This window comes from Myiozetetes cayanensis, unplaced genomic scaffold (assembly GCF_022539395.1).
Source record: "Myiozetetes cayanensis isolate MyiCay16 unplaced genomic scaffold, myiCay2020 scf5-8, whole genome shotgun sequence".
Lineage (NCBI taxonomy): Eukaryota > Metazoa > Chordata > Aves > Passeriformes > Tyrannidae > Myiozetetes > Myiozetetes cayanensis.
Window position 1 is genome coordinate 67,679,145 of NW_026087742.1, and position 72,089 is coordinate 67,751,233.

Below are 72,089 nucleotides of genomic sequence, written 5' to 3' on the forward strand. Positions count from 1 at the left end.
TTACTTTTTTTTTTTTTCCTGAAAGTTGAAGATATAATCCAGATCATGAAGCTGCAACTTCAAAGTATTACCCTTGTCTGAGATGATCTTGAATACTGCCACTCATTTGGCCAAAAATCCATGTTTGGAATTATTATCAGAACCTTTCATTCTCACAGATGAATTAATATTGAAATGTTTAAGAGAAAATGAAACAGTGTTAATAAGAGACATTTAGAGAAAGTGTTAAAATACCCCAGGTCTCTAGAGGTATATAAGGTATCTAAAATGTCAAAATGAATTTAAAATTCTTCTTTCAATTATTGCACATATATATATAAATGTGAATATAAATTTGTGTGTTGGGGGTTCTGTGACATAACTTGAAAAGTAACCACTTTGATTGGTACCGGTTCAACCTTTCCTAATTTTGCTCCAAATATTGCCAGTTTGAGCTTTTGAAGACAGATTCACCAACTTTCAGTGCTTTCTATGCTATTTACTGCCCTATATCCAGCCAGTAAAGCAATTTGTGAGTACTCCCTTAACTCATTTCAGGAAAATTTAATTGGATTAATTTCTTTAGCTTAAGCAGTTTACCTGGTTTTCTCTCTCTGAAGTGGATTAGGAAACCCTAATATAAACTGTTCTTCTAGCAGAATTGTAGAAATGCTGAAATCTTTGGCAGTGACTTCTGCAGCAAGGCCTCACTAAAAGGAGCAGGGCAGGGCAATGATCTCCAGGGACAACTCCTCAAAACACAAGAGGATCATTCGGATATGCAGGAAACAGCAGGTGTGGCAGGCAGCCAACCTGGCTGAACAGGGAACTCCCGGCTGAGCTCAAACACAAAATGGAAATATACAGATGGGGGAAGTGGGGATCAGCTAAGGAGGAGTATGGAAATTATTGCTAGAGCTTGAAGGGGTAAAGTTATGAAAACCCAAGCCTGGATGAAGTTTAAACTGATTAATGATAAGGAAGGCAATTGGAGGGACTGCTAAGTACATTGGGAGCAAAAGGAAGACCAACAAAAAATACAGATCCACTGCTGAATAGGATGGAGGACTTGATGATGAAGGATATAGAAAAGGCAGATCGACTCAGTGATCTGGTTATTACTGGTAAGGTCTCCTTTCCAGCTTCCTTAATCTCTGTGACAGAATACAAGGGAGAGAAATGTTACCTTACGTAAGGCATGTTGGAATAAGAGACCACTTAAGCAAACTGGACATATACAAGACCATGGGACTGGACAGAATGCATCAAAGATTGCCAATGGAGCTGGTTTATGTCATTTAGATACTCTTCATCATCATCTTTGAAAAGCAGTAGAGAGTGCAAGGGATTCTTGAAGATTTGAAAAAGGCAAATGTCATATGCATCTTCAGAAAGTGCAAGGAAGAGGATCTGGAAGACTACAGGCCAGTCAGTCTCACTTCGGTCTGTTGGGAAGTTATAGAACAAATCCTCCTGGAGACCATTTCCAAGTATATGGAGGAAAATAATGCGGTTTGCCAAGGGCAAATCATGCCTAACCAGGAATACCTGTAGAGCCTTTAAGTTCCTTGAACCAAATATCATTGAATCACAGAATATGTTGAGTTGGAAGGGACCCAACAGGATCATCAAGTCAAACTCCTGGCCCTGCACAGGACACCCTGAGAATCACACCATGTGCCTGAGAGTGTCGTTCAAACAATTTACTATCTCATCTCAGAAAGTGGGGGCAGTTATGCCAAACTGCATTAAGCCAATTAAGTTTTACAGTCAAAATTATTTCATCAAGCACATAGGGAAGGGGGAAAAACATTGCACACTGGAAAAGGGTGAGAGGTAAAAACTGCATTATTTTCCTTTAGTGACCACAGGGCATAAGTAACTGAGGCCCATCACTACTTCTTGTACCTCTCACGTGATATCAACAGAAAATTCCATATTTGAGTACATTTGGTCTCTGACATTTGTTACATTTGGGTAAAAATTAGCTGAAGAAAAACTTTTTTTTCCTTTTCCAATTAATATACCTTGCTTTCAACTGATTTAGAGACAAGTTTCTTCACTTGGCTTTTAAGGTTAGTGAAAGATAATGGTTATTAGTAGTCTTCCTGTGGAAAGATCTTTAAACAAAGGTTTTGACTGTTGTCTAGGAACAACAGAACTCCATAATTTCCCTAAATCTCCTCTGGAATTGAAGACCAAGACATCCAAAGAAAGGACACTTCAGATAACAGCACTTGGTTTCTGTTTTCACCTGTCTCTCCAAGAAACACATTATTCTGTAAGAGCTCAAAAGCTATCCTTGGAGTGCCCAGTAAAGAGGAATAACAGTTTTTAAGAACATCTACATCTGAGCTATTCCCTTTAAATTCTTTTTACTGCTAAAGTGCCATTTTATGGTCGGAGAATAGTGGGTCCCCTGTGATATTCTAATACAGATCTCCAAAATAGTTAAAATGGATCTCAATTTGAGGGTGCCTCTTTTTCTCCACTAACTGAAAAGGAAACCTAGTATGGTTATGTAGGTGTCTGTCCTCTAGTCATTTAGAGTTAGTGGAGATTATTTCCACCTGGTACATCTGGCCTCTGGTCTGACCATGCTGGTCTACCATGAAACTGGTGTCATGGAAGGCTAACTGGAAAAACACTAGTGTCACACATCAAAAGAACAATTGGGATTTGTAAGGCTTGATATTATATTTGCAGAGGTGCTACAGAAAGCATATGTGCTGGCAGCCTAGATATGTGGAGCTAACAAAAAGAATGGAATGATACTCTACCCTTTCCTGGGATCAGGCAACAGAGTAAGTTGTAGCCTTCATATATGTGTCCAAACATGCACATTAAAGCTTCTACTTACAGCAACCAAAGAAAAACCAACCCAAAGACCATATGAGGGATTTTTCATTTTATTTTTGTTGCTTCCTTTCATTGCCTCAAAGCAGGAATAATTATAAAAAAAGCTGCCCACTTTTTTCTTGCAGGGGTGAAAACAAATTTTAAGCATGCAGAAACAGTACACATTGTTAAAATGACCACCAAGGACTTCAACTAACTTTTAAGAGAAATTAATTTTTTTCCATGTCTGACACTGGTCTAGTGTATGCTGTTATGGAGATGTAGCTGTTGAATGCCATGAGAGTTTAATTCTTCAGTGTAAGCAAAACTTTTCTATCTGTCTTTGTCTGCTCACCACCACATGATGGTGGTACTTCTGTCTGGTGATGGGAATGCTTTCACTACTTTCTGTACAAAGGAATGGTAACCAGATCCTTCTGGGATTCTTTGCTCCCATTAAGCCTGTGCTGGTCCATTGCTGGATGGTGTAAGTGGCAGGATGCCTGAATCATCTGAGAGTGGCAGCCTGTTCTGTTCAGTCTGCATCTCTTAGTTGTATGCACAGTACTGACTCTTATCATTTAGCATGATACACATATCCAGTTAGAAGAAATAATATGAAAAGAATTATGAAAAACTAAGACCTCCTTAGAAATATTTTACTAGATGTTGCAAAAGTGACAGTATTCCAAAGAAAACAGAGTGTTTTATCTAAGAAAAGAAGCAGTTTTAATGTAAGAGAAATCAGAGCAGAACAAATAATAAAAAAGAAGACATATTTATGAGTGAAATCAGGGATATATTTATGACTGATATCAGTGAACAGCATAGAAGCCAGCACATAAAGAAAATTAATGAAGATTAAGGAATGGAAGTGGAAGCCTCTAACCATGTGGGTTAAAGAAAAAGTATTTTCTGAGTAGATCCAAACAAAACCAATACTAACAATAATAAAGGCAGAATGACCCTAATAGAATTGCAATGACTGACACAGAAAAGGCAGAAACACTCCATAAGTGTTTTGGTTCTGTATTATGGACTGGGGAGAAAAAAAGAATAATGTCTTCCTGTTGGGTGATGCTGATCTGATATCCTCCAGCGGTATTAAGGATAGGTACAGGTGCAAGACATCACATAATTTTAAGTTAGCAGTTCCAACAATCCTGCAACCAAATCCTTGTCAAGTTTAATGTTGAGATTAGTGTAAAGAACCTCTGGTCTTGATTTTCAAGAAGCCTTGGAATTTCCAGAGGACTGGAGAGAAGCTAATATTGTGCCATTATTTTATAACAGAAAATGGATAAAAGCCCAGACCTGGATAATGCAGGCTTGGCAGTCAGAGCACAGTATTAGGACAAATAATGGATCAATATATATACACGGATTAAAAATATTGAGAAATGTTAATATCATTATTTCAGTCAATAAAATTGAGAGAAATTTATCTTGGCAAAGTTACTGAATATTTTGAACAAAGATCCAAATTTAGTTGGATTACTGAAGAACTTCTAGTAGAGGTTTGACATGGTACCTTTATGAGATCTTCATTAATACACTACAGAAAAACAGGTCAATGTAGCACACATTACATTGATACAAAACTTCTTATCTCCATACATAACTGTAAAAAAAGAGGGTTTCTATGTCTTTTTTGATTTACTATGTTTTCCATGAGGAGCCAGAGGGACTATTTTTTTGCTCTAGGTCATTAAGCATTTTTACCACTGGTCAGGCAAAAGGACATAGCATTCTGTCTGACAAAATTTGGTGATGACACACAGATAACAGGAATGAAAAAATTAAGAAGAGATAGATCAACAACAAAGACTATCCAGGGACATCGTGTAATCAAGAATAGACAAAAAATACAGTGAAATAGAAGGTCTAACATAAAAGAACAGAAATGTAAGCCATAAAAACAGGAGTGAGGACTTTCCTATGAAACACAGATTCTGAAGAGGACATTGACATAACACTTCATTGAGACCAAATGGACAAAAAAAAACCCTGAAAAGGCAAATACTATCCCTAGGTATATCCATCGGACAGAAGTGAAAGGTGAAGTCATTGCTGCATTTGGCAGAGAAGCGATTGCTACTTGGAATAGAGCGTCCAGTTCTAGTGCTCAGAATTCATGATGGATGTGAATAATTTGGAGAAGGGTCAAAGAAAAGCCATGGGAATATTAAGGACCTGGAAAGTCTCCAGCGGTGCAATCTACTTAGCTTATCAACGTGATGACTTAAGGGTAACTGGTCACGGTACACAAAACAGGACAAACAGCAAAGAGCTGTTCAGTCCAGCAGTCAGAGGTTTAACAAACTCCTCTGTCATGAAGGTAAAGCTAAAAAATCAAACAAAAATAAAGGCACTTTTTTTCTTAGCAATCCATTACATTAGTGGCTATATTCACATTATTCTTAGGCTATATTCTTAAGCTGCACCTGAGTGTGGCATCACTGGCAATTTTTAAATCTGGATTGAGTGTTTCTCTAAAGACAAGTTTTAATTTTCAATGGGACTACTTATCCTGAAGCAGAAATAACCCTGTGAAACTCTGTAGACTCTGTCATTGATGGGCTCAGACTGGATATTTGAGGCTTTCTGCCCTTTTTCTACTATACTGCCCTTTTTCTCAGTGTGCTCTAAGAGAGCTGATATCTGTATTTATATGGCATGACATGGGGATGATGCTACCTTAGATCTGACAAGCAGCACAGCAGCATTATTCTGGTGATGAGCTCAGGCTAATTAACCATGTCGTGCACAAGGGCCAGTCAATCATCTGTGGTAACATAACTATGCTGCTTCCTCTTGTGGAGCTGGCTTTACACAATCCAGGGTTGTGCAGCTGTTTGATGTATGTATGGTTCAATATAGACCCTAAGCAAGTTTGTTTTCATGTACTAAAAAAATGGTTGCAATAAAGTGTTCCTCTCTTTAATGAAAGTAAAGTCATTACTGTAGCTTGTGGTGTTTTAAACTGTTTTATGTATTCCGACATCAGTGATAGCTGAGGCATTACAGGGTGTCTGGTTCTCTTAGCATATTAGCCACACTATGACACACTATTCCTGGTTTTCTTAGATGTTTTTTGGCTCTAATGTTCCAACTTGTATCATTTAATGAGAAACATTGAACAGAGGATTTATTGTGACATTATTTATACTGAGAAGAGGAAATAGATGATGAGGAAGTGAATAACTCTTCTGTGAAAAACTATGAAATGAAAAAAATCTAATGGAGTCATTTTCACAGTTGTTTGTAATTGTTTATCATATCAGTCAGTAGGTGAGTCATTGCACCAGAACCTCTCTTACTTTTTATTTACTCCAAATAAATATTTGCAAAGAGCAAGTAATTATTTACATTACTGGGTCTCATCCCTGGAATTTTCCAGAGACATTCTCTGATTCCATGATACCTGTGTGGGCTAGAGATGTATGTTATATACTCTGCCTTACACAAGGGCTCTCCTACATGTTTCAGTCACTTGGAACTTTACGTCTTTCTAAAAAGGTTTCCCCAAATAAACAACCACAATACACAAATACGTGATGAAAACTCAGAATTCAAATTACAGCTTTCTCTCTAAATGAAAGTATAGAAACACTAGTAGTCAGAAAAATAAATAGAAATCACACCAAAAAAAATAGAGAGGTGAGAAGGCTGAGAATAGCTATTAAAACAGTGAACACATGTGTAGGTTAAATCAAGATAGGCTAAGGGAGTAATCTGTATGAAAAGTTTAGATGCCTCCTGAATCATTCTTCCTAAAGTGCTTCTGATCTTGTCTGCAGCAATTTGGTTCAGAGTAGTAGAATGGGTTTGTCAATAAATTTCCGCAATTTTCTTGACTTGCTGGGATTTGGTTTGGTTATTATACCAGTTTCAATGGTTTCAAAGTAGATCAGCTTTGGAAGAAACAAAATCTATCTCCATTGAATTGTCCTCCAATGTCTGTGTGAGCCTACGGAGTCCACATCATGCCCAATGCATATCTAATAGACATGTGGCAGTACATGGCCACTGAGAAATCCTGTGTCATCCCAGATTGGGTTTTGTGCTATATTAAGGGTCATTTGCCATGACTGCAAAGCCTGATGTGCCTTTTAAAACCTGAGGACCATGAGCTACAGAATAATCTACATAATACCGAGCTGCATCAGAAAGTGTTCCCTCTGCCTCTGCCTTTTTTTGTTCAAGAAAGTATTTCTGTTACAGTTTTACCAAGTGAGCTGCCGATTTGGCAGCCCTGAGAATAGATTTTAAAGGTCCCCTCCCTTCCATGAGTGCAGCTCCTTTGAATACAATTCAGTTTAGCATTGCCGATCCTGTCCCTTGCACACAAACAAGAAACCATTTCTTCAGACCCAGAATGTCCAGTTGACTGTGCTCAAAGCAGTAGCCATGACAAAGACACCCATTCTGCTTGTCTTCTGCTTCAGAGAAAGGGACATCCCAGAGGGTAGGGGTGCCCTTAGTGGGTCCTTGCTGGCCCTGCAGCCATAGGATTAAGTTTCCATTCCTCCCGTATCGTGTTTCATAGTCCATGTTGTCCAAACTCAGAGTGGGAAGGTAGTTTTAGCAGGAGGCAGCACAGAATCATTGGATACAGCAGGAACATGAACAGAAAGAGGGGTCTGTTCAAGAGGCTCTGTGCATGCAGTGGTAGTTTGGACAAGGATGTGTTTGATTTACATGAGATGGGAATAAGGACTGACTAGCTTAGAGGTTGGACTTTGACTTTTCCTTGACTTTATCATACACGATGTCCTCATGAACACCATGGAGAAAATTTATCTAAAAAGTAATCACTCTAACGTTCATAATTTTTTAAAACTATCCACTAAGGTGGTCTGCAGCCTAGTATGAAACTAGGTAAAGTCTAGTAGTGTATGCTGCTACAAGCAGCAAAAATCGGTGGTGGTAATGGACCAATATGTAAAGATAATTTAGTGTTTTTATCATTGTAAAAAGGGAAAAATCTCATTCCGGGACATACTGAAAGGAGAGTCATATGACAAATATTTTGTAGAGTTCCAGTGTGAGATAACTTTTATTTTAACATCTTTCAAATATTGTGCAGTAGTTTTTTGGTGTGTATTGTGTGCTTATTACAGAAAAATGTCACAGTCTTAAGTACTTACACTGCAGTTGCAGCTGCAAATCTATAATCCTGTATTACATAGAAGTCTGGTGTAATTTTAGTGTGGTATATGCTTTAAGGAGTAATATAAAAGCATATTGATAAAAATTAGGTGAAGGAACTGACAAGCCTTTTTAAGCAAGGAGCCTTGAAGAGAAAATTCCTAATTGAAGTGGGCAATCCGCCCTCCTGCTTAATTGCTATTAAGGAATGCATCTGCTTATCTTCATTAACTGTACTTGACATCTGTATATATATGATGTGTGTTTCACAACTTCCTTCCCACTTTTCAAGAGGCACAACAAAGTCAAAGGTTTCTGAGCAACAGAATTACTGCTTCAACATCATTTGAAATGCATACAATTGTTTATGGGACAAAATGGAGGAAAGTGTATACAGTAGCTTAGTGTCACCTTACAAATAAGATATTCCTTTGCTTTTTACCCTCCAAAAGAAGAAATAGTTCATCTTATTTAATTTGATTATAGAAAAAAATATTCACAAAAACAAATTCTTGAGATATCAGGGCATCATATTGGCTATACAATGAGTTAATGCAGTGTGAGGCCCAACCATAACTTAATCCCTCTTGAAGGATATGAAATGGTAGACAAACCCCAGATATGCTAGTCTACAGAAAGACGACATGCAGACTTTGAATATTTATTTAAAACTAAAAGTAAACATACTTACCTAGTATTATTAGCACTATATCTGATATGCATTTGCCCACAATAAACTAAACTAAACTAAACTAAACTAAACTAAACTAAACTAAACTAAACTAAACTATACTAAACCAAACTAAACCAAGCCACACTGAACTAAACTAAACTGAACTAAACTAAACTATTTTCTAAGAAAGCTCAACACATCTTTGTCTGGCAAACTTCCATTTATTTCAGCTGTCCATCTATCTCACAAGGAACTCAGTTTTGGTGCATTTTAAGAGAAGCTTTCCAAAATATCTACTGAATCTTGTAGTTACATCTTTTCATGCTCAATGCTGCATATCAAAACATCAGTTCTTAACCTATAATCTCAAAGTATATTTTTAATGATCAAGAAAAATGATTAATGAAAAAAACTTGACCAACTCTGAAATAGGAACAGGTAAGGGGGAAAAGGAACTTTTTTTCAGTTGCAGTAACCTGTCTGATCTCATGCCCATTCTCTGACAGTGGCAGAGTTCTTAGGTCCAGATGGGACTTACACACTTGATAGAATAGACTACATTTGAATCACTGAATTGTTTAAGTTAGCAGAGACCTTTGGAGATCACGTACTCCAACATCTCACTCCAAGCAGGGTCACTTACACAGGAGGGTGCACAGGGCTCTGCTCTGTCAGGTTTTCAGTATCTCCAAGGATGAAGGCTCTACAGCCTCTCTAAGCAACCTGTTCCGGTTTTCCACTACTGAACATTTTTCTTTTAAGTGAACTTTCCTGTGTTTCAGTCTTTTCTCACTGCCTCTTGTCTGTTCACTAGGCATCACTGAGAGGTGTCTGGCTTTGTTTCCTTTACTCCCCCATCAGGTATTTATACGCATCAATGGGATCCTCACCCAGCCTTCTTTTCCTCAGGGTATGGAGTCCTGAATATCTCACCTGCTCCTGATCTGTCAAATCCTCTAAAGTGCATTTAAGTAATGAAATACCTTAAAGTAAATACTGCCAGTTCTTTGTTGATTCTTTCAAACAAATGCAATCAAATATATTGGAGAGGGATTGGAGAGGGATTTTTCACATGGGCATATAGTGACAGGACAAGGGGGGATGGTTTTAAATTGAAAGGGCAGGTTTACGTTATATGTTAGGAAGAAATTCTTTATGGTGAAGGTGGTGAGACGCTGGAACAGGTTCTGAGAGAAGCTGTGGATGTCCCATCCCTGGAAGTGTTCAAGGCCGGGCTGAGCAACCTGGTCTAGTAGAAGGTGTCCCTGCCTATGGCAGGTTCCTTCCAACCCAAATCAATCTATGAAATTTCTGAATATAAGCAAACAACCCCTTTTTTGCTTCTTTAATGCAGCCAATAAATTATGATGGACTTGCTATATCTGTACAGGTAAATGGTTCAAACACTTAATCTTGCCTTTGTAAGTAGTTACATATCATTTAGCAACCACCTACATGACAACAGATTGACGCTAGCTCATTCTACCCAAGATTTGAGTTGAATAGAAGTTAGTCTGCTTTACTCTGGAAGCAATGAAACTCCTTCAGCCTGAGCTTGGAGTACACGGATCTCTGCAGCTCATGGCTTTCTACACTCAACCTTGTAGACATCCTTAATGCCTATTCAAATAATTGAGCACTATTTAATGAATTCCAGATTATAATAAATCTTTCCAACTATACAACTAAAAGATACACAAAGATTTAAAAGCCTTTTAAAACATGTTTATAAAACTTAACAAAGTCAGTTAAAAAGGGGTGATTTAGATCCACTTAACACTGAGTTGACATATGCTTAAAGAAACTCTGAGTGTTGAGATACTGATTTTACATATAAATTCTACTTTTCATCCTGAAACACTCCCAAATACTCTAAACCGACAATGGATTTGGAAGGCTCCCATTTTCTAGTATTGAAATGCAGTCTCCTCCAGCTGCAAGACAGAGCAGATGTCTCCCTGCAAAGTGTGAAACTGCAGAACAGGGCAGTATGCTCTGCTAACTTATGCATTGACAGGAAGAGAGAGGAACAGAGGAAACAGATTGTAATTATTTAATTTGGAATTTGGCCAAGACCCCACAGTTGGCAATCCTGCTCTTGTGTAGGAGTGCCATGAAATGTGATTCTACTGCGGGTTTTGCAATGCATTGGGAAGACTGGAGTAATCATGGTCAGACCTTGAATAGTTGGAAAATTTGATTACTTCTATGAAAGCTGTTAAGTTCTTCAGTTAAGGCAAAAGCACAGAAGTCTCAGTAAATTACACATACTTGAAATTTTTGGTATTTTTACTCCCAGCTATGCCTTCTCTAATTTTTTTTCTGCATCCTTTATGTTGTGACCAAAATTTTTGCTTATGTAATATATGTATATTTGTATATGTATGTACACTTAGAGATAAAAATGCATTATGCATAGATATGTTTATAAATACAGTAATGTAAAGGCATTTGACTTGTATACTAAATATTACAATGTCAATTTATTCTGTCAACTAAAAATAATTTGATTTCTCTCATAAATGTAGTGTATATGCAAACAAATATTAAATGACCTCACCTATATGTGACACATAGATCTTCCTTACGAAGACATTTGTAAGCAAAATACAGCAACTAAAGTATGAACACTTTTACAAAGCTCAAATGCTTCCAAGATACTGAATAATGAGTTGCAAATATTAAGGAGCTTGCCATATTCTTTGTCTGTTGTTCTTTGAAATTTGGGCAAACAAATTTAACAAGATCATTTTAGTAGTTAGATACAGGAATTATCTTCATAACCTATGGAGGTGCGTGAAGCATAGCATTAATTTCACAGTCTCTTTCCATCTCCTATGAAAATATGAAGTTCCAATATTTTTTTTTAAATAATATCTTTTCTGTTGTCATAAAATGGCCATGAAAGTTACAAAATTCAATGTTATGAAGAATTTTAAACTACAAATACTTAAAATGACACAATTATAAAATTATTTCGTAACGAATTCTCTTTGGAACTTATTAATACTACTTAATAAATGTTTAGACATATTTTCATTCCAATTCATAATATAGCCATTCCATGTGAGTAGTACGTGATTTGTCAGTATTTCAAACTTTTATATCCACATCAACAAACAATAAAAATATTTCTGTCAGTACTCAGTTGTCTTTATTATTAATGCTAATGAACACAAAATTAAAAAATGCAATAGACTAGTCCAATAGTTGGCAGACATTCATAGTTTGCATGTGTGACATACATAGCTTACATTACTCATACTATGGCATGAATTAATGTAAAATTGTTTCCAAGTATAATAAAAACTCCTTAAAATCAAAGTTATAGAATACATTAAAAGTGGCATGTTTGGATTTATTTTAGAAGACAGTAGACTACGTTTTTTTCAGATTGATATGGTTTTTAAAAAATTCTCGATTTCATTGTAAATTTTTTTAGATAAAACTAAGAAAAACATTCTGTATACTATACATTCTATATTATGTAACATTCAATATATTTTATTTTTTATATTTAGATGTGCAAATATATAAACATATGTATAGTTATCTATGTACTCATATAAATGTGCATCAAAAGTGTATGCACCTGGTTACTGAACGTGTCGAGTATTCGACTATAGCAGAAGTGAACCCTTCCTGCTACGTCTATGCTAGCACATTAAGAAGACCAGTCGGGCCAAATTTGTAGGATGTGCTTCCTCTATCTTTGGCAAACTCCACTCTGGTTCTGTGAACATCCATTAGTAATTACAATGCTTGGTCCAGTTTAGTTTATTAAGAAAAAGGAAGAAAAAAGAAAAATCCAGTTTGCCTGAATTCTGCCATCTCACTTGCAACTCAAACTAAAACTTACCAAATCCACCAGTTTTGGTTTTGTCATCTTGGCTTGTTTTTCTCCTGCCCCTGCAAAGGCTGATCATGTGTTGGGAAGATGTGAGCATCTTGGGGATTTGTCATTAACCTTATTCCTGATAGTTTCAGAGACCCATTGTCTGACTCCCTGGGTTTCACCACTGATCTGTTTCTTTAGGGTAAACCAACTTGTGAGCTACTCACACAAACTGGGAAATGAAGGTCAAGAAAAGGTAAAACGGCAACAAATACTTCCCCGCCCCGCTCACCCAAGAGCAAAACAAGTGATTTCTGGAGGATGTGGTTTGCGAACAAAGTATGGTTACCCTAATTTCTTATTGCTGTTTCAGGTTTTACTGGGTTTCAGGATTTGACTCCCACTTTTTTTCCAGGGCACTCTTCTAGGGTGACTACAGAGGATGTGAAGTTTTATGGCAATACTGAAGTCATAATTGTAGATATCCACTGATGGGTATCATCCAAATATTTATGTGTTTTCAACATTACTCTTCTGAAAATTTTGATGCAGGCCTTACATCCCACATCATAGCCTCATGCTGAGCTGTATGACCTGAGTACTTGCCACATCATACTTTAAAATTCATTCCACATGTTAACCTCCCACAAGCAGGACATCCTTGGATTGACATGAAGATTCAATGGACTTTTATGATACTGATTACTAAGATAAAATATTAATTTCTGAAGATTTTACTTTTTTTTACAGTAGGTTTTTCTTGCTGATAGTTTTATTTTTCAAGAGAATGAAAGAGGACTGGGTGGGGACTGTGCCCTCTCACTGGTAAGGGTGAGCTTTGGGACCTCCTTCACAGGTAAATGAGAGTACATAAAAAAACCTGATGAGACCAAACAGATGTCAGGGTTTTATTTAATGTTTTTAAGCTAGCAATTGCAAGCCAGTAAAACACATGACTACTGCCGACGCAAATGCCCATCAGCGCCAGGCAGCTTGGTAGACTTTCTTCGCCGCGAAGCTTCCAGCCATGATGATCCCACACTGCTGACTGAGAAGAAAAATGACCAGCAGAACATTTAAGGCTAATTTTGAGTCCTTCTGTCTCCCTTGGTCTTTGAATGTGTTCAGCAACTTGGCTTAGAAATTTGGACAGAGGTGCATAGCACATACGTGGAGAACTCTTGGGCCTTTTTGAGCAGATTACAAGAACCCAGTGGTCAGAGCAGCAGGCTGCAGCAGAGTGCAGTAAAAAGTAAACCACTCCATGGACCAGACCCAGCCACTGGTTGCCAGTTGGACTATCCTGCTCCACCAACACCAGAGTGCCAAATCTGCCCTTCTCAGCAGTGGTCCGAGTGAGACAGTGTTTGAAGAACGTAATGTTTGCTACATGTAGATGCGCGTTGCTGGGAAAGTTCTAGTGTGTTTAGAAAACTGACAACAAGCTGCAGTTAATCTCCCTAGTGAAAGAGCCAAGAGCACAGTAGATAAAAAGTTAGCTGGGCTGTGACGTCCATGGCCTACCTAGTCTAAGGCTGTGGGATCTTAAAAGAAATATGCAAAAAATGCTTCTTTACAGTGAGTGGTTGATGAAGACTGTGGACCATAGGACACGATAAAGGGAAAGGAAGTAAAGAGTCCAGGAGAGATATTAGGTAGAACATTTATTTACAAAGGATCTCCTCTCCACAGATGCTTCTGTTCCAAGCACAGGAAAATTGTAATTACGTGCTAAAGGTTCTGGGACCACGAAAAAAGACCAATCTACATGGATTCACAGGACCACAAAGTAAAGAGAAGGAAACCTAACTATTAGAAACAAAACAGCAGTAGTATCAAACACATTTTGGGATGCACAGATACTGCAAACATATAGTTATATATTAGACAAGTTACAGCATATTTAGTTTGATAGTTTTCCATTGCTTTAAGAAAGGAAAATTAAAATATGCACAAAATGACACTGTCAGCATACAAAGGGATGATGCTTTTCATGTGGAATATTGCAGCATTCAGTGCGTGCACTTCTAAATTAATGAACTAAATGCTTTATGCCTTTTATTTGTGATGTCCCTAACATAAGAGAATTTGTGACTATATATGGATGTGCAGAGAAGAGATTGAGATGGACATTTTGAGCAAAAACAAACAGAGCAAAGATAAGCACAATTGTTCCAATAAACATCAGGCAATTTTGCAATGCATCAGCAAGTCCGAACTCTCTGTAATTTTCAACTAGTTATATAAAACCGTCCCACTCAAAACCTTTGATATTTAGTTCTGAATTGCTTATTTCTTTTTACATCTCTGTTACTATTTAATAATTGAGACCTCCTAGAAGAAAAAAGGCCAGACATCTTTTTGTAATGAATTGAAATTACAAATATTTTATTGGAAATTTTGTATGTTTACACTGTCTGAATCACAGAAGTTGCTATTTTAAGCGAACACAGAAAAGGAAATATAGAATTATTTTACACAGCTATACAGAACAATTTCAAAAGATCCTTTAAATGTTATTTTAGTTCAGACATCATTCTCTTGCTAAGCCAGCTGTTTGTTGATTAAGAGCTGTTTGGGACACTGAAATGTGACAGCTCACAGCAGATGCTCAGTATCTGGCAAATTTTGCATTTGATTCTCTGAGTTGTAGTACCAGTGTTTCCATCCAGTTTAGGCAGAATTCAGAGCAACTGGGGAACTAAAATCAAACTACTCTCTGAAGGCCAAACCCCAGAGTTGTGATGTAGTTTCTTATAAGTTATTTTTTTCATCTTGAGTCATTCTGTACCAACTCTTCAGACCACTGGGACAGATGACTCTTACTCTGCCATACCACTCTCTGCAAGCACATAGAACTCCTGTAAAGAACCCTGTGCCTGTCTGCAATTGTTCTGCTGCCTCTGTTTGGGGCTTAGAGAGCCTTACACTGGCTGTTTTACCCCACAGGCCGATTTTACCATCTTTTCCCACCTTTCCTAATCAACTCCTTAAAAAAAATAAATTAAAAATTAGCTTTTTTTAGTTCAAGGTAGCAAGTGCCAGCTAGTTTTCTTCAAGAGCTATGTTCTGTGTTCCTGGTTCTACTCCCACTGAATTGAGTGGTTAAACATTGACTGATTTCAGTGAATGGAGGCATAGACCTATATTGAGGATTTCAGAAAACACCTGTATTGAGTATTAAGATACTTAATCTTAGCTAGAACTGTATAGGAGCAGAAGTTTTGAAATTTTTTATTACAGGAAACGAGAGCGTCACTAATAATACTGCTTTGAATAATACTGATTAAAGGACAAAAAGTGCACTGATATTTGTATATTAACTGAAAAAGGGGGCAGTATATATTGTCTTTATTTGCAAAAGCTAAATATCTGACTTAGCAGGACTTGTCTTAACAAAGAATTAGTCCAGGAAAAAATAAAAAGTATGTTACACAGTTGCCAATACAACAGCTATATTTTAAATAAAAACAACAATAATATACATGTACACTACTGTAACGTTATAATTTGATGAAAGTAACACTGATCAGTATCAAACTTAGGTTTTAAATGATTTGCCATCCTTAACAGATGAAATGCATTTCACAGAAATAGATGCAGGTAGGGTGAAGTGAAGTAATATTCACAGCTTACTGTGAGAAAGTTACCATGAAAGGTAAGGTAAAAATGTAAAGAACAAAACTTAAAACAGAATTATATTTATAAAAGTTCATTTTAGCAGTTGAGTGCATTTGCTGCAGAGGTGGTAACAGCAACCTAGTGGTGGACAACATACATGCTTGCACACAATACTCACATACACACACCACGCACACTCACCCACGTGCCCACGCTCAAATGCATGTGCATAGGTCCTCCCCAGCTTGATTATACAAGCATACACTTACTAGCTTCTTTTTTAGGGGGGCAACATCACAGTTCGGGTTCACCTGCCCTGTTATTAGCTGTCTGCAAGGTAGCTGTAGCTACCTAAAGTCAGAAAACCATCTAAGGTAACATCAGTTGAACATTTTAATGAAAGCTGTTTTCATCCTGAGCATACTTAAGGCACTTTATTAAAAAATCTGAAGTTAATCAAGATTGGAAAACAAGGTAAAAATCCTTACATGGAAATTTTGAAATTTAAAATAAAAAAGTTCCTGAGTTTTGATAAATATTTGTATTAGAATAAAATACCAAGCCTACTGAAAACCTGTCTTTTACAAAAGCATGTTGTACGACAATTTTTCTTGAAAAACTCATGCTTTAGAGCATGAAATATGTTAATAAGTCTTTGGGGACATTTGTAACACATTAATAGGAAATGAAAAGCCAAAGAATGACCTGTCATGTATGTACAAAATGTGCATTGCTCCTGGCAACACACACCATGTTTACTACAGGTATCTTTATCTTTCTGTTTTATTACAGGGTCCTGCCCATATCTTAATACTTTACAATTAATTATGTTTCTCTAAACTATTTACAGATGCAGAAACTAATCACACACCTTCTTACGCCCATAAATATGGAACTACAGAAGTAGAACATATTTTAAAACAGTATGAAGATGAGTATGCTACATAGAACTGTTCTCTAGAAATACAGGTCATGAATTATTTTCTTTATGAAGATTTAAATATAAATGAAAATAGAAGTTCCAATTCTCTCTGTTTTCCGTTGGTTATATTTTTTTCCCATCTGATATTTCTAAAAATTTTTCCCCAGGACAGTATCTGGATTGCAAAAACAGTTGTAAATTGTTGTAAAAGTATCTCAAATGCCCACTCTTTACACGGAATACAATCAATTTGTTTTCAGCTAAAAATAGGTGGAATACCAGCCACTGTTTGTATGTTTCTAGTAGCAACATTTTTTTTGGTTTTACTGTGTTTTTCTCTCTTTTGCTATAAGTAAACACAAATACTCATACCCAAAGTGCTACCAAATGCACTGAACACACACAGTGGTTACAGAATGGTATTTACAAAATCCTTGGGAGGTTCCTTCTAACAATAATAGGTAAAAACAATCATCAAAGTAAAATGCACTTTTGACTTTACTGCATTCTTTAACATTTTCAGTAGCTACCTCTATAGTATCCCTGATAAAAATTCTACTTTTTTTTACATTTAAACTTCTATTACAAAATAATTAATTAAAAAAAAACTCACAATAGTGATGGTGGTTAATCTGCTTTATAAAAGATAATACATTGAGTTATATATAATAATGGCTTTGATCCAATTAACTTTATATTATACTACTTAGTAATTACTGTGACTTCAGTTCCTACAACTGTTACAGAGAATACAAATGACTGTTTAAGGTACAGGAAGTGAGGATCATTTGGAAGTGCTGATTCAGAAGTATTCAAGTGCTAACAATGACTTGTTCTTTCTATGCTTTTCTTCACATCCCATAAATGATGACTTTATAAATGTCCGTGATTTTCAATGTGACACAGTTTTAGGGCCATTTTTTTTCAGGCTCTTTTTTTGTGCAAATACAAAACTAGGTATTTCTGAACGTTACCATCTTGTTAAAAGTAATTGCCACTTTTACCTAAAAAGGCACCAACTTTAATGTAAGAGAATATACCTTTTATGCTTGTTTTATGAAGAGCTGTACTTGTTACTGGAGCGGAAATTATCATATCCGTGATCATTAGCTTTGAACTTTAAACAGGACTGCCTTTCCTCCAGGGACAACAGATCTTTGGATTGGCACCAGCAACACAAGCATGACTGTTAAAACAAAAGGAATAAACATTTTACATCACATTGTTTTGCACGTGTGGTAAAATGCATTGAAAAGCCGCCCTTCTTCAGGGGTACAGTAGGAAATAAAAAATGTACAAGCTGCTGTTTTGGGATTACAGTGTAAGCAAAGAAATGGGGTTAAATTCTGAGTTGCTCAAATGGCCACTACTAACTACTGTTAGCAACCTGAGTGCTGGACAGCAGGAGTTATATATGATAGCAGCCACACACGTACCCCTTCAAATCTGGTCTGCAATTCTAAAAGCACCTCGAAATTAAGACTACTTGTTCTCCTTTCTTTGATAATCTTTCTTAGGAAAAAAAAATGTATGTGCATCTATACTTTCTAAGCAAGATGCTGTTATTTAGCTCATTTTTTGAGGTGCAAAAATGAGAAGTAAGTAGAATAATGGTGAAAATCTACATACAGTTCATATATTGACTAGGTGTACTCGCAGACCTTTTGATGACCTTTTATGCTACTCTCTGCCCTTTGGGTACTGGAAGTATTCCTCACACCCACTTACTTCCACACTCAGGACGCTAGAGACCTTTTACGTGCTCTCAGCTCCAGTGATTTTCAGGGAGCCAGCAGCATAGACAGGGAAGACAAAACCAGCACTTAAACATCTGCAACATGTGCTGTCATAATTATGTGGGAAATACATTAACATTACTAGATGTAGGGCTGGCTGGCTTCTGATTGAAAGATATAGCCAGTAAGGAATTTACACAGCCAGGCAATAAACCTAGCAGTGGTCAGTGGTTAAATGCTTGGCAAGAAAAGAAAAAATCTAAGAATTTGTCATAGGTAATGTAAGAACTCTGATACAGTGTCTGAAGATGGTAAGATGCCACAAAAAAGTCCAAATCTGGTCATTTTCCAAGCAGACAGGTTGAAGGTCCACATGAAGGCTGAAGGTCCACAAGGAACCTAGAGCCTCAAATCCTGTGTGGAGAATTAGTGCCCAGGTATATTCAGTCAGACCAAGGCAAAACTATGAACAGGTCTGTCTCAAAAAATGTTGGAATTGGAAAGGGATGAGTGGATACTTGCACCCTCTGCCTTACAAAACTGATTTAAGTGCTCAGTCAGCATGGGGGGAAGCCAGGGTCAGAGCCCTCCCCACTGGCTTGCAGAGGATATGGCTACGTGAATTTTTGCAGCGCGATCCGAGTCTGCTTCATCAGTGCTCTGGAAGTGGCTGGGTGCCAACTTCAGTCAGGAAGTGATGTAGCACTGATTAGCATGGTGCTGAGAGGGTTTATTATACACTCTGCTCTTTTGCTTTCTCTTTTTGTTCCCATCAAACCTTAATTCCTTTCTATGTAGCTTCAGCAGGATAGGGAGAGAACACTTTACCACAACCCAGTTAAAATTTCAAGTCAAATTTAATGACCACTTGAAACAGTTTGTTCATGTTAAGGAATGAATTTTACTGCTGACATCAAGGAGCAGCTCCCAGCAGCCTCTTACCTTAAAGCAGTTTTGGAATCTTTTGCTCACCAAATACAGGGCTATTGGATTGATGCAGGAATTCAGTGAAGCCATGTTAATACCGATGTAGTCCATCACAAGAAAAAAGCTGTGTAATTAAAAATTTAAAAAAAAATTAAAAAATTAAAGTGAGACAGTTCTCTTAAAAGGCTTAGAGAGATTTACAACTATGAAAATTGGCCTCAGCTTCACTCAGTCAAAAGTAACTATTAAATGTAATAGTAAGGAAGCTTAAATAAGTAGGATTAGCTTATGGTGATAATAGTTGTGCTCAACATTTAAGTCTGAATCAGTAGACTGTTCTCTTGAAAGTAAATTCAGAAGATCCAACCACATCAACTTGTGGAAGAAAATGTACATGAAGTTTTTCTGCACATACTGAATCCTAGCTGTTATGTTGAAAGGGAAAACAAGGGACAGAAATCCCTGTTCTACTCTTAACACAGTAAGACAGTCACAAAAAGCATCTTGAGTAAGACAGGGAAAAGTGAGGGAATTCCTCACAACTTTCTTTCACTGCTACTGGAGTGAAAGCAGAGGGTCCTGGATGAAGAATCAGGGACAACTTCAGACACACAGAGTAAGTTAGTTCATTAGGAAATCCAGATATGCATATGGAGAATGCCAGCGTGTTTCAGCATTTAATTTTTGCAGACTCACCTCAAAAGTTCACATCGGTTGGGGTCCTTCTGATCATAAATAGTGAGTTTTAATATTCTGCTTAAGTGAAGTGGAAGCCAACACAAGGCAAAAACAAGTACCAGACAGAATACAGTTTTGGCCACCTCACGTCTCTGAGAAAGAAAATTGGACAGAACAGTGTTGCAGTTTTTGATTCTCTCTGGATTGTTGTTGTTTTCATATCCAAATGTTTAATAAACAAGATAAAAAAGCTTATGAAAATAGGAGTTAAGAGAACATCAAATACCTTATTTTCTTGTACTTAATCTTTTCTGTTTTAGATGTCTTGCAATGATTCACTGTATCTCTTACTTCAAAAAGTATGAGTAATAATATGAAAAACCAGGGTCATGAAAACAGTAATTTAAATTAAAATTAAGAACATATTTGTCTTTCCAATCACTTTCAAATACCAGTTCGTCTACAATTGCATTTTCTTGTGCTTTGATCTCAGGTCTTATTTTAGGTGCCCCAAGAGATTTCAATTACAGCTTTAACAAGCTAAGCGGAAAGAAGCATATATATATATATGCATTATAGACCAAGAATAGTTTAATTCTAGTGACGTATGATGTTTGTGTCTGATGCACTACTAACTTGGAATGTATGCTGGAATGTGTTTTGTTCTGCTAACATGTACTGCTAACCTCACTAGAGTTCAGCAACAACTTGCTTCAAAATAATTAACAGTTTCATAGCACCATCTTCTAGACTATAGCATACCTTCAGCTTGCATTACAAAATATCCAGCTCTAATTATTGTAAAGAAGAAATAAAAACTATAAAGCCTGAACCATTAAAACCAAACAAGAAAGAACAAATTCTGTGACTGTCAGTTAAAATCTTAGGTTTCTGAGGGCTCTGATGCATACATATGTATATGAGTTCAGCAGCACCACTACTAGCACCACTTTACTAGTAATCATACAGCAAGAGAAAAATGATGTGGCAGTAAAGTCAGTAAAGGCATTATTGTCATCCTGTCTACAGTCAGCAGAGTTGTCAGGGATAAATGTTTACCTGTTTTAAGTGGTCATTTAAAGCAATCTGCATCCCACTTTTCTTTCGTAACATCTCGCAAGTCATGAGAGTATAGAAAAATGCTGTGATAGCCAGTGGCAAACAGAAGTAAAAGCTGAACAGCCACCAGTCTTTAGCTTGCTTGTAAAACTAGAATGGAAAAGAATCAAAGCAAAAACATTGTTAGGACTTGAATGCTGAGCATTTTGCTAAGTGTACTATAACTAGTTCATTAGTCTGTCCTGAAAAGCATCTCTGTAAGGTGTACATTAGGGATGAGAAAACAGGACAAGACAGTAATTTGTTCAAAGTCCACAAAAAGTCAAAAGTTTCTGAATGCTCTTTTTAAACCAGTATATTTAAGAAATGCCAGTATTTCATATGAATGCTCTTTTTTTAACCAATATATTTCAGAAATGTCAGTATTTCATTTAAGCATTACATTCACCTACATGTCACATACACCTGTGCACATTACAATCCACACAACACTGAGAAGATCCAAGGAACTGCTCCAGAGATTTTTAAAGTGTCAGTGTCTTACCATCATAAATGATGTCTTCTGCGTGGGATGGAGCAAGCAGATTCTGAGATCCTTTCCTCTATACTCCATCGTAATCATGTCAAATGCAATAGCTTCTGGAACAGCCAGTATGACTGATATAACCCAGATCAGTACAATTTCAACAGCAGTCCACTTCGGCACTCCAATTCCTTTAATGCGACTCCAAGAAGCAACTGCTCGGTACCTGAAGCAACAGCACACATTTACGAATTAAAAATATGAGAAAACCTACCTGATTTAACTGGCTTAAACTCATCTTACTTGTATTGTATCAGCTAAGTAGAAAGGTGAATTTGAGCCAGTGCCCGTACGGAGAGGAAATTATAGAGTTTGATGAAAAATGGGTCTCACCTATCTATACTGAGGGCACACAAACTCAACACTGTGATGCCCACCGATGCCTTTTGAATGAAAGGTACTAATTTGCACATTTCGACACCAAAGGGCCAGTCCTCTGCAAGTAGCTGTGAAAAGAAAACAACAATTAAAGGTGAAATATTAAGGGAAAAAAACCTCCCAAAACTGAAACATGGAGTTTTGTCTAGACTGCTTTTCTTTTCCACCATGTCTTGCCCTATGAAGACAGGCTGAATTGGGTTTGTTCAGACTGGAGAAGGGAAGGCTCTGGGGAGACCTTGCAGCAACTTTTTTGTACCTAAAGGGGGACTACAAAAAGGCTGTGGAGGGACTTTGGATAAGGGTATGTAGTGACAGGACAAGGGGAATGGCTTTAAAGAATGAGGGTGGGTTTAGGTTAGATAATAGGAAGAAATTCTTTACTGTGAGGGTGGTGAGGCACTGGAACAGGTTGTTCAGAGAGATATTGTGGATGCCCCATCCCTGGAAGTGTTCAAAACCAGGTTAGACAGGCCATTGAGTAACCCGGTATAGTGGAAGGTGTCCCTGCCCATGGCAGAGCACTGGAACTAGATGACCTTTAAGGTCCCTTCCAACTCAAACCATTCTATGATTCTATGTAAAACTTAGCCAAGAACAACCTTTTCACAAGGGAGTCTCTGATGTGTGTGTCCTAAAAACTAGACAGCAGCTTCAGAGTTACTCCTTGGCAGGGCAAGGATATGAATTAAGGCTTAGTCCTGACTTCTTAAGCCCTTCAAACTCCACTCTTTTTGCTTCTAGCTTCATCATCTCAGTGTGATGCACCTGAGCAGGTGAGGATCTCCCTCATGTGTATTGGCTTTATCTCCCCCGAGTATTCATTGCTTTTCTTACTTGTTCCAAGTAACTCATTTACTATAAATGCAGAAAATTACTTGAGGCTGATCAGAACAGGGTCAAAGCCAAAAAGTGCACATCTGGGGTGGGATTTATTTTAAGCTTACTGTCTAGGCTCCATCAGCTGAGAAATCAAGCAACAACGGAGAGAAAATGTATGCCCTATAGTTTTTAGCTGGCCATCTGATAACAAAAAAAGGGGCCCACTGGACACACAGGGAGCCTAAACAACTAGTTTGATCTAAATGTTTCACAGTAGGTAAAGACAGATCAGACGAATCTCTCACTAGAGATCTTTATTGAACAATTTTTCAATGATTCTGTATTACAATACGAAAAAGACTATCTGCACATTCAACATACCTGTAAGTGCAATGGAATAAAAAAAACAGCACAATGAATTTCAGGTTGGTTCAATTACACTTTGAGTCATACACTTTAATGGAAATCTTGTCACATACACAACTGTACATTTTATGTGATTTAGGAGACAAGACTTACTGGACACAGAAAGCACCTTCCTCACAGCTGATGCTATGGACTGTTTGACTGTAGCTCCAGTTTAGAAACATTTAGTCTTTGAACTCTGCTGTGACCTGCTCTAATGGCTCAAATACACTACAGCAGCAGCCAGGTCTTCCAGTTCTCACAAAAATAAGACTCTCCAGAACAAGGGTTATGCCAAGAAATAGATGCAATTATTATACATAAGAGTAAAGTTTCTGAGTTTCTGTAATTAGTTAGATTATCTAAGCCCATTTATGTTTTGATGACTTTCTTCAAATGAGGCCTTTTGGATCTGCTGCAGATAGAGGGCTACAAAATGCAAAAGGAGAGGGAAGAAGAATAATGACCACACAAAAGAGACTGCAAAATCTTTCCCTTGGCTCAGATCTCTTCAAACATCTCATTTAACAGTGTTGTAAGAAAAGAAGAAATAGCTCATCATACTGTGTAGATTTTGCTGGGGACCAAAATGAGGGTACAAATAAATGCTCTACTGAGGGTTCTGGACAGGCTGGATTGGTGGGTCAAGGCCAATTGTATGAAGTACGACAAGACCAAGTGGCAAGTCCTGCCCTTGAGTCACAACAGCCCCATTCAGCACTACAGCCTTTGGGAACAGTGCTTGACTGGAAAGTGGCTGGAAAGATCTGGCAGAAAAGGACATGGGGATGCTGGTCAACAGCTGGCTGAACACGAGCCAGTAGTATGCCCAGGTGGTCAAGAAGCCCAAAGGCATCCTGGTTTGTATCAGAAGGACTAGAGCACTGACCATCCCCTTCTACTCAGCCTGGTGAAGCTGCAATTCAGATTCTGGGCTCCTCACAAGAAGGACACTGAGGTGCTGGAGCATGCCCAGAGAAAGGCAATGGAGCTGGTGAAGGGTCTAGAAAGTAGGTCATATGAGGAGTGGGTAAGGGAGCTGGGTTTGTTTAGCCTGTAGAAAAGGAGGCTGAGGTGAGACCTTATTGCTCTCTACACCTACCTGAAAGGAGGCTGTAGTGAGCTGGGGTTTGGTCTCTTCTCCAAGTAACAAGTAACAGGAAAAGAGGAAGTGGCCTCAAGTTGTGCCAGGGGAGGTTTAGATTGGGTATTCGGAAAAATTTCTTTGCTGAAAGGGTTCTCAGGCTTTGGAACAGGCTGCCTAGGGAAACATTCAAAATACACGTACTTGTGGCACTTGGGGACATGGTTTAGTGAAGAACATAGTAGTGCAAGTTAGATGGTTGGACTTGATAGTCTTAGAGGCCTTTTCCAAACTGAACAATTCCATGATTCTGTACAATTACAGAAGACTGACACAGAGTTGCCTGCTCACATCGGTTTGGTTCAGCAAAGTCCTTGTGCACAAATAATATATGCATCTAGGGATAAACACTTATATGGTCCACAAGAGTTTTTTGAAAAGCCCTGACATAATTTAAGTATCATTTTATTTGAACACAAAGGAAGTTAAGTACATTTCATGACAATGGGCATTTTGGAAATCCGTGAAGTGCCCAACACTATTTTCAGATACCAGAATACCTCCAAATACCTGCTTTAGCCCCATGCTGTGATGGAGTGTTTAAAAGAACAGGAAAGAAACTGCAACATGGCCCCAGCTTTGATTTATTTCCTTAATGATCTACTTAAGTAAGACAAAAAACATGATGCTTTTGTAGAAATGAAGCAGAAAGATAAATTCTAAGGATTTATGTTTCTTGAGAATTTTATGGAAAGTAAGAAAGCAGAGGAAGCAGGGATGAGGTTGTAATAACCATAAAGTATCTTTTGCTTATATGATGTGGGAAAATAACTCATTCTGCAATTGAAGTATTTTCAGTAAAGTCTCTCCCTGACACTTCTCTTGAATTGCTGTAAGGGGGTGACAGTAATGATCGCTATTAAAACTGCAATGTGAATAATTACAGGTGTTCTAAATGTACACTCTACAGAATCAAATGACACCTGGACTAATTTAATTTATAAAAATCAGGCAGTGAACCTCCAGCCTATCACATCTAGTTGCTCTAGAAATCAAGAGTTGGCTAGCAAGTATACTGTATACTTGTTTATCGTACCTCTTGTACATGTGTGTATATTAGACGAGAGATGACTCATTAAAAAAGCAGTTCAAAAGTAAAATATTTATTTTCTTTGTAACTGAAATTCAGAACTTCGGTCAAATCTCTGTTGGCAGATTCTGTTGAAAACTTACATCTACATCTAGCTGGTGTACATTCAAGACACTCCCCGTCTCTCTTCCCTAAAATCACAACAGTTCAGCCACATGTCAGAGATTTCCCTGAACTAATACTTATCTCTCAGGTGCAGACAGTCACACCTGTGCTCCAAGCTGACTGGGTTTGGGACCCATGTAGCTGGATTATAAAGGGGTGGCACATGAGTGAATGCATTCTACTGAGAGAAAGGATGCCTGGGTTTAGCATAATGTCAAAATATTACTTGCATTCAGCCAGCTTAAATCAAGGCAGAATGGACATGCAGCTGTCTGCACTGCACTGGGAAAACATGTCCTTTATCTCTTGCAGCTGATGGATTGTGAAATTTGAGCATTTTAATGCATAAGTCAGAAGTTTCTCGACCACGGTACTGCAAGTGGTTAATGATATGCTTTACACCAAAAGCTTGAAAACTTCAAGAAAGTAAATGGGGAAAAAAAGCAGAATGTTTTAACTGCTGAACTATGTTTCCTTGGTTTCTGTTTGTTCTCTGTATTGCCATCTCCTCCAATACTGCCTTAAAGTACAGTGAAGATTCAACGCAAAGTATTCAGGAGCATCACATTTGTGGACAAGAGCAATGATTATTCTTAGTGAAGTACAGATGTAGTGTCTTGCAATTTTGTATGAGTAAAATGATTTTCTTATGATGCACAATAGGGTAGCCGTAAAAAGAGTGTCACTTTACAAATGATAAACAACTTAGAGCTATGAGATGAGATACTGCCAAGTGGCAGCAAAGAGGAAAATAATGTTGTGTTTTCATCGGTAAAGTGCCAAGAGAAGTCTACCACTGGCTATATTCCAAGTGACCTTTTCCAATGTTTTATAGGTAAAGTTTTAACTGCTAAACAGCAGAAATGTGTTGCAGATGAAATAGAACAAAAGGAAAGGGAACACATTTCAAAATTATGTGAAATCGTACTTGAAAGAACCAATTCATTTGATGCACTCCTAGTTAACACTTTCTCAGATCAGACAGATCTGAGCCTAAACTGATGTGCAAGCTGCACAGCTATGAAAGTAGCCCCAACAGATGTTGTGACTCAGAGAGACACCTGTGAATCACAATTCCTGCTCTGCTTCCTCTTGGTTGTGCAAGAACTGAAAGATGTTCACAAACTGCTGCTGGAACACACCAGCAGTCAAGTAGGATATGCTTGCTCTCAAGGGCTCAGCTGCTGTGGTCACCAGCCAGGAGGCTGACACTGTGGCTCCAACTGGTGACCTGCTGCAGTTGAGCAGGAAGAAGTGGCAAAGCGCGCGAACATTTACGTCAGCGTTCTAGTCCCCAGCAATGAATGCACATGGGAAATGCAGAGCAGGAATTCATATTTCCTCCTAGCTGTGTGCTCACAGCAAGTCCAGTTCACAGGACAGTAGGATGTGATTTTCATCACTATGAACTGCACTTACAAGGGAAATCAAATATGAAACAGTACACCTAATTCACAAGCAACAGTTTTTCAATATATCTATGAAATGACTAGCAGATTTTCACCTGATTTTTTTTTTTTTCATGAGGAGGTCATGCAGATCAAGTATTTTTCAATATTTTATAGGAGCAAGCATTTTTTAAAACAGAAAATTTGTCCAGGAAATTAGGCTTATGGTAAAGGATAAGTCACACAACATTACAAAACTTATTAGTATTTAGCTATAATATTTAGCTATAATTATGTTAGGGTGAGGATCTTCCCTCTAGACAAGAACATATATTTCCTGCTTTCTAGTTAAGCTAACTATCCAATAAACTCTATCGGTCCAATAAAGTGTAATTCTTAATGTGAGGCATGTAATTAGTTTTCTTGTATTTTTATTAGTAACTTCTGCTTAGAAAATTCATTTAAATAATATTTAATTAAGATAAAGTAACATTATCAGACATCTTGAAAATTACAGAAACCTCATAATGTGTTGTCAAAGTAAAACATTTCTGCAATTTCACAACCCCCGTGAACAGACTGCATCAAAAGTAACTGCTTAGAAAGCCATGCTGCTGTCAGATTGGGACGCATAAACACAGGGTAGAAGCAAAACCAAATTAGATGAAAACTTTTGAAATTTGTCACATGTATCTTTTAAGTGAATGTATACACAACAAATGTATACATAATGAAAAAACTAAATTTACAAATCTATATTAGCATCATGTAACTTATTTCAGTTTGGAGATCCATCATGAAAACTATGTATGTGTACTTTTAACAACATTCAGACATTTCCAGTACTCCATATATCTGACTTCAGAGTAGACTGTTCCCATCTAACTACAGAACAAAGTTACCACCCCATCGCCTGCAGAGTTCAGACAAGTTCCTCCACTGGACAATTCAGATCCTTTTTAAGTGCCTATAAACTGCACTTGTTTACCAAACAAACTTCTAGCTTGATATGGCCAGATTTCAATAAACTTTGCATAAGAAATTCTGAGATGAACTTTGCAAGATCCCAAGTAAGTGGTTCAGATGTTGAAAGAAAGGAAATGATGCATTTCTCCCAATTAAATGGCTGTTATCTTTAACATCAAAAGAACCAGTGGCCAAGGGTTCTAATAAGGAATAGTAGCGTTGTCTAAAGACAAGAACCTCGATCTTTCTTTTTGAAAGTTAGGCAAGGGTTGGCTTTATCATGATGCATGTCCTATAGGTAATCACATTACAAGAGTTAGCAAGGTCATCACATACAAATTTCCATGGAAATCTTGCCTTTTTCAGAGCATTGCTGGATTAACAAAGGAGTCAGTTTGTGTCTGCTAGGGATAGAGTCCCTAATCTGGTCTTTCTTGTATTTCCAGTGCTTGATAATGCCACATGTTAATCATAATTTTGATGTAATCCTTAGAATACATTACCAAAAAGAAATCAATTCCTACAAAGCTGAGACTGGCCTTTGATCACTGTTTTGGATAAAGACCAGATTTTTTGTACTTCCCTGGAAATTTTTTTATCTGCTTTTCTATTGTGCTATGAGAAAAAGGAACCTATGGCAATAATACCAGGTAGATATTTTTCCTCAGTCATCTGTATCATAGCAAGTTGACAGAGTTCAGAAAGCCACATAATAATGTGCAGAGGATAGTTTGTTCTTGTTGTTAAAAATCCGTGGGTCATGACAATAAATTGGATTTAACACAAGAGAATAAATATCATCAAATGAGAGACTGAGGCGTTGTTTATGTATCAAAGGAGAAAGCATGTTTCTCTGTGTTATTTCATTATGGCTTTTTAAGTCTACGAGAGGCAAAGCTAATGTAAGTTTGGAATGTTCAGTCCTGATGTTTTGGTGCCTTATACGTGGGACTTATCAACTTTACTGACTTGGGAAACTGTGCATAAGCCTTCTAGAACTGCAGACCTGTACTGTCAGGTGTAAAAGCTGCCATTGTCTTGTCTTCCAAAGATTAAGTGCAGAGAAGGACATGAAAAGCTCACTGACCATATACTCTCTCCTTCTGCTCCTTAATTGCTGTTTAAGGCCTCAAATTAACAAAGACATGCTTACTTAGTCTGTTTAGTGAAGCAGTTGACCAGGCACAGGACCACCTACACATCCAATTAGTAACAATCTTGCAAAGTATCTACACTGCCACAGCATTACATACTGCAGAACGATTGCCTCAGACTTTCGACTGCTTCCCATTCTGCAGCTTGCAGGTTCAGCCAAAGCCAGACCATTTACCAATGCTGAAAAGCTCTACCAGGTTCTGCATGCTGGAACTGAATGCCCATCAAGCCCTCATTTCATACCCAATTGCCTGACTGTGTGACAGAGTACAGATACTTTCCATTTTCTACTGAAAGTATTGATTGATATTCAAATTTATGAAGTGCAATGGGCTACTTAGCATCTTATGTATTGGACTGCATTTACCTCACAATCTAGATAACATCTGCTTTTCTTTAGATACCCTTGATTTAAGACATATCAATTTTCATTTGTGTGGTTTTTTCCAGCTACTTACGTATTTAATTATGTAGTCACAGGGGACATCTTTTGCAGTTATCACTTTTAATACCTAATAAAAAGCTGCTTCTAGTGTGGATTCTGAGTTGTCTCCTACGGGTCTGTCTGGAAAGCATTCACAGACACTTTCGCACTTTCTAGGACAAGTGTTGTGGAGTGAACCACTGGCATTTTATTAACATGAGAAATTCTCTCACTCTTTTTTTTCATGCAGTTGCCTAACTGGGGACCTGGTAGCAATTCCATCCCTGAGTCTGTTTCATCCAACCTTAAATGGTTTCAAATTGCAAGTTACAACTGTTAACTGTACTTGATTTACTAACCAAGCCTTTACTTCCCATACTGCTGCGTGATTACAGCTAGTTTTTGATTGCATTATTATATTCTCCCTCACAATGTTGCTCTGTGGGTGGAATTAATTGGGATGTGGAATTGATAAAAAGTTATCAACAACTCAAACCACCCTCAAACTCTTGATTAAATAAACATGGTATCTAATGGGGAGGGGTGGTTTGGTTTTGTAAACTAACATTTGTTCAAAAGTCCTGTCTTTAACCAGTAAATATTTAATTCATTCTTATAAGGGATAATACAAATTGATTACGGGCTCTTCATTAAGATGAGTAGCAGCATGGTAGATTTGGAAGCTGAGAACTATTGTGCAGCTCCCAGCATTATGAACAGCACCATAGAAATCCTAGACTTGCAGCTGGTGTAATATTTATCGGTTTGCAATCTGACCTTTTATTCCTCCTGCTCCAACCTACTCATAATGATATACTTGATGGCATTCAATCAAGATAAAAACTGAGGCATATTATTGCATGCTACCAGTAATTAAATTTTGAGATAGAATCAGTGAAATTGCAAAGTCTTGTACTGAGCAGATGTTATTGATATAATCTTTTTGATATTTTCTGAGAACAGATGTAAAAAACCTTCTTGTTCAATGTATGTTATTACAAAATCACATTTTTAAAGCATGTTAAGGGTTGTTTTCCACCTTCACTGAGAAGAGTCGTTCCTTTATCAAGAACTAAGATAAACAGTATAAATATATAATAGGTAAACAGTATCATATAAAAAACATTGAACTTCAAATCTAAGAACTGCCAGGTAATCCTAATTAACTGGTTCATGAATTTAACACAGTGATGACATTCTCTGTTTTGTAATACTTCAATACTTTAAAAGGCTTAAGATAAAGGATTCTTCTATTTCAGCAGCTTCTGAGAGTAATCATTATGGATTCAAAACCTAACCCTTTGACGTGGCTTTCTAAAACATAAAAAAAAATTCCCAGTTTACAATCATGCATACAAAACTAAGAGAAGGTGACAAATAAAGGCTATTGTGTCCACTTTATGAAGTAACTGATAGGTGCTTAGGGATCCAGACTGTAAACTTTCAAAGCAGAAGGAGCTATGTTATTTCCAGTATCCCTCGCAAAGAGTACTGATTGCAGCTAGAGGCTGGATTCAACTTCCCAACTAGTTTGTAAGGATAAATGGACTGCACAAGCTGGGTAGACAAGACAGGGGCTGTACTCCTTCCATGGTAAGTCTTATTACGTCAACGGACAGACTAATGAAGGTGCAAGAGAAGCAGGTTTCCTCTCGGCTGCCCATGGTGCAACACTGGTGAAGGGGGGAAAGGGTTCACGGCTCAGGAAAGCATCGTACCTCCCAACCGCTAGATGCATAAAACCGCTCAGCTGAACGATCTTGGTTCCTTTGAAAAACCCCCATGCCAAAACACACTGTACAGACATGTGGAGTATCATGACCAAGCCTGCAGCAGCTGAGCAGGAGGACCGAGTGGTACCCATAGGAAAGGAGCTTCTGTCTCCCCTCCAGTCTGCGGGGGATAAGAGGGAACCGACAAACGCACAGCGCATTTATCTATTGCATTTATTCCCTTTATCCCTGGGACAGCACCTGTTTCCAGGTGATTTTCAGAGCCTGGTCACCTCCATTCTGACCCATTTCCAGCCTGGAACGCTGAGAGGGATGGGATTGGGGCACAGAGAGGGTGCTATTTGCGATCACATCTGATCAGAATACCACCCTCATATTTGGCGTGAGGCGAAGTCCAAGGATGACTCCTAGACTGGAAGGGACGCGTCTCGCCGCGGCGTGAGCCCCGCTCCTCCGCACCCGCTCCCGAATCCATCCCCGACCCCTCCTCACCTTGTAGACATTGATGGGGATGTCGATGATGATGTGGAGCAGGTCGCCCAAGGCCAGGCTGGCGATGAGAATGTTGGGGCCGTTCCTCATGCATTTGTTCTTGTAGATGATCCGCAGCAGCGTGGAGTTGCCGATGATGCCCAGGACGAAGACCAGGCAGGACACCACCGTGTTGATGTACTTGAAAGTCTCCTTGATCTCCGTCTGCCCCGTGCACATCGGGGGCGAGGCAGGGCGCGGCCGCCCTCCAGCCGCCAGCCCGCCCTTGGGCAGCGCGGCCGGGCGGGACGCGTTGTGCTCGGCGTCCCGCACCAGGGGGGCTCCGGCCGTCGGGGCCGCGGCGTCGGCGGATGCCGGAGCGCTCTGCCTGCCCGGGCCCGGCCGGCGCAGGGAGCCGTCGCCCTCGGCGGCGGCGCGGCAGCTGAGGAGCAGCAGGAGGAGGAGGAGGGCGGCGGGCATGGCTCCGCGGCACGGCCGATTCCCCGCCGGGCGCCCGCCGCCGTCAGCGCCGACCTGCGCGGAGAGAGGGGACAGGGCGTCAGCTGCGGGGACACCGCGCCCGCCGCTCGCCGCCACCGCCCGGGGCCGAGCCGAGGCGCTGCCTGTCCCCAGGCGGTGCCGGCGGTGCGAGGGGTGCAGCCGGCAGGACAGAGCCGGGACGAGCAGCCCCCTCCGGCTGGACCGGCTCGGCGTCGCTCCGCTCTGTGCCCCGCTCCTCTCCCGCTCACCTCGCCCAGCAGAGCCGAGCCGATCCTCCCCGCCCGCCGGCCAAGCAAGGGAAACGCGCTCCGCCGGCTGTCGCCGCGCTCCGCTCCCTGGCTGTCTGTCTGTCCCCGCCCGGGCGGGCTGCCGCCGCTCGACAGCGATTCCCAGGGAGCTCCCCGCCGAGGAGGCGGGAGGGACGGGCGCTTGCAGCAGAGCCGGGGGCCGTCAGCCGCGCACCAGACCCCGTGGCTAAAGCCGCGCCGGCGGCGCACGGCCCCCCCTTTTCTAAAACATTCGGCCGCATCTGGCCCATCAGTCACAGCCAGACCCCACCCGCGCCCTCCTCCCCCCGCGGAGCCCGGCCCAGCCCCCCCGCCCGCCAGGCCGCCGAGCTTCCCATCACTGCGGTCAGGAGTGCCCCCCGGCCGCAGGGCTCCCCACCTCGGTACCGACCGGACGACATGCCCCGAGACCTGCCCCCTTGTCTTGTACTAATCTGACTGGGGCAGCCTAAAGATGTAACTTTGCTGGCTTTGAAACAATTTTTCAGATCAGATGGGTTGTTACAAGAGATTCGAGCGTTAGTGGAGGAGAATTGGGAGAAAGAGGGCATTTACCTGGTGTCGTCTCCGAGGCCGATTCCCAATAGTAGGTACGGGAATCTGCTTGCTGCAGACAGCTCCCTTGCACGCCCCGAGTGGCACACACACTGGAGAACCTGCTTGTGCAAGGCCTACGAGATTAGTGCCAATTTTTAAAGAGCCTTACAAACTGGGGTACTTTGTATAACCTTCTTACATCAGAAGTGGTATTTTGACTGCTCTGAAGTTGCGGTGATCCAGTTCGGTTTTCTGGTTGGTTGCCGCTTTGGGCAGCCTTAGCAAGGCATCTGATCTCAGCTAGTTCGTTCCAGTCGTTGCACCCTTCAGTGAAGCGTAAGGGAAGGAGTCGAGATTTGTACAGGATTCTGTGGAGACTAAGTACAACCTCTGCAGGCTGGAGACAATTGCATGTCTAACTAAAAGGAATTTGATTTATAGCTGTTTTCTAGCGTCTCTAATCTTGTTTTGTTTTGTTTTTTTTTTCTTTAATCATGCTGGATGCTAAATCCTGAGTATATACATGCTTCATTGCAGAAGCGACCCACTGACCTACATTATTGACATACCTATAGGCAAAACCACTGAAAACTAAATGCTTTTTTCAAAAATTGATGATCTGATCTCATCTTTCCACCATCTCCTGCTAACATCTTCTTGAGCTACTATAGCCGACAGGCTTTTCTCATCCTCATTTAGCTTCCTTTTCACATATCAAACACCCTTCTTATTTAATCATTGTTGATCCATTTCTTAATTTATGGCATACTGATTTTTCATCTCATTTTAAATTATAGTATTTGTGGAACAAAGGCACCAAAGTAACTTCTAAATTGAACAAGGGTAGCTGGAGGCTGATTGCACATCAGTTGGAAGACTGATCTTTCCAGGTTCCGGCTTTTCAAGAATGTGTTTTGCAGCATGATTAATTTTGCAACACCAGGACAGATTCCTTTCCCATTGACAAAAGTCACTGAGGATTGAATTCAATATTAGATTCTGAGCCCTGGGGATTTAAACAAAGTCTTTTCAGTTTTCACTTCTGTATTTTCTTGATTTCCAGTTCAGCAATCTATAAGTGAACAATGTTTTGATAAATGCAGTATTGATTTTTATTAGAAACTCTTTGCAATGAACATAGCATTAACTTTTATCTCAAATGCTTTTTCTGCTTGTAAGGTTCTGGCTAAGTCTCAAAGGCTTCTATGCTGATCCTGGCCATCAAGAAACAGATTGCGACTACATTGAGATATATTTGCTAACATTTTTGTTAGCACAACTCCATACGATATATTTGCTACTATTTGGTAGCAACACCATTGCTGCCACTTACTTCAGCTTCAGAAGTTTTAGTAATAGCAATTTAGCTTCTGAAGGGTTTAAAATTAGTATATATAGAACTATTCAGCAGTGGCTGCTGATACCTGAAACACATTACTCTCTAATATTGCACAAAATGAGTCTATGTGACAAAGCATCTAAGCTGTTTCTGGCTGCAACTAGCTTAATTTACCACCCTTTTTGCTTCTAGTATTTTTTTCAGATATTTGAGAAATTAAAAAGAGCGTATGCTGTTGTACAGGTCTGCTTAAATTAATGAGAATTAAAGGAAAACAAAGTTTCACAGAAATTTATGTGAGGATTAAGATAACACTGGTTTAAATACTGAGACCATAACAGATATCTTGGCAAATTAAATTTAATTTAAAAGAAGATCAACTAACAAGTTTAATCTGGATTTCAACAAGAGAAAAACATCTGTAAATATGATAGATTGGTGTCCCTTAAGCAGCCTCTGCTAATTAGGCTATGAAATCAATACCTTACTGAAGTGAATGGAACACATTACGTAAGATTATGCAAACTGTTGCTAGTGTATGTGTTTTGTTTTGGTGTTTTTGTTTTTGTTTTTGTTTTCTTCCTCAGTAGCAGAAATACTCCTTGTCCTATGTAATGTTCACTTTTGTACAAACCAGGGAAAGTCTGACCCCATTCTCAAAGATCTTCTAGACTGCCTGAGATTCATTTTATTATATTCTGCACTTCCACTGCATTCTATTCCACCAGCTATTAACAATCGTATGGGTTGTAGCCAGTCACTATTTTAATTATGTCAGATGCAAAATTTCCATCAATGACCGATAATGTTCTGACTTTGTTTTTTCTTTTCTAGTTTGAAATGTCATACACAAAGTAAAGAGACTGGATAAACTGTAATCACCACCAGAATGATTTTTAACAACAGAAAGACTTTAAAGATTATTATGTTTTATGTAATATAAATCATGAGAAGTGGTCACAATTATGGCATCAAAAATCCTTTTATTAACAAGCTCATAAGACTTACAGCATTGTATACTTTAATTCCTGTTATTGACTCAATGAGAATTTTGTTACGAGTTTGCAGGTACTTTTGCAAATCTCATTCATTCTCTGTTTATGTAGTTCAGCAACTAAGTAGCCTCAGAAATCTGCCCCCCTCAGGCCTACTTTTCCTTTTATTGAGTCTGGTAGAAATTTGCCCACTAACGGGGGCAAGTCTAGGATGAATAGAAAGAATAGAGGTCTCAGTGTGAGACACTCATTAGATGCATGAGCTGAACTGAAGTCAGAAAATAGTTTTTTGTGTTTCAGAAGTTACCATAGAAACAATTCCAATGGCAATTTTTTTTAAGGAATAAATGTACTTTGAGAAATTGTGATATTGGGATATTGCAGTTTTGTAGCTGCATATGTTTATATACTGGACAGATGATAAAGAAGAATGACATTATCTGTCTCATTTTTTTTTCTTAGTCTAAATTTATGCAAAAATATGAAATTCTTTTTAATATGATGTGTATCTATGCTTTGTCTCTTCTCCTAAAAAACTAAGCAATGTCCATAAATTATAATTTTGACTGTCAACTGCAGTGTATTGAATTCTTGAAACAACAAAACAATATTTATTTTATCATAAAAATTTATAATAAATAATACCAGCAGATACCACAAGTGAAACATGAAGTTTGCATGCAGATACCTGTTTTAATGTAGGTTACATTGTAAATTATTCTTTATTTTAACTTAAAACTGCAAAATACAAACCAATGAAAGACAATCAAATTTATACTAAGAAAATATTTGACTACCTCTCATAGTCCTTATTTATAAGAGTTCAAGGATTTTTATATGGAGTACAGTTCAAGCCTTTGAGTCAGACTGGTTGCACACTGAAGTTTTACTTTCCCATCTAACTCTAAGATTAAAACCAATATGCTACATAGTAAAATTTACTTCCCTCGTCCTTTCTACTCAGTAGCAGCAAAGGAAATCACAGGGTAAATTACAATTCTGAAATTGATATAACATCATGTAATTAACTTGATGTATAAAATACACTGAATCATTCAATTAAGAGAAAAGTTACTGAAATATATTTGCGAAAGTAGCTGGAGATTTGAAAGACCAGCATTTCTCAATTCTATAGAAATTATTAAAATAACTTCTTTTTTTTTTTTTTTTTCTTCCCATGCTACTTCAATAGAATAAAGGTGAACAAGTTTACTTTTAAATTCCAGCTGCAGTAGAAGTTTGGATCAGAATCTTCCAGGAAGCCTAGATAAGATCTGTTGTTAAAAAAAAAGTACATATTTCTGCTGCTGGGAAATTATGAATCTGTACAAAGGAGGTGATAACTGACCATACATTGTTTATGTTATCACATAGAGATCACTCCAGTCAAGCCTTTCAAGTCTGGACTAAATTCATTTCCAGACAAAATGTCTGACCTCAACAAGAGGTGCAGTGATTCTCTCATCCTTGCTTTTCTGCAAATGTGGTCATGTAATACAAATACAGCATTTATCAGGATATAACAAAGCCACCACCACATTCTGGCTTTAAAAGGTACTGACAAGCTATACACCAATAAAATCACACAGTTAAAACTCATTAGAATAAGGAAATCCATGCTGGAAAGAAAAAGAGAGACAGGGAGGGATTTCAGGTGCCAGACAGCTGCCTGTCCACAGTCTTCTTGTTTGCTTCATGCTTGGCTATGTACAGGGTTCTTTGAACTAGCTCCAAATCAAATCTATTGCTGTGGGGCCAGCCCTAAGTAGTGGTGATGAAATCTTGTCCTTGCCACGAGGCACCATGGGGCTCCTTCTGGACAGTAACACGCTTGCACTTCCTAACAACTAATATAGTCTATGGGATCCTCTGCTTGGGTTGGAGAGGGAGACACTTCCACTTCTAAAGTGGGAGTTGTTTCCTTGAAGGGACTTACTTAAAGATCTTGAGCATCTTTTCCAACTCAGGTGATTCTTTGATTCTGTTATTTTCACCAAACTGCACTGACAGACCCACAGGAATATGCAAGAGATAGAGTTTAGATGCCATATATCCCAAGAGGTAGGAATACTGTTTGTGTGGTTGACTGGAAGCTACTCAAGTGTTCCGAGATCTAGAAAAGGCTTTCTACAGATTTACATCATGACCTTGGGCTCTAAGATTTTCTCTTATAAGACCTAAAAAGATTTTATATGTGCAAGTAGGTCCTTACTGATCAGACCTTTGAAGAAGTTCTTCACTTTTATTTGAAACAACTGTTGGATGGAGAATGAGAAACAGTGCTTGGCCATTTTCTCAGTTAGGGACGTTGGCCATGGAAATAGCTTGGTAGCTCATCAGATCTCAATCATGAGAAAGTCAGAGCACTCTCTTCTGCAGGTCAGTAAAGACTGAAGCAGGCTTATATCTTTTAGGAGGTTCCTAACTCTACTGATTCTACTGGACATCACATTTTTGGTAAGGAGGTTCTTAAGAGGCCCAGATCTAATGAACTGAAACCACACTCTTTCAAATCAGTGCAACTGCTTCATGAGATGGCTACTTTAACTACATTTTTCCATAGGCGTTGCTGAAAGATTTGTATTCTACACAGACACTGTAGTTACTATGGATGCATGTCTTCTCAGTACCTCAACAAACACAGTCCTTAACATATTGAAAACAGGCACATGTTGTTGTTACCTTGTGGGTTTTGCAACAAAATCTAGCCTCCATCACCTAAAAAAGTGGTAATGGAGAAATGTGTCTTCTCCTTTTATGTGGTAAAGGCTCGAACTCTTAATACCAGTTTTTACATACATCTATATTTAGTGCTAAAAGATCATATGCTGTCAGCAAAGGCACAACAGGAATTTTGTCTCCAGATGCTGTTTTATTTATAGAAGGTGGCCTCTGGAAGAAGCCTTGACATCTGACATTTTTATTGATGTTACCAAGATGATTCTGGGTTCAAAAACCTTCCTTCCATTACAAATGTGTTTTACATTATTTTAACAGACTGAGGAATCTGGGCTTAAAGGCCTAAGTGGGTTTCTTTGCTGAGTACATGGTCACTATTAGAACAATCCTTTAACATAACCCGTACAGGTAATGACTTGCAACCTCGAAGTCCTCCATAAAAGACAGAGGACTTTGTTGCTACACAATACACTCTTCTTTTAGTTTGCTCTCCTTTTTTCTTCCATATGCATTGGAGTTGTTTTATTTTGTTTTTCTGAAATCCATTTTGTTTCCAAATACTGTGATTTTTGTGTGACCTTTTCTCCTGCTGTCTTTGGTCCTTTGGTTTAGTAGGTTTGATAGCCACAGGTGTTATCATCACTATCAGAATCTCATAATGATTGAGGCTAGAAAGGATTTCTGGAGGTCACCAACCACCCCTCCTGCTCAAGCAAGGCCAGCTTCAGGTGATTCTCCTGAAGTGAGTCCAGGTGGCTTTTGATGGAGACTCCACAAGAAGGTATGTATATACATCAATAAGATCCACCTGAGCCTTCTCTCTGCAAAGAAAAACAGTCCCAGCTCTATCAGCCTGTCCTCATGGGATATGTGCTCCAATCCATTAATCATCTTTGTGGCCCTTTGCTGGTATCCCTCCAGTAATTCCATATCTCTTATGTACTGAGGAGCCCAGAACTCTCACACCCAGCTGGCACAAACGTGTTCTGTGACACTCAATCCACTTGCAGCCATTAAGAGAACATTACATTACTTGTTTCTGAGTTCACAGATCTGCAATAAGCTGTAGATGCTCTAGTAGCCTGGTCACGTATTTGTTCTTAGATTAACCCGCCATTCTCTGAAGTGGACTTCTTTGCTCCCAACTGCAATCTATTTTTTATCTCCAGGAAATGGAGTATTCATGTTTGAAGAGGAACTCTTCAAAGCTACTTCCTGCTCAAAAATACATTTTGATTTGTCCAGGGAAAAGCTTACCCTAACTTGTTTTTAGCTCTCTCCCCATCCTTGACCTTTAGGTACCATTTCATTGTGACCTCCACCTCATGACCCTTCCTTCTTTCTCTGCTTTACTAAAGAGTACCTATATCTCTTTCTCTTAAGCTCCCAAGCCAGTGAAATCATATTCTTCCCAATATCAGCCAAAAATTAACTCCACTTTTTTAAGCTGGAAACTTTCTACTGCTGCCATTCATTTTTTCCAAACAAACTATCCTATTATGGCACTATCTCAGTGAAAACTTCATTTTCCCTTAGTTCTCAGGGGGCAAATGTAGTCTTCAAGGTTCTGCTCTCTTTCCCACTTGTAACTGTTCTCTAAAGCTACTTTCTTCACTTTTCCTAGATCTTTTGGTTATTGTTTTGGAGTTTTTTTACCATACAGGCATTGAAGATCCTACTGTTGGCATATCTCTTTATGTAATATCCGATACACTTTCCATAGCTTTGACCACATCTATTGAAATCTTCCCACAGAAGAACTTGAACTTTAGAGGCCACAACCACAAAATACCATTTCTTCTCAGAGCAACCCTCTGGTTTCTTCTCCAACTCTCTCACTTCAAAGTTTCTTAATAGGACATGCATGTATCACCCAGAGAGACCTTCATATTAACAGATTTGCAGCTGAACAGCATGACTCAGATATCTATTTTGACAAAACTGATATTCAAACATTGCTGCTATCATCTCACCTACCCTTCATAGACAAAATTTGCTGACATTTCTTCTATGGTTTCATTTTTAAACTTTGGAAAATAGATCTTGCTCCCTTTCTGTTTGCAAAGGCTTATACCTTATCTGAGTCCTTCATAAAGCCACTATTTTCCTACGGACATATTTATAGTCTTTTCACTGTAGCTGAATAAGGGCAGTGATTCTGTAGCAAGTGGGCAGAGTAACTGTGTTTAATTTTGTGCTGAAATATCAGCTTTAGGCTTCAGAAAGACTTTACAAATAGGTGAGAAATTCATAGAAATCTTATTCCAAATTTAGCTACAGTCTACATGAATATATCTTGCTAAAGACTCCTTGTAAGAAGGGAATAAATTCTACAGGGTTTTTCACTTGCAGATAATGAAAATGTCCTTAAAATAAATAAATATTCAGCATCTTGATGTTGTGGTTTTCAACATTCTTCTGCATCATTCTCATCACTCCAGGTTTGTAATGTCCATTCTCATTCTCTACCATGCCAGTCTCCTGGTGCCCTACAAACCCACTTACAGCACATCTTTGTCTTCCTGTGTTCATTATCTACATGGCAGATCAAATGAGTCCCAGATCTACTCCTATGTCCTGTGTTCCTCTTCTCTGATATGTTGACACTTGTATGCAATTGTCTTTTAGAATGGGACCATGAAAAATGTGCAGTGTAATGGAACAGACATTCACAGCACTGTATTAACTCACGTTAGCTGGAGCTAGCAAATGCAGCTCTGGGCACTTTTTGGGCACTTTAAAGCAACTTTAACCTGCTAGAAACACAGTCTATGTCCATTTCTAATTTTTTTGTTTGTTTGTTTCTAGTCAGGACTGAAATTGTATAATAACTTTCTTGCACTTGCTTCCTCATCACTTCTCTTTCTGGTTAGTAGTTGAGGAAGAAAATTAAATGACAATGAAGACAAGCAAGTGCAAATATTGTATCTTCTAAAAGGGTAATTCTAATTTTGGCGAAATGTCAAAGAGAGTTTCAATATATCTGAGCCATTTCCCCTTTTTCTGTTCATAGTCAGCAGAATGAGCTTACTCCTATTATGTTAAAAATAAAGTATCAAAGTTGCATTTTTAGGTTAAATATAAGAGTATGATAACCCATTAGCCCATGTCCTCATACAAATTCCCTGCCTACCTACTCCAATGATGTGAGTGAGAATTATTCCTTTCTCTATTTTTAAACACAGAACGCCTTTGCAAACAAGACACTTTATCTTAGTGTGAATTTCCTGGTTAAATACAAATTACATCCCTCAGACATGATTCCTGTGCATTTAGATTGTTACAACCCTTTCTTAAAACACATGACTGAAACACTAATTTCTTTCATAGTTGTTATGCCTGAAGTCCAGATGAAAAGACCAAAAAGCTATGAGAATTAGGGCAAAGATAAGATGCCATAACATTTAAGAATGCAATTGTAATTTTCTCTGCTGTATGATAGCTTGTCTAGTAACATCCAATTCGCCAAAAGTATCTTGTCAGTACAAATGTAAAAATGTCAAAATTAATTTCTACTAAATTTAAACCCTTTTTATGGACTGATAATGCAGAGAGGCAGATTTACTGCTGCTTATTGATGGGCCAAGACAGTTGGGGTTAGTTAACACTGCTATGCTTCAGACCAGCAGTGAGCTTGCAATGTATCTCTGTGCTTGCCCTCACTGTTAAAAAAAGATATGCTCCACTCCCTTTCTCATCATTCCTTTTGCAGCTGCCATTTTAAGCAACCCCTTTGCCCCTTTTAATATTTTAAATCCCAGCACGCTCAATAGGTGAAACATGAAACTGGTATATGTGTCTTGCATGCGGAATAAAAAGGAAGAGAACAGCTAGAGAATCAGATTCCTTCCCTAATTTTTCATGTTAGCTGTAAATGTGTAATCAGTGGTTCCTACCACATACCAGCAGCTGAGTGATGAATATGTTCTTAAGAATGTAAGTCAACCATCATTTCTGAGGGCTTCGTAACCCACTTATTTCTTTCCCCCTAGGCAGGTGATTTGCTTTGTGAGCATGCCAACCTATTGAGCACCATGAGCAGTTATGGATCTCAACATTATTGTGTAAGAGCAAGTTTTGGGAAATTGGAAGTATAAGTCCACATATTTCTTAATAACTGATGAGTGAATTAAATTCACCACTCTTCAGAGAACGAGGTCAGAGAGCTGGCCTAGATAATGCCTGTGTGTTACGGGGATAATGCATGATAGAGACTGTTCCAGAAGGAATCTGGACACAGCCACTTTGTTTTGGTGTGTATGGGATGGGGTGGGTTGCAGAGAAGAGGGTTTAGATGTATGCGAGTAAATTGCATCATGCATCCTGGGGTTCCTGGCTAATCCTATTTACTGATAAAGCCATATCCTGCAAGTTCCAGGGAAACCTCGAAGACAGGATTACACTGGACCTTGGAGTTACCTTCTGCACAGGGAGGAATGACATGAAAGTTAGTGAGTCACTCACTCCAATGTAAGCAGACAAAGCTTTCAGAGTTAGAACAGGATCCACTTGTAATGCAGATAGCAGAGATGAGCAGCTGATGGAAAAGGGTCATCTGGAAAAACGGTGGAGTATTTCAATCTGAACTGTAAGGGAATTGGCAGCTGTGGAACAGGGGAAAAAAAGAACCCACTCCATTCAAAAGCTAGGTGGAGACCTATCTAAGTACCTTAATGAGTCTGTGCAGATTGGCCACAATATGTCTAGAGAGCACTGTGTTAATTCTCAAAGAGTATGAGGCAAATAAGACCTTCATCAGTGGCTAGACAATGGTGGATATTTTCTGGCTAAATGGAACTCTGTTTTTCCTGATCTCCTTGTTTACCCACAAAAAGTGTGCTGGAGGCTGTGCTCTGCATTAGAGCAATTTCTGAGCTAGGCATCTGCATGATAGATGCTAAACCTGAAGGAGCCTTTATAATATTTCTTTGCATTAATATAATCAGCTGTCTCTGAAGGTGATTAATTGCATCTGGACATTAGGGCATAAAGTTGCTCAGAGGATTTGACTTCTGGGTAATCTACTATTCTGTCTCTTTTTGGTCTGGTGAGAGTATAGTGATTAGCTTGGATTTAATTTTCAATCTTTTAGTTGTTTAAAAATAGATGAGGTGAAGCTGGGTGTCTGAGTTTTAGCTTGAAGAAGGTTTAAGATAGGATAAATAAGTTAAAAAGAAAACCTTTTTCCTACATCAGTATGTTGAGTTTATTGAGATTTCTTACATTTTTCTGTGTCTTGTCACATAAATTTTAGATCCACTCAAGGACAAATGATGTCATATTGTCTCTCTAATTATTTATTCCTCATCGTAACATGTTTCCTAACCAACTGTTCCTCCATGTCTAACATTATTCACCATTTAAGCCACCAGTAAATTATGATTTTTTTTCTGGACAATGGCTTGTTGCATGTTCCGTACAATTTCCACTTCTAAACTCACTGAGTGTAACACATATTTTGATTCAATGGGTTAATATTAATGATAAGGAGGAAACATTTCCTTTATCTCTATTTTTGGCATAACGAACTAGCCATAAGTTTAGATGAAAACAAGCTTTTTCTTGGCATCAATTCAGATAATTTGGACCCAATCCTACTCTTCTGTAAATCAATAATAGTACTCCCATTGGTCTTCTGGAGGGACAAGACAGAGTCAGTCATAATAAATATATTTGGTGGATTCAATTATCTCAAAGTGAAAACTAGTGACATCAAAATAAATAAATTAGCCTCCTCTCCCCTTCCCAAACCTTCCCTTCCCATACCTTCCCTTCTCAAACCTTCCCAAATCTTCCCAAAGGTTCCCAAACCTTCCCTTCCCATCACATCTACCTGTCTTTAAAATATCTCAAGGGATGATAATTCCACCACTTCCTTGGGCAACCTCTGCAATGCTTGACAACACTCTCAGTGAAGAAATTTTCCAGTGAAGAAATTTTTCCTAATATCCAATCTAAACCTTCCCTGGTGCAGCTTGAGGCAATTTCCTCTTGTCCTGTTGCTGGCACCTTGGAATTAAAGACGGACCTCTGCCTTGCTGTAACTTCCGTTGTCACTGGAGAGATTGTTTAAGATGTGAGAGAAAGTTAGCACTTCCTGCCATCCCCAGAACATCTGCTTATGCCTGTATAAGTAAAGTAGACTTTCCCAGGGTACACAGGAATTTGGAGGTCCATGCTGTTAAAGCGTGCTATAGTCCATGGCACGCACAGCTCTAGTGACTATCTGTCACCCTCCCAAACAATACTTGGGCACGCTTCCAGAGTTAGCAGGGGCAAGAACAGTTCCCAGCAAGCTGTGAGAATGTAGCTATTTTGTCTTGGAAACTGACAGTTGAACTGTAGGGTGGTTGGCTGTCCCGGTAGCTCAAGCCTACTTATTTCAAGCCTGCTTACTTCACTGTTATAGATGTGGCCGCAATCCAGGAACTAAAAATTGAAGAGACCCTTCTTGAGTTGTCTTAACTATATAGATTAAGTAACATTGCAACAAGAAACTGCTTCTGCCATTCCACCGTCTAACTGACACCTGCGTTTGGCCATTCCCCTTTAAGTGTACAGCTATAAAATTTTTGAGCAAATGGAAATAGTAAAGAATTGGATGTCAAGATATGTAGGATCTAAACCCAAAATAGATGACTGCTGATACTGTGCTGCCCTATTTCTCTTAAGGACTTCAGAGTTTATTGAAATGGAATATATACAATATCCGTAGGTTTATGGAGAAGCACCGCAGAGAAGTTTGGGATCATCGCCCTTGTGTCTTTCTGTCCCCATGTAACTGCTCCTTTATTTATGTTTCCAAGAATTTCTTATGAATTACAGCCTTGAGGAGGAACTGGACTGTGTTTGAGATGGCATTGGGATTGCAGGACTTTGGGAGTCTGGCTGACTTTTTGTGACATTAATTTGTCAGACTGATTGGTTCATCCCATCCTTACCCACACCATGCTTTGCACCATCAGGGCTCTCAGCCACCAATTTGCATGAGCAACGGGACTCTGCAACAACCAGAGAAGGGTCTATACATATATAATATGACTTAACATGTAATGACATTAATGCAGTCCTTTCTAAACAAAAATGGATGTTTTCAGAGGAAAAGGAATGCTACAGCCTGATGTAAGAAGTTCAACAGCAGCTCTGTGTGACCCAGAGTAGATTTTTAGCGAGTGTTGAGAGATAATTACCCACTGGCCTTAGCTAGAATAGGGGATAAGCATTTCAGTTAAGGTTTTTTTGTCATCAGTTCACTTTAACAGTGTAGTGGCAGAAAGGAGGGAAAGATACTAGGAAGGAAATTATGAATTGGTGTTTTTGCAAAGCTTGACACATCACCACTTTGGACTGGCTGAAAACTTTAAAAAAGTATTATGATTATCACAGTAAAGTGTGGTTAATTTTTAATTAAAAAAAAAAAAAAAAGTGGGACATTTTTCACTTCTCCACTACACTTTCTGCCCTCTCATAGTTTGTTCTTTATCCTGCTTCATTACAAGTCTCTCTAGCCCTTTACCTTTCTAAATAAATAAAAAAAAAAATTCAACTATACCTCACTGCTTGTGGATGACCCCAAATATGATAACCTTAGGCATATGTTGTCCATTTTCATCTCAAGCAACTGATTCCCAAAGTACAATGACAGGAATTCAAGTTAGTAAGTAACAGGGCCTTTATTTCCCCAGAGATACAAGTGTGGAAGTCAAGGGAAATACAATGACGTTGTTAATGTTGTATTTATAACCTTGGTAGTCCCACCCTTGGCTACATTGTCTGAAGTGCTACTGTTATTTTCATAAAAAACACAGCAGGCAATTTCTATTTTATACAAATGATTTATTTCTACACATGTGAGGAAAAAACCACTTATTGGCTGTTTGTGATCTAGTAAAAGAGTCTTGTCATAATGTTTTATGCCTTAAAACACTTTGATTACATGGGTTATTTATTTACTAGGCAGCTTTTTGAAGGTGTGAGATTCTGGTCATTAATTTTCATCTCACAAAAGACAATCTAACTTTAACCATTACTTCTCCTGCAGATAAATATTCTGATTAAAGATGGAAAAACAGATGCAAAGGTGTTACTGACTTCAGCAAGCCATCACGGGAGTTTGCTTACTTTAGCATAATTGATTGTCAATTGCTCAGTACTTTTAAAAAATAACTTAATTTGTAAAAAATTAGTAAGATTACAAGAAGCACAGTTAGACTCGCCATTGAGAATGCCAACTGAATTTAAATGAAGCCTTTTCCAAAATCAAACAATCAAATCTGGTTAACTTTGTTTTTAAATGGTTACAGGGCAGGCATCATTTGCTGAAGAGTTAGCTATGCATCTGTGAGTATAGTTTAAGAAATTACAAATATTGTGTACTTTTGGCACAGACACAGTTAGGAAGTATTTGAGAGAAACTCATCCCATGAGGTTGTCACAAAACACAACTTATTAAGTTAAAACAACCTTTAAATAATCATTTGGACATCTGTTGGTTTATCCAAGCTTTCCAGAGTTTGCCCATGATCTTCTGTATGAAAACACTTCCCTAAGTACTTAGTCAGTTACCAACTGAAGTGAATGGGATCTGACAGAAACATCACAGATCTTTGGATTGTGGTTTTAAATATCCAACCACAGTAACCTGAAGTGAATTAATAGCAAATTGTGTGATTAACCAAACTGTTTTCTGGAAAATTAACAGAACAGGGTTTTGCTTTTATGGTGTTTTGCAGATCAAGCAAGGCATTTCCTTTACAAAACTGCTTAGTATAAAGGAAAACTTTAGGTTCCATCTCAAACGACTTCTGTGAACTCCAGTGAGATGAACTCATGCCAATATTACGAAATATGGCTGTTTCTTGAACTTACATGTGAATGAAGGATTGGAAGATTTCTTTGAGTGGTACGTGAAGATGAGTACTTAAAAAATAACTAGGAAGTGGAAAGAAAGTGTCTAAGGTATTTTATATCATGCAGAGAGAGACTGCAGACATTCCCACAGATATCCAGGACTGAATACAGGAAAATTCTGTCTTAAAGGCAGTCAAAGAACTATCTTAATAAAAGAGCTTCTTGAGAGCTGTGGACCAAAAAGGAGGATTATATGCTACAGAGTGAAGAATTCTTTAGACTTTCCTTTTCCTCCTGAGGCACTAATGAACCCTGAAGGAAGGAAAATTTGGCTTTACCAGGGAATGAAGTTAAAAAGCAGAAGAGGAAATCTTAAACAGCTGCTTCATCTGACATCAATAGGTAAACCTCACTGCTATAGAGACCTGGAGTGGCCACTCTTCAGATATTTTTGTGAGGATGCTCTTAGTGGCTTTGGTAAGGTTTCTACACTTCTTGATAGGGACCAAATCACAAAGATACAAGTGTAACATAAATGTGGCAGATATTTCATTTTGAATGTGAGTTTTTTTCTGGATTATCATGCAGAAGTCCAAGCACTCTGTTCTGCTGGGTCTTCACTTATTCTCAATTATCAGGAAAAACAATGCACATGACTGGATTTTAGCAGGCTCCTGTAGCAAAATATATAGTAAACAAGATAAGCTGAAGAGCTGTGATAAGATGTAGCCTGAGATTTCTTTTCTTGCTAAATATTTGAACTAATGCAAATTCCCTTTCTGTCCCAGCTTTTTTTTAATACTTAGTTCCATAACCTCCTTCCTTTCAAAGTCTTACCTCATAATTTTTTTTTTTATTTTTTTTTTATTTTTTTTTGGCGTTGAAGATTACAACACCACATCATCATATAAAATCTCAAGTTGGAAGGGACCTCTGGAGGTCATCTGGTCCACTCCCCTGTTTAATGGGGCCATGTACAGCTGGTTGTCCAGGCCCATGTCCAGGTGACTTAAATATCTCCAAGGACAGAGATTCCACAATGTCCCTGAGCAACCTGTGCCAGGGCTCAGTCACCCCCACAGTAAAAAAGTGTAAAGAAGTGTTTCCTGGTGTTCAGATGGAACAGGCAGATATGCAGGGAATGATCTCGACTGCATATTTGCAATGTTTGGAGGCAGTTAAGGAGAAGCCTGTGACATGATGCAATCACTATATATTTGGTTGTGCAGTTTTCCTGTGTGCTGAGATTATCCTCCACATTACTGATGATCTCTTAAGTGTAAAATTTCATTAGTTTGTTATGCAATACACTGTCTCAGTAGTTTCTTTTTGTTTCCACTTCTAAACATATTTGATTCAGTTGTGCTTCTGTTTTGTGCTAAGCTGTTTTTTTCCTTGGCTGTGACTGAAATGCATTGAAAAAAATAAAATCATTATGAGCCCAAAATAATTAGATCTTGATAATTTCTGAAGCAAGAAGGGCATGTTAAAATGTGTTCTGGTGGTGCCATGTGCTCCATTCTTTACCCTTCAAAAGTGACTTGGGTTCTCTATGAGACACCCAGAGTCACAGACAATTTATCTTTCCCTATGTGTAACCCTAACATTTTTTTTTTCCAGTCTGTGCATTAACACAGAAGAGAAAGCACTGCCTTTATTCTCCCATAGCAAATCCTGAATCCTTGTTTGTTCCAAAAGTCTAATGTACATAGTAACTTTAGAGTTTTCATGTAAGTTTTTTTCTTATTAAAATACCATACAGGTGGACTTGATCTGCCAATGTGCCGATCATTCTTTTCCTGACACAGTAAAGTAGTTAAACAATTACTCCAGTGGATTCTGGGCTGAACTTCCCTTGACTAAGGACAGTCCGAAGGCAGGGCTAAGTTCTTACTTACATCATACTGATGAGCCCATTTCAAGGCTTATAAACAAATGATGCTCTCTTAACCGAAGGACAATAAGTCAAGCAAAAGAACAAATGAGTGGCTAGTAATCTGATCCAGAATGTCCCTCATTGGTGTGAAATACTGAGTACTCTAGTGTTTTTAATTATATATCACTTGCTCTTCTGAATAAACAAGCCCCAAAAGATACCAATAATCTAAAACCAGACCACCATGTTTGGAACAATCTTTGTGACAAGCTGTAATTTGTTCCAGGACAGACAATAGAATGAAAAAACATTCTTAATTTGAGTTGTTTTGATTTGTCTCTCTTGTAAACATTCCTTCTAAGGTGCTGAAATATAATCCTTTCTTTTTTTCTGCCAATGCTAGTCTGACTTCCAGAGGACCACTAAGAGAGGACTGAGTTTCTGTAAGGGATTAATTGTCTTGTGAGATTCAAGACCATGTCATGTCTGGAAAACAAAGCAATGATGTTTTTATCCAACCTTTTTTTTCAAGGTTTTAAAGAAGAGGTGGTAGGAATTTACCAGGACAATCCTGTGGCAAGCTGCATGAGATTTTTATGCTTTTACCTGTTTTGCCTTTTGCACATTGCTTTTGCTATTGCACTGAAAGAATGAAGTTTACCAGCTACTGACTGTTCATAAACCAGTGCAAAACAGGCAAGTCTGGGGCTTAGTGAAATTAATTTTGAATTTTTTTCTGTCTGCTGTGTTTCTCAAGAAAGTACAGCCAGCTGGTATGTCATAATAATAGAATCAAATGTCTTGGAAAAGACCTCTGAGATCATCAAATCCAACCCTTGATCCAACACTACCATGGTTACTAGACCATGGTACTAAGTGTCACATCCAGTCTCATCTTAAAAACCTCCAGGGATGGTGAATCTACCACCTCCCTGGGCAGCCCATTTCAAAGTCTTATTACTCTCTCTGCAAAAAATTTCTTCCTGTTATCCAACCTAAACTTCCCCTGGCACAGCTTAAGACCATGTCCTCTTACACTTAGGTATCACATAACTTGAGACACTCAAATATCATAGAAAATTCACTCTCTGATTTTCACGTTACCAACCACACATAAGATTACTCTGTTTTTAACAGAGCTAAGCATCTGAGTCTAACTGAGTTGCAATCTGGATAGTGAATATTCCTTTGCTATATTCCCTCTTAGACCCAATACAACTAATATATTCTGGGAGTGTATAGTACACGCTCACAGGTTTGGCTGCCACTTCTTTCCTCCAGGACTTTTGCTGTGTTTAGTTTTACCCATGCACTGAGTAAACTGGAAACAGGGGTGGGAGATTTAGCCTCTTCGCTTGACACTGTTTCTGACCATTTAGCTAGACCATCATGATCCTTGGTATGCTTTTCCTTTTTGGCCTAAATATTTGGTTGTACAGAGTAGAAGTATTTTTTTACCTTTTTTTTTTTTTTTTCCTGGTAGGAATCCAGCTAGCAGAAGGAAAGATTTCATCTCAGAAGAGCAGCATTCTGAATGCAAACAGACACAATGACACAGAAAGTGCCTTGATTCATTCTCTGCTTTGTTGACTAGCTTAGGGCCCATTTTAATAAGGACATGGTAATTGGCGTGCCAATTCCAGAATGCATTTTCCCTGCCTAAAGCTTGGAACTTTTCGTAAGGAAGTTGTAACTCCCTGTCCAAAGCAGAGGGCAACTAGGTACCAAGTAACACTGAGCTCTTTTAACTGCTACTTTCACAGCAAATGTAATATTTTTGGTTTTAATAGGTCTTTGAAATCTTCTGAATTATAATAATGAACTTAAGATATATTAGAAATTGGTTTAGCCTGTCAGCTTAAGGTAATTATTCTTTTTAAAGATTAACTAACTGCAGGGATAACAATTCGAAAATAGTGACAGAAAAGAAATGTTTTGTACCTGTCAAAATTGACTGTGATTGTTTGGTTTGGGGTTTTTTTTCTGTTTTGTTTTGTATTTTCCATTTCAAATTGTCTCACATTTGCAAGGCCTTGCTTCAAGATGCATTATACTGTTATTATTACTACTGTTAGTATTATACACTATTATAACTATTATTATTATTCCTCCAAACAAGTCTAGATGCATCGGAGAAAACAGAGTTGATCTAAGTGCCTTTTCCTTTTGGGTGTTTTGCCACTTTACAGCCCTGTGTGTTTGAAAATGCTCTCACCAAAAGTGTTTAAAAAAGGTAGTTGGAAGGTTTTTTTCTATACAAAGGAAGATGAGTTCTGTAGAGAAGGGAGAAATGAAAAAGGGAAAGAGGGGGTCGGGGAGAGAAGGGTGAAAGCCCAAAATTCTCTTCTCAGCCTCATGTGCAGAAGATGTGATTGTTCAGGTTCAGAGAATGGTCCAGCGGAAGGCCACTGGAATTGCCCTTTGGAAAAAACCTGAGGGATATGGGCTTGTTCAGCCTGGATAGGAGATGGTTTGGGAGGGATCTAACAGAAGAGCCCTGGTACAGGGCAGTGTTCAGGAGACAGACTTTTTGAGGAGATACATGGCAGGAGAACAAGAAACAACAGCAGTACATTGGAATAGAAAAGCTACAAAGTCAAACAAAGCAAAAATAAACCCAAAACTGGGTATCTTGAGGACAGTCAAGAAGTGGAGTAGATTGCCTAGAGAAGTTGTGCTATTTCTGTCGGGTTTTTAAACTCCACAGTACACAGCCCTGAGCAATCTGATCTGACCTCAGAGCTACCCCTGCACTGAGCAGCAGCTTGCATTAGACACCTGCCAAGGTCCCTTTTCACCTGAATTATCCTGTGATCATGTTATCCTATGGATACTTCCCAAATACCAACACCATGGTGAAATATGGTAAGGTACATTTTCAGAAAGTTGTCTGAGAACTTGACTAACTATTGATCTAAGTGGAAACTGAGGTACTGGGTCATGTGTGATTTCTAAGACTTTCTTCCTCCTTTTCTCAGTAGGTGTTTTATTTTCGAACTTTCAAATAGACGCATACAGTGGCTGGATTTTACACATCACAGATTATACCCTCTTCTACAATAAACCTTCAGAAGAGCACAGTCAAAGGAAACTGTGCCTTTTGACCTGAGCACCAATCCTGTCTGTTTTATGGTCTAGTACAGATATGGCCTCTGGGAATAATCATTCACTGCATGTTAGCATATCATGCTCAGGGCAGGGCACACACAGCTGGACTCTTGGCCCACATGGTACATGTATGAACACGGGATGTTCTGAAAGCTAAGCATGTTCTCATACTGCTTCTGAGATGTTTGTATTGAAGACAAACAACCACAGCCAAAGAAGCAAGGGCTGAAATACTCGAAAGCATTTAATTAGCTTTGTAAAAATCAGGCAAAAATACAGGCTTTTAGGGGAAAAGATGACCACATCCTTGGACCTTTGTGAAATGAGGCTGTTACATTATACCAGCCTCTAATGTATTATCTCTCTTTCAGATTGCTCTAAGAAAGCATATGCTGCTAAATTAGCACTGTGAAATACCTATGAAATACATTTTCTGTGGAAGAAGAACAGAATATACATGAAAGAAATCTGTAATTCTCAAAATTTTTTACAAGCAGGGCCCCTTTATGGCCTCATTTGTCTCTATCTAACCTTTGGTTGCCTAACTAGCTTTAATTGCTGGCACTATTTGAAGCCCTGTTGGGCTGGAGAGTTAAGTGACAAATGTAGTAGCTGGCTCCCAGTACAAATAATCTCTCTCCTGTCCTAGATTACTTGAGTTGTTGCCAAATATGTTGGCATACTGTATTTGTGTTGGTTTTCTTGAGAATTTTCTTCTTTATGTGGGTAGCTAATTTGATCCACCTATTTATTTAAAGCAACTAAAGCTGTTATCCATAATTTGGGAAAACCAGAATTAGATTCTTGATCTTTTCTATCACATTAAGCAAAACAATAGAAGCACCATAGTTTTAAAAGTCACATTTATAAGTCATTCCTTGGTCCCAGGAGCATTCATATCATCATAATGCCTCTTGAACCATTGGTTTACTCACAAAGTTTTCTTTGGAATAGAGCGACACAAAAAAGAAACAATTTTACTTTTTTTAATAACAGTAGAATCCTTGTCAAATGTAATAGATGAGCAATTGCCATTTCATTTAGTCTGACTGTGGAACCAGGCATAGTCACTCAGGAATGTGCAACTGAAGAGACTTTTATGTGCTTCTGTGTCTTGCTAAAGAAAGGAAGTCTCTCTAGGTTCATCAACCATTGTCTTTATATCTTCTACGTGGTCTTTTTAAAACCCTGCTGCAGAGCTGACTTTTAACTTTGGATCAATAGTGCGACTTTATCTTCCTGACTGTCACTTATGTACTTCTGTTTTTCCTCTGGATAAAATGCCAGTAAAATGTAGATGTAGCGTACTTCAAAAAAAAAAAAAAGGGAAAAAAAGGGGGAAGAAACTTGTTCCTCCTAGAAAGTTTTCTAGAAAGTTTTCTTCCACTACAATTATGATTTACTAAATTCTCCAAAATACATTTATAACAAACAAACAAACAAAAAGGAAATTGAATTATTGAGATTTTGTGCACTTCTTTCAGGAATGTGCTTGTACATGCTACTCTAGTAAACTCCATTTACCCAGTCATCTGAGCTGGGCTTATACTGCTTTGCTCAAACAGTGCCAAGCAGCCAGGACTCCACAGAGAACTGGACCATCTACATGCTAGAAAGTCAGTGAATATGCTGTTACTCTCTTCCCTGGGTGTCTTGGAATGTTATTACTTGGCACAGCTTAAAAATACCACTTGAAAAGGAAAAAAAGAAATGTGATTTAGGGCCAGATTCACTGACACATTCCAGTTGCTTTGTGCTTGTCTGGTGATAGAAAACAGCAGTAAACTAACAAGCTAAAGTGGATTTATGATTGCTTTGCATATCTGACATGGCATGGGGCTATTAGAGCATACCAGAGGGAGTGCTCTCTTCCTTAGTGATGGGCTTTAGATAAAGGGAAAGAGTGTTTGTTCTTGCTTATAATAGAATTCCTGGTGATATGAAATAAAATCATAAATCTAGTCATATATTCATGATATTTTAGTATTGAATAGATTATCTTCTCCTGCTAATTATTGATGGGTGTTAAGACAGAAGAAATGTCCCTTTAGGACTAAAGTGGCAATGAAGTGGAGTAGCAACTCACTGATACAAGAAATATTTGAAATATTTTTTAAGCAAAGACTGTGTGTGTATCACATGGTAAACTGTGCGTGGTATGGGCTTCATGTCCTTCCTGTTCACATAACTTTAACTGACCCAGCCAAAACAAGAAAGTCCATTGCTATCATGTAGGAATGTCACCAATGTCATACAGAGCAGATACATGTCTGTCTGACATGTGACATGAAAGGTTTCACTGAGCCCCAGCAGCATGAGTTGTGCAGTGCAGGGCCTTTGTCATCTCAGTTGAGGGATGCCTTAGATGTTCAATTGGCCTTGGCATCTGACACGATGATAAGCGTGCAAAAATATTTGTATATTTTTCCAGGCAATGAGTTTCTATGGCTTGCTTCAGTGTGTGTGCATTATCAGATGCTGTCAGAACTCCTACATTAAGGTTTTTCTTCCCTGCATTTGGAGTGTCTTCCTTGAGACAGTGTCACTGCTATTTGAGAACCACAGATTTATGGATTAAGAATTTTATACTCTGAAATGGCTTTTGTGTGACACTTGCATAGTCCCCTATGAAACAAACAAGTTCTAGAACTCTGGATATGGAGAGCTATTCTACTGGCAACTGGATGAAGTGAATCTATCAGTTGGGAATGTATTATACTGAAATGTTTCTCAAAGTAGAGGGGACTGTACTTGCCGAGTATGGGAGCTATATGTACCCAGGAAAGGTGTAAGCATGAATGATACCTGCTGTGTAAGAACTGCAGTCAAAGCAAGAAGGAGAAGGTGGTGTGACTACATGCTCATGAAATCAAATAAATTTTAAACCTTGAGACTCAAATTTGAACACAGCTGCCCTTAGTAAGGATTCAGCTGTTAGGTTGCATTTTTTCTGGTGTCCTACAAGGAAGGCTAAATCAACATTTTAAAGGCTAATTCTCAGATAATTCCATGAAAACTGTGTAAACTTAAAGTTTAGTTGACAAGTATTATTTAATCAACAGTTCTTGGAGGGAAATATAAATACCTCTTATCTCTGATGAAAATATAAATAGAAATATCTCAGCATTGTGAAATAGCTGAATGGTATGATGTACATAAACATCCACAGCATTTTTGGCCTGTTTTTCAAGACCTCCTCTGTCTTGTCAGAATGTTCAGGGTGATATATCAGCAGTCTGAATGAGAATAGATTGCTGTTGCAGATCATAAAATTTCATTATGGTAGAACTTTAATCTGAGATAAACTTGGATGTCTCTGATGGGAAAACAAGTGACCACCAAAGCAGTCTGGCCACCCAAACCAGGGCTGATGTGGTTTCAGATATGTTGTTGAAAGCCAGATGTAATGAAATAAATTCTTAATTCTCCTTTTGTCAGATAAGCTTGTTGTGAAAAATATTTTCAAACTCAGATATTTAGCAGATATTCTACACATTTTCCAGATAGCCTATCTGTTGTGGGCTCTTTCTTCAGCTCTTTCTTCAGCTTTCTCCCTTCTCCCTCTTGTTAGCACACGTATCTTCACACAGTTTCTGTTATTTATGCATCAGTCTTGCCTCTCCTGTTCACTGATTTGCCAGCTTTGCCACCATGTCCACAATATCTAGTAGACAATTGACTACAAAAGAGCTACTAAAGTTTATATTGGTGACCAATAGATTAATTGTGTCTCCAAGTCCAGTATGTATTGACTTTTATGAGAAATATGTTTCATTACTTTGAAGGTTTTTCATTTGCATTTATACTGCATATTAGCAAGCTGGAAACATAACAGGGCTGCAGCTCAAACCTGTGGCTATTTCAAATCTGGTCCTTATTCTGAGAAATCATGTATAGCTTTCTTTCCATTAAGCATGTCATACTTCATTTATAATAGAAAAGCTAAAGATAAATTGGTGTCTGAATCCTCGAAAGTAGAATGACTAAGCGGATCATGAAAGTAGTTAATCTTTGCATGTGAAAACTTGGCTGGAACAGATTTAAGATTCAGAATATAATCTGCAATTCTGACCCAAGTACCTGGTATAGTCCTTTCTCTAAATTAAGAAGTTCAATAGTGAATGTTGTCAAGCCATGCATAAATGAGTTTTTCAGGTAAGATTCAGAATATGGAAGACAATGGGCCAGTCCTACCTATCTCACCCAAAGTGAATAATCCTGATTTTTAACTGGGGCTGTTCATGTGTATGAGGATTACTGGCAAGAATAAAGGTTTCTAGAATCATGTTCAACTCTGGTTTCGAGGCAGGAGAAACATTGACCATACTGCATATTTTAATTGAAAATCCGACCACCTTTTTGCTGGAGCAAAAATAGACTTCAACGTGGTATGCTGAGTATCAAACATTAGAAAACTGTAAATTACGACCCATGAGACTGACTAGAAATCACAGGTATAAAAGAAACAGAATTTTTATTGATTGCAATTCTGCATTTCATTCAGCTGCTTTATTTTGAGTTCATAACATAACCAAAGCCCCACTGTTTTCTAAGTCTTCTTTTGGCTAGAGAAGGGCTAAGCATTTCCTTGAGAATATTACCACCAGGCATGCTGCAGTGCAACCAGCTCTTTATGAGCAAGACCATATTCTGAAAATGCAGTCATTGGGGAATGGTGTTGCAAATTATGGATTTAGTAAATTGGGAGGAGAGGGATAATGGAAGCAAAAGTACCTTAAAAAGGGAAGGGTAAACTCCCTCTTCCCACTTCTCAGTTTAAGGTACAGGATTGGGACTGCCACTTGCTCAGTCCATATGTTCCAGACCACAGATATAAAGCACTTTACCTAAGCTCTCATTGAGTAAACCACATCATTCTGGGAACTCTTTTGTTTCCCTGAACCTCCCAGTGCTCAGCCTGGGGCAAATTAACTCACACCATGCATAGTGTAGTGCCCCACTTAATCATCCAGCTGAGACCATGGAGGAAGAGAACACAGGAAACCTTTATTTTTCTACAGAACTGATACAGTACAGGCAGAATCTGCACAATAATGCTTCATTTACTGCCTTTCTCCTGTTATTTACCTCTTGGTGACCTAGCAGAAGCAGAGGTCACTTAGCTGTATGGTTGCTCTGAGTTCTGAAGCAACCATAGAAGTCTGCCAATTATTCATTGTTTTCCCACAGATATGAATCTCCATAGTGTTCTGAAGGAGAAATTGTCTAGAGAAACTGCCACTGCCCTCTCTCATCATCACACATACTGGCTCTTTTCACATCTATAACAACACAGTGTTCATGTAGCAGCAACTATGGAAGCGTTCAGTGTGTTTCTCACTGTCTTCTAGCACACTTCAGCAGTGGGAAATAGCAAGGAAAAGCCATCAAGCTGAAACTGGGTAACTTTATATGAACCATCAGGAACCTCCCTTGCACAGTCTGTACTTTACAGTACCTAGAAGAACTGTGTTGTATCTAACTAACAGTCAGAAAGATTTTTGTTTCAGCAAGCATCTAATTTCCTGCAAAAGAGACAATCACCTATTGCCCATTCCTGCTGGTGTGCACTGTAGTAAAGCACACAGGAAAACAGAAATGATAAGAAAAAATATTCCAGAGCAGGTTGCCACCATGCAAACTAGTTACAGAGTTTCTGCCTACCCCGATCATTAATGCTGATCAGAGGATTGTCATGATATCTGTGGAAAGTACTGTTTCAGAACATTTATATTTCATATTATTGTCTGAGAAGTATATTTCAGGAAATTTTAAGAAGTTTTTTCTGTAAAGATTTCTATAGGAAGTTACTATATTTTGTGATTTTTCTGACAAAGTGGATGATTAAGTCAGACTGACTTAGAAATCATCTCTGTATTTCAGTTTTCTTCCTTTCTAAAGTGTGTTTAGACAGAATGTTATCTATAGATGACATTTACTGTGCATTATTGGCCATCTGTATTTGTTCTGGCTGTTCCTCAAAGGGCATCTGATGACTCAGACTGGTTTTTTCTAGTGGGCCCCTCGCCAGCTAGAGATGAGAATCTCTAATCCAGGCAAAGAAAACTTTCTTTTCCGCTGCCATTGTGTATTTTACTTCACATTTTTAACTTTTTAATTTTGATTTCTGTTTCAGAGCACACCTTCATGCTTTGCAGTCTGTATGTACCAAGAAGTAGCTACCATAATCTTAAACATGATGCAATTTAAGTTTACCTTACCAAGAACATAACTTCCCAAGCCACCCCTGGATCTTGGCCACAAGATTGAATATGTGCTTCTGCAAAGTGTAAACTAAATAAGCATCTCCATGTAAGACCTAGGTCCAATTTGGGAGATATTTGTCTTAAGGTATTGTTCCCTGTGTTGAGATGCCATACTTGACTCCCCACGTACATATCTCTCATGTTCTCATGTATTCTCCAGGAATCCTCCAAGCTCAGAAATCCTTGGCAGACTTTCTAAGCACTCCAGGACATGTAAAATTCACCCTCAGTTCCTTGTTACCTAATGGTCACTGTGGTAAGCTGCAATTTAGGAATTGCATTGGAATGAAAGAATGGCAGCAGATAGCAATTCTCAGAATCTTCTGAGGGTGAACTCAGTAAAATACACTGAAGTATTTTAATTTACTCTTTTGCATAACCGCTAATCTCACACTGATTGCTGTTGACTGTATGCTCTTGTCTTGCCAGCAAAATTATTAGACCCATTCATTATGCTGTTATTAACCTAAGTCCTTTTCCAGGTTGACATGAAAACATCTGGTCCTCTGCATAGTTGACACAAAAACATCTGGTCTTCTGTGTCACTGGGCACTGTATTTGGCTGAAGCCTTTAACAGAGCTCCACTGATTAAAACATACATAGGACTTGAAATCACCTTGAAATAATTTTCACCGTGATCCTTTTATTTGGACGGTTACGTAAGTTCTCATCTAGTCTTGACAATCTCACTTGGAAGGTAAATCTTTTGGGAATGTGTATTACTTAGATCTGTGTCCAGCTCATTTTAAATACACTGAGCTTGCTTCATCTCTCAGATATATAAATGTATCATTAATGTAAATAATTTGCCTTTCTTAGTCCTTTTTTGGAAGCATTTTGGGACAAGTGAGTTCAAAATCTGACCTGCTAGTGATTAATTCTATGGTATTTAATGTTTCAATCTCTAAAGAAAAAAAAATAATAATAGTTGTAGTGCCAGATGTGTTTCTGGTGAAAAAGGATTCCACATTCAATTCATCTTGGTTAAACTCCTAAATTTTAATTAAGCCATGTATTTTTGTTTGGCGGAAGGACAACCATAAGATAGCTCATCCTTACAAGGTTTTGGCTGTGTTACATGAGTATACAACAGTATGAAAAAATGTGTAAACTAGTTATTTGCAATAGACCAAACATTTATTTGTCTCTCTTGTAAGCATTTGTCTGGTTTTCAGGGCAGAAATTGAAGACCCAATCTGTGCTTTTGCATTATATTAAGAGAATGTGAGGTCCCTACCTAAGTATATTAAACTTCAGTTTCCCGTTCTTAAATTTGTTTGCTTTAAGCTGCATAGTTTAATGAACACATTAGATGGAATAAATGAGGGGGACATTAAAAAACATTTAGTTCCAACCTCACTGTCATTGGCAGGGACACCTTTCATGCAGACCAGTTTTCTCAAAGTCCCATCCAACCTGGCCTTGAACACTTCCCTGACTTACAGGTTATATAGCATTCTAGTGGTGTTATTCCTGTCCAGTCTTCCACCAACAGTTCAGATACACTGGAATCTCTGATATTAGTTAGTTAATTGATTTAGTTTCAACTCCAGATTCAGTCACTCAAATATATATGCCTACTATATAAAAATCAATATGCAATTTAACCTCTCGCTGTAATGAATGAAGTCCACCTTTTCAACACATCTAATGTAACTATACAATTAGTTGCTTGCTGAGGTGATTGTAGTAATTTTAGACTCAGAAATGTGTGAAATTGATGCATCAGAAGAGCACAAGTCTCTCATATGTCCTCACATACCTTGCCTGACTTGTGAAGGTTTCTAAAATACTGATGGATTCAAAAACGTCATACCTATCTTTAGCCAAATCTCCCCTAGGATGCCTACTCTAGTGATGAATTTAGTAGCTCTCCAGACTACAACTGGCACAATGCAGTTGCATGAATATCTGTATTTGGTGCCATTTTACACTCCCTGGAGTGAGTTTCCCATGGAGTGAGTCTCCAGCTTCTTTTGTGGAAAATCATAGACCTCTCATAGGTCTTGAAACACATCCATCAGACGTGTACAGATATTTTAGCATCCTCGGAATGTTAGATGGCACTCGATGGTTCTGTTCACAGAAGCATATTATGTCTGTGTGTTGGCAAAGGCCTCAACACAGTTGCCCAGAATATTACTCTTGTCCTTTTTCTTTTACTGAGAAGGATCTAGATCCCATGTAGGTCCTGTCTCATATCTGTTAGCCCTCTGTGGAATCTAAGCTACCCTTGGATGTTACAGAAGATACCATTCTCCTATGTTTATGTAATTGAGTTGAACGCCATGCCTGTAATGTAAAATAAGATTCATAGTTCACAAATACAATGTGATCAGAGAATCACAGAATATTGGAAGTGATCCACAAGGATAATCGAGTCCAATCCTTAGCCCTGTACAGGACCATCCTGAAGAGTCATATCATATGCCTGTGTTATCCAAATGCTTCTTGAACTCTGTCAGGTCTGATACTGTGATCACTTCCCTGGGGAGCCTGTTCCAGTCCCAACCATCTTCTGGGTGAAGAACCTTTTTCTAATATCCAGCCTAAACTTCCCCCAACAAAACTGCAGGACATTCCCTTGAATCCTGTCACTGATCACTACAGAGCAGAGATCAGTGCCTGCCTCTCCTCTTCCCGTCATGAGAAAGTTGTAGACGGCACCGAGGTCTCCCCTCTTCTCCAGGCTGAACACACCAAGTGACCTCAACTCCACTCAGGGCCCTTCACTGTCTTTGTTGCCCTCCTTTGGACACTCTCTAATAGCTTAATATCTTTCTTATATTGCAGTGACCAGAGCTGCACACACTATTCAAGGTGAGGCCAGTGCAGAGCAGAGCGAGACAATCCTCCAACCTCGACTGGCTGGTGATGCTTTGCCTGATGCCCCCCAGGACACAGTTGGCCCTCCTGGCTGCCAGGGCACTGCTGACTCAGGTTCAACTTACCATTGAACGGGACCCCCAGGGCTCCTTCTGTGGCACTGCTTTCCAGCATCTCATTCCCCAGTCTCTATGAACATCCAGGGTTGCCCCATCCCAGGTACAGAATCTGGCACTTCCTCTTGTTGAACTTCATATGACTGGTGATTGCCCAGTCCTCTGATTTTTGGAGGTGTCTCTTCAGGGCCTCCCTGCCTTCAAGGGAGTCAACACCCCTCCCAGTTTTGTGTCATGTGCAAACTTGCTTAGTATCCCCTCCAGTTCTGCATCCAAGTAATTTATAAAGATGCTGAAGAGCACAGGGCCTAAGATGGAAGCCCTGATGAACCCCACTAGTGACAGATCACCAGTCTGATGTTCCCCATTCACTACTTACCCTTTGTGCTGGACCCATAAACCAATTGCTCACCCACTACATGACGTGTGCTGGACAATTTGTACAGAGGGATCCTGTGAGAGACAGTGTCAAAAGCTTTACTGAAATCCAAAAAGATTACATTAACAGGTTTCCCATAATGAACTAGATGGGTTACCTTGTCATAGCAGGAAATAAGGTTGGATAAGCATGACATTCCTCTCATGAGGCCATGCTGTCTGTGACCAATGACTGCATTGTCCTACAGGTGGTTTTCAATAGTTCCCAGAATAATCTTCTCCATAACTTTATTAGGCACTGAAGTAAGACTGACAGGCTTGTAGTTTCTGAGGTCCTCCTTCTTGCCCTTCTTGACAATAGCGACAGTGTTTGCCAACTTCCAATCATCTGGGACCACTCTGGATTCCCAAGACTGCTCAAAAATCCTCCTGAGAGAGGATTCTGGGATGAATCCCATCAGGCCCTGTAGATTTGTAGGGATCCAGTTGGAGCAGTAGATCCCAAACAATTTCAGAGTTGACTGGAAGCTGATCATTCTCGCAGTCATGGTCCTCCAGCTCAGGGCACTGATACCTCCTTAGTCTGTCATCCATGTTGAAGACAGAGGCAAAGAAAGTGTTAAACACCTCTGCCTTGTCTCTGTCCCTGTTTGTAAGGTGACCACCCTCATTCTGTAATGGGCTAATAATATTTCTGTACTTCCAATTGCCATTGATATATTTGAAAAAAACCTCTTTTTACTGTTCCCCACATTTCTGTCCAGCTTCAACTCCAGCTGAGCTTTAGCAGCACAAATTTTCTCCCTCCCAAGGCAAGAAGCATCTCTGTATTGTTCTTGCTTCCATTGGGAGTGCTTGAATATGCAACAAAATCCTACCCACAGGCATATTCATATCAATTGCATGATGCTAAGGGCTGCACAAACACCTGTATATCTTCTCATAACACATAGCAGCAATTATACCTTCTATGTATATCTTTTTTGACAGTAAGTCAAGGTGTTCTTGATAAAGAATACTTAGTACTGTGTTGTATATGGTGTTTGTAATAGTATTGCTAAGCACTTCTTAGCTTCTTTCTGTTATTTGCTGGTGTAGCAGAACAGAAAGTTAATTATTAGAATCCTTAGTGTCTTGTCACCCTGTTTTTCAATAACTTGTCTCAGCACACATTATTTCCTTCATTTTACCTCATGTTTCTTTTGCTCTGCTGCTTGTTCTGTTCTGATTTGACAATTTTCAAGAAACATTATCCCTGATAAAATGAATAGTGTAATAGGACCTATTGCTTACTCTGAAACAGTTTATAAAAGAAAAAGTAATGAGTCCAAATATTTACATAATATGATTTGCATGACTAACTTGTTGAACTTTTGGCTGCACCTGAAGAACAAGTTTTTTAATGTGATGTGCTTGCAAACCTTAAGCCAATCTTTCTTCTCTGGTACATAAGAATAGATCTTAATGAAATCAGTGAGAGTTATGTACATGTATCCAAGTGTAAAATGTGGCTCCAGAATTTGGCAATTAGTTCCTTATTTTAATGACACATCTGGAAATTTGATTCCATCATGGCAGTGGTTCCTCATTTTGCTTTTCTCTTGCATCCTGTTTATGCAATTTCTTTCATTTCTGTTGCTGTAGAAAATACACTGAAAATTAGTCAGCGACTCCCAAGAAAATTGAGTCAATGGGTTTGAACTGGGCAAGAAGAGTTTGGAGAACAAAGATTATATCAATTAGGGAGCATGGGTAGGAAAAACGAAAATTGTTCTATGAATATAAATGATTTCACTGGGCACCAGGTATAGATAAGATTTTATCTCATTGTTGCTGGATTGAAACCTCATGTTTTGTCTTACACTTGTGGGGCATTATTTCTATTTCATGATCTGACTGATCTCAACATTAAGTCAAGAATTAAAACCTGAATTATTAAATGCTCCTAAGTACATGTGTAACTATAGAAATTAAACAAAGATTAGAGAGGAAATACTCATTGGTACACTGGTAAACTCTAACCTAAAATATTTAGATTGTTCTTTATGTAAGATGATTTATTATGATTTTTAAAGAGTGTGCATCCAGGCATCCAGCAATATGTTTTTGTGTGCTACAGTAAAACTGTATTAAATTTATAGAGTAGTTAGGATGTACACACTCTGTAATTTGAGTTTATATGTATACACACACTCATCCACCCATGCCCCTCCATATGTTTACACATATTGATATGTACAAAGACTATATATACACGTAAGTATATAATACAGGCCAGAAGTGTACAAATGCTAGAGTTAAGAATAAAAGTTATCTTCATTGCACTGTGTGTTTTTTAAGATTGACTGACATGGATAATTTGACCTTTTCATATAAGTGTCTCTTAGAAATCAGAACTGGCATCACTCTTCTATGCTTGTGAAGTAACATAAGTAAATCAATGTAGAGGAGAAGCCATGTAATTCCCTTACTCTTCCAGACTAAAAGTACAGACACAGCAACCCTTGATTTCTTATAAGATCTCCTAGTTGAAGTATATTTAAGACTTCCATTAGCATTCTTCACAAAGACTGCTAAAAGAGTAAACTATTAAAATAATATTACTTGATATCAAAAATCATTAATTTAAGAGGTGCTTCTCTTCTTAGTCACCGACTTTCTCTGAAGTACAGGGAATTTATTCTACTCTAATTAGTAATTGTTTCAAAGGAGGAATAATATGCACTTGGAATAAGCTATATATAATATCTAGTGACATTACTCTTTTCCATTATGAGTCCTTTAAAACATTTGTCTGAGCACACTGAGTGAGTCATTACTCTTCACAAAGTAGAAACAGAAGAAATTAAAAATAATTTGTTTTTAGTCTGGTTTGATTTCATACTTGCATTAATACAGCAACAAATCACAGTTCATTTATTTGATCCTGTTGCTACCAGAACTATTACTTAGTTATTTTAAATTATCTGTATTCTAGTCCACTCTTCAAATTAGTGGGATAATTTCTTATACTTATGAATGCATAAACGTAAAAGAGCTGCTAACTTCTTTTGAAATTTGTATCTATCTTTACATTTCCGTATGTCAAATAAAGATTGAGCCTCCAGCTAATGGCTTCACTGTCTAAATTGTCTGTGAAAGGATACTCTTTCTGGTGCACATCATACAAAGACATGAGGATTTTGGTCCTCACAAATGTTTAGGCTTTCAAATAGTTTCTCATTTTGATTTGTGATGTGTAAGGTTTAGTACTCAAGGTTTGTTAACCAGCATACTTACATTTTTTGGATTCCAAGAGGAACACTTTATTATATATGACTTGTCAGAGCAGAGATTAGAGATATCTTGAAAATTTTCCAATATCCTCTGCTAGGTTTCTAAATGTGAAAGAAAAAAATAAATGTTTTAAGAGTGTAAGTATAAAGAGAAGTATAAAGAGACAAAAGTTATAATGTTAGGAAGGTAGCATATGGCAGAACTGGTCAGAGTAAACCTTTCCCACCATCCTTTTCTTTCATTATCTTGTTAGGCCCATTTTCAGGGAGATCGTTGACGATTAACATGAAGGAAACAATCATTAGTGCTGCATAAATGTTATTCATCTAAAAACACACATACAGTCTTGAAATACTTGTATATTTATATATTTGTATATATATTTGCAGTCATCTCACTGCAAATATAGCTAAAGTTGTTTAAGTTTAACATCAAATATTGATTTGAAAGAAGTTAACATGAAGCAGATGACTCTCTCAGATCATCTATTGGGATGGATTCACTTCTCAAAAAATCTCAACCTAGCCCTAGGAAGTGAAAGTGAACCAGCTCAATGCAAACTCTTCAGCAAGGACAACTCTTGGTCACTGCCATCCAGATGGATACAAGCAGGAGTGGAGGTTTGGACCACATGACTTCCAGAAGTCCTTTCCAGCCTCAGCCACTCAGTGACTCTGTGGTTCTGTGACTCTGTGATTCTGTGAAGTGATAGTTTACATTCTGCACTGAAGATTATTAGCTGAACTAATTTTTACCCAGGAAATAGAGAATATTAATTGTTACCAATACAGTACCTTCAGACCTATTTACAAGCAAAAGCTATATTATGTTATACAATTTTATTTTAATTATATTATGTTACATTATAATGCTACGTAATACAATATTACATGACAATGAAGTGCTGAATTCTGTACTAAGTATTTCAGAATACTCAGTTGGTTTTAGTAAATCTAGTTAAAAAATCTAGATTGTACCTAGAAGGTAGTAAAGGATGTTTCTGAAGGCTGTTGGGATAAGAGAGCTGGGAGACTTATTGGAACACTCATGAAGGGAAGAGTAAGTCTTTAACAAATACTGGTTCTTTATTCAGCCTAGATGTCTTTTTATTCCTAAGCTCAGTTCAAGATCCCAGTGTGAAAAGTGCAATTGCCATATTTCATTACTTCTAACACATGTAGACCTAGATACCTGTGTTTGAAGCTGGTCAGTATTTAGCTGCGGTTCAGCAGAAAAATGATAGGAATATAACTAGAAAAGCCATGAATCACTTAGTAGGAAGAGGGAGGAGGAAATATATAGTGTAAATACAATGGGTACCATAGCAGAAGAGACAAACACAAAGGTACAGGAATCCAGGGTTTAGTCTTTTGCAAAATATGTATTTTAATGGAAAGTTATGAAATAAGTGTCTAATTTGAAATTGTATCTTGCACTATCCAAAACTGACCTTGAATGTTACCAAGAGTGGGGCATCTACCACCTCTCTGGGCAACCTGTTTCAATGTTTCACCACTCTTTTTTAATTGTAAAAGCTTCTTTCTTATATCTAATTTAAATTAATCCTCCTTAATGGTTTAAAACCATTACCCCTTCTCCTACCGAGAAAGGTCCTTTTATGAAACATATAGAAAACTTAAAGTGATCCATGTCTGACCTTATTTTTTTTTTTAATATATCTAGGTAGAAATTTTAGTGCTGCTGATCATTTGAGGCATGTCTAGACCACATGATGATCACACAGGAATTTCTGCTTTAGTTCTGAATGTGTTAGTAGGTCTCCCTGACAGCCCAGTTCAAAAAAAAAGCTGGTAGCTCAGGTCCTGGAAGCAGTTTGCATGACACTGCCCCCAGGCTAACTAAAGCTGTGAACTCTGCTGTTAATTATCTCTGCAGATATTTGGCTGGCACGGCCCATGGTGTTTTCAGTCTTGACACTTCTTGATCAGAGTTTGCACAATATAAAATTCTCCTTCAGGGAATTTTTGTCATCATTGTTGTTCTTTTTAGTAAGACAATCTGGTGCTCTGAATTTTGTGCCAAATACTGCACAAAATATGTAGCACCCTACAGGCCATAAAATAGTGTACGTAAATCATTTTAAAAAGCTTTTTTTTTTTTCATTTTTTTCTTCCTTTTTTTGGTTTTTTTTTTTTTTTTCCCTTAAGTCTCTATAAGCATGACTGGAACAATTTACTTCATTAAAGATCTCATTCCCTCAGAAATGAGAAAAATGATGAGACATGGTCCAGAAATATGATTGACGATATTTTTTGTTCTTTTATGTGATGAATTAAGCTCGTACAATTTTTTACTTTGTCTTTCATTCTTTCAGTGTTTCAAAATAGTACTTTTGCCAAGTTACCTGATAAGAACTTGGGTTATTTAGTGGCTGGAAGAATTGATAAAAATGTGAATTATAGATACATGGATCTCAAATTCCCTTTTTTTCCCTCTGCACTTACTTGCTGTTACAAAGGTAACACTAATGAAAAAAATCTGAACTGTAAAATTTTTCTTGTTTGTCCTTGCTTTGCCAGCACTTGAATGAAGGTGCAGTGGTCAGGGGTACAAGTAAAGGCCATAGACTTAATGAACACTGGCAAGAGACAGTGGAAAAGGAAATGCCAAAATAGCGTCAGCACAGAAAAAAAGTTACAAGAGAATTGATATGTTTTCCTGAATTACTTGCAGGTTTAGTAGTGGGTTAGAAAATGTCAAAACACAGGAAGAAGAATCTCTATAAACAAGTGTGGAGTCAATTATCAAGGCCATGGCAGAAGTCTGAAATAAAAGGACAAGTCCTGATGAGCCACCAAGATTGAAACATTTACTTAAAATTCTAATGTTCAAGAGACTGTTAAATTTAAATTTAGCTCATAATAATAGCTCATAGCAAATAATAGCTCATGAAGGTCCAGAAATCACAGAGGATAATTGCATAATCAGATTTAGATATTTAGCAAGACAGTGTGGGATAGCAGAATACAGATTTGACAGATTTGTAATGTTTGTTATTAGTCTGGATGAATTTTTGCTGTGAATAAATATATCTTGCATTTTACAGTTTCTTTCCAAGCAGGAATAATAATATGTGTTCAAAGGCTGGATGTTTCATAGGGGAAAAAAAAAGCAGAAAATCCCCAAATTGTGAAAGCCACTTGAATGCAAAACAACTGTAGATGGTATCTAGTTGGTTTAAACAGAATTAGAGTAAGTACACAGGCACCTGATGCCCATTCCAGCTAAAGTCAACTGTTTTCAAAATCTGCTTAACTCTTTACGTGGCAACTTTCATTAGGTTAAGCTAGAATATCTCTAGGATACCTGAAGGAAATCAATGTTGACTGCTTAGAAGTTCTTGAGGGATGCCCTTTAAACTCTGCCAACAGATGAATTGGGATCCAGGATTTAGCTGAACTCTAAATATATTCTGAACTCTAAAAATATTCTAAAATTCTAGCACTGTTTTCCAGAAATGGTGTGGACTAGTTAAGAAGTCTGAACATTAATAAAAGAATTAGATATCTTTTAGTCTGAGACTTGAATTGAATCCTCATTTTCAAAATACTCGAGAATGTCCTGATTAACAGGCCATAAGGTATAGCAGGTGACCCATTCCTGAAGTTGCACTATGTCACTTCAGTAAATATCCATAGTAGTTCGGTAGCCTAGTGCTAAGTTAGGAAAATGTCCTTATCCATGTTTCTTTGTTCATTGATGTTTTGGGCACTGGCTTAGAACATGGCAAATGTTCCTGTCCTCTGGGAGAGTTTCGTATTCACTGCAAACAAATAAGATTTGCCTTCCTCTGGTGCGCTGATATAATCTGAGGAGAATGAGAATGACTAAGAGGCACTTACATCAGACAGTACAGCTCTCTGACAGAATCACAGGTTTAATTGAAGTGGGGGCAATATCATCATCTGGAAGCGACTGTGTTTAGCAGAGAAAGAGAAATGCTTCTATTGGGAAAACAGCATTCTTTTACTCTAACTTTCATATTTATTTTGAAATCTCTAATCACTATTGTAGGAAATTTGGACAGGTGTGTTAGGTGACCTGGATCATTCTCTGAAGCTAGGCACATGTAATTTCAGTTAAATATTACTTACTGAGCAGGATGGCTTCCACATGCAATTTAACCCACAACAAACTGAAGAGTAGGCAAATGTCAAACCATTTCAAAGAACTGGTATGGGCTGCAGCACTGTAGCTCTGATACTCCTTAAAGTCACTGTCTTCATAATGTTTCATCAAAATCCTCTTAAGGCACCAATGTGAACGTGTGTTTCTTCACTTAGTTATGACAGGGTTTAAGTCCTGGATTTTCAGACTCTGATTACAGCTTTCGCAGAAACTTCTATTATTAGTGTGTCTTGATTTAATTCTTAAGGCTGACAGGTTTTCCACACTAGAATGGAAAGGTGTATGATCCACCTATACGAACTAATCAGATCTTTTTTCCATGCTACCTAAATAGTCAATGTAGGTGAGGCAGTGTGAGCTTCTGTTGTATTATCTCTTTCCAATTTAAGGGTTAGGGGAATCTAAGCTTAATCTAAAAATTAACTGCTATCAAAATGCTATGGTCTTGTCAGACAAAGGCTTTGAGAGGTTATTTGATCAGCTTTTGACTTGTTTGTTTAATTAATCCATGAATCTTAATCTCTTTAGAGAATGCTAGAATCAAGTCCCTGTCAACAGAATCCACTCCTGGAGGAGCAGTTACTCACTTGATTGAAGCCCAGCAGATTTGACTTTCTTTACTTGCTATTTTATTGGTTTGTATATGGAATTTTTTGTGCTGTCCTAACAAAGGCACATCTCTCAGTCTTACTATTTTTATGTTGGTTTAGGTAGAGTTTAAAAATTACTCTACAAATCTCCTCTTCAAAAGCACATTTCAGTGGGAAATATGTCTTCTGTGTTGGGTTAAAAATAAAGAATGTTGTTATTAACGCTATTAATTCTGTATTTTTTTCAATGTTAAACCATGTGTATTCAGTAGCATTTCATAAAGCTAAGCACAAGTTGTGAGACTTCATGCATTAACACATCTGTGAGGCAAAAGGAAATGCAATAATAAGTACTGACAAATTTATGTATATCAGAATTCACATATCAAAAAGTTTTGGTAAATTTTTCTTCTAGTTTCTGAGTATAGCCTTTTCCTGTGAAAACCAAACCAAAACTTTTCAAATAGAAACCGGACTCTATTTCCACACAGTATGCATCTGTTCTACTTCTTACAGAAAGTTGTTCCTGGAGTGATCAGCCAACCCTAAACCTTGTATCAAATTCAACATAAAATAAGAACATTTAAACATAATGGAAACCCCAGGTCTATTTCAGAAATTATGTAGAAACATAAGTTAAACATTCTAGGTGCTAACCCTCTGATCAATTTGTTCCTTAGCTGTACTGCGTGTAGTTTACACCTTTTGTTATATTATTGCTGAACATGATACAAAATGTTTTCTGAAAGATATTACCTAGACAAATAGTTACCCAAAATTCTTTGCTGTGGAGAGATACCTTGATCTATTTAACCATAGGTAGGAGCACAAGACTTCTGCTAAAAGTGCCATCTGAACTTTATTACACAGATGTTGATCAAGTAAATTAAAGGTCAGATTCAGGCTAGAAGCTACACTGCAGTACTGCAAATGCTATTTATGAGCTTTCTGGCTCCGAGTTCTGTGCATTGATGGAAGGCTGCCCTCCCTTTCCAGTACCTGTCAGTTCTTCTGTTTGAGAGATCTTCAGGTGTACAATGGCAAATTTAACAACTAAACATGAAGACCATGCTAAATTCTTGCTTATTTTAAGAGATTATATCCTTCCATTGGTCCATTTTGTAGAAAATATCCAAACCCAAACCAGTGGTTTAAAGAACATACCTGGGAACTAGTAGGCAATGAATTAGCACCCAATTCGTTTGCCAGGTTGAACATTTGCCATTCTCAGCATGCTAGGACAGTGCCAAGACACACATGGATGGTAAATTGGATTAAATGTATAATGATTTCATGGCGAGATAAAGCAGATTAATCATTTCATTGAAGCAGGGGATTCAAATAGTTTGCTCTATTCCCACAATATTTGAGATTATCCTAAAAAAAGTACTACAGTAAAGGTGCTTTTCAAAATGTGAGTTAGTTTTGGAGGAAGATTTTATAGCATGCACAGCATTAATATCAGTTTTTTCACATGTGAGATTTTGTGCCTCAGATCTTGTCATGAACTAGGGAAAACTTCCTTGTTCTCTTGTGACAAGTCTGGCACTGAAACAATATAAAAAAATATAAAATGGAAGGACCTAAAGTGGGATCTACAGAATGCACAACTTTTATATTACAGTTATGCCAATATACAGTATTTAGATATTTTGAATGCACTTATTTAGAAATGTGCTTTTGATTGAATGGTTGACATAGAAATTCCTGAGGAAAGCAACATATTTCAGGAGTGGGACTAATTAGACATAAAATTCAGTATTTCAAGTTTTATAATTTTGAAGTTTAATTAGTTGTAAAATAACATTTTTTTTTCCAAGTTAAAGAAAGGACATGTTTTGATTATTGCTTCATCTATTTGAATCATGTTGTTCAAGTTAGTTTTCAAAGTATATCTGAGTTAAGATCATGCTTTTGAAAAGTCTGCTTCAGGCTCCTCTTTGCACCCAAACTACCAACCTGGTTTATGTTTGAATGGTTACATCTTTTCTGCACCTTTCTTGGACTTAAAAATACATTTTTCTAAACCTTTCCATCACAGAGCAGGAGAGGAGAGAAGAAATATCTTGCAAGCTCAAAACTTTGGATATCAAAACTTTTTCTTTTTCAAAGGAAAGTTTAAATTGTACTAAAATTAGATATAATAAAGATAATTTTATATCTTACCAATGTTATTATGTTAAAAAAAAATTGCCCAAAACCTCCCCAAATACAAACAGTGTGTACGTTTCT

General features: G+C 38.2%; 1 protein-coding gene across 1 annotated transcript; it reads right to left on the reverse strand.

The window, feature by feature from the left end:
- Window positions 1-14,206: 14,206 nt before the first annotated feature.
- Window positions 14,207-33,060, reverse strand: EDNRB (endothelin receptor type B). Its single transcript, XM_050333835.1, has 8 exons — window positions 32,833-33,060; window positions 32,105-32,617; window positions 22,336-22,448; window positions 21,964-22,168; window positions 21,420-21,569; window positions 20,379-20,512; window positions 19,698-19,806; window positions 14,207-18,205 (listed from the first exon to the last, which is right to left on the reverse strand). The coding sequence occupies exons 2-8, from the start codon at window positions 32,561-32,563 to the stop codon at window positions 18,074-18,076; spliced, it is 1,302 nt and encodes a 433-aa protein (XP_050189792.1). The 5' UTR covers window positions 32,564-32,617; window positions 32,833-33,060; the 3' UTR covers window positions 14,207-18,073.
- Between the last annotated feature and the right edge of the window lie 39,029 nt (window positions 33,061-72,089).

What these genes read in the sequence shown, in the direction of transcription:
- EDNRB (XM_050333835.1), bottom strand. Translation starts at nt 32,563, where the DNA reads ATGCCCGCCGCCCTCCTCCTCCTCCTGCTGCTCCTCAGCTGCCGCGCC. An exon ending in TCCCCATCAATGTCTACAAG is followed by an intron (nt 22,449 to 32,104) that starts GTGAGGAGGGGT and finishes TTCTTTTCACAG; the next exon opens with CTACTTGCAGAGGACTGGCC. An exon ending in TGTGCCCTCAGTATAGATAG is followed by an intron (nt 22,169 to 22,335) that starts GTGAGACCCATT and finishes CTGTTGCTTCAG; the next exon opens with GTACCGAGCAGTTGCTTCTT.